The 72,089-nt window shown below is 36.7% G+C and overlaps 5 protein-coding genes across 5 annotated transcripts; 4 read left to right on the top strand and 1 right to left on the bottom strand.

Annotated features, from left to right (window-relative positions):
- Positions 1-6,490: 6,490 nt before the first annotated feature.
- On the bottom strand, positions 6,491-6,982 carry LOC103328661 (uncharacterized). The gene has a single exon (XM_008231069.2). The coding sequence runs from the start codon at positions 6,980-6,982 to the stop codon at positions 6,491-6,493; it is 492 nt and encodes a 163-aa protein (XP_008229291.2).
- A 32,408-nt stretch (positions 6,983-39,390) lies between these two features.
- LOC103328630 (DEAD-box ATP-dependent RNA helicase 28-like) lies at positions 39,391-45,497 on the top strand. Its single transcript, XM_089050251.1, has 18 exons — positions 39,391-39,785; positions 39,917-40,087; positions 40,635-40,820; positions 40,907-40,975; positions 41,126-41,232; positions 41,540-41,618; positions 42,025-42,198; positions 42,339-42,487; positions 42,634-42,729; positions 42,855-42,957; positions 43,156-43,218; positions 43,672-43,733; positions 43,917-44,013; positions 44,210-44,328; positions 44,408-44,449; positions 44,606-44,708; positions 45,021-45,119; positions 45,220-45,497. Exons 1-18 carry the CDS (start codon positions 39,525-39,527, stop codon positions 45,358-45,360), a joined length of 2,121 nt encoding a protein of 706 aa, XP_088906377.1. The 5' UTR covers positions 39,391-39,524; the 3' UTR covers positions 45,361-45,497.
- A 2,759-nt stretch (positions 45,498-48,256) lies between these two features.
- Positions 48,257-50,184, top strand: LOC103328629 (amino acid transporter AVT1I-like). The gene is made up of 3 exons (XM_008231032.2): positions 48,257-48,436; positions 48,571-49,181; positions 49,618-50,184. Exons 1-3 carry the CDS (start codon positions 48,277-48,279, stop codon positions 50,131-50,133), a joined length of 1,287 nt encoding a protein of 428 aa, XP_008229254.2. The 5' UTR covers positions 48,257-48,276; the 3' UTR covers positions 50,134-50,184.
- A 9,866-nt stretch (positions 50,185-60,050) lies between these two features.
- On the top strand, positions 60,051-62,059 carry LOC103343701 (uncharacterized). Its single transcript, XM_089051441.1, has one exon. The coding sequence runs from the start codon at positions 60,053-60,055 to the stop codon at positions 62,057-62,059; it is 2,007 nt and encodes a 668-aa protein (XP_088907567.1). The 5' UTR covers positions 60,051-60,052.
- Positions 61,472-64,135, top strand: LOC148918303 (MDIS1-interacting receptor like kinase 2-like). The gene is made up of 2 exons (XM_089051440.1): positions 61,472-63,166; positions 63,433-64,135. The coding sequence occupies exons 1-2, from the start codon at positions 62,200-62,202 to the stop codon at positions 63,828-63,830; spliced, it is 1,365 nt and encodes a 454-aa protein (XP_088907566.1). The 5' UTR covers positions 61,472-62,199; the 3' UTR covers positions 63,831-64,135.
- Positions 64,136-72,089: the final 7,954 nt, after the last annotated feature.

Raw genomic sequence — 72,089 nt, 5'->3', positions numbered from 1 at the left:
GTCGGTTCATAACTTCCGCCGTTATTTGTTGGCTATGATTTTACCACTTGAAAATCCTATTTCAATAAGACGTCGGTTTTTTAATTAAGTACGTCGTGTTTTAGTTGTCTAAGGTGTTATTACACGGCGGTTTTATAAAACTGTCGTCATTTAAAAAACAACGACGGTTTTCACTTAGACCGTCGTTTTTTTCTGGTTGTCTTTTTCACTTTTTGTAGTAGTGGTGATGTCCAGCAACTGTGTGGTATCCATTCCCTGGAGCACCAAGCCAAGAGTCCGAAAAGCAGCGCACCGTGGAAAGGAAGAAGTGATGTCAGTCATGTCCATGAAATCCCCATACTTGTCCAAAAATTTCTCTAAGGCTGCAACTGTTTCGGGATAAACGAGACCTCCCGGAATGATGCATAGCCATGAAACCGGTGGCAGAGTGGCAAGAGTTCACCTGCGGATCGAAGGACCTGAATACCACCATCAAAGAAAGCCATAAATGCAGCGAAAGATTTCTCCCACTCCGGCCAAGATGTGTCGGATGGATGTTACTGCAGCAGTATTCCCAGCAACAACAATGATAGCTGGGCATTCTCAGGCGCACATGTTACCGGATGAAGACGCTGGAAGGAGTGCTAGGCACTGGGGCTCTAGCGCCGGAGAAATGGTTGAATGTGGTACGGCAGGCAACGTCCCGTGAAGGGCAAAGGTGTTGCTCCGGAGAGATGCCGGAAGAATCGGAGAAATAGCAAGTTCAAGGTCCCTCAGAAAAAGTGCTGGAAGCAGGAGGCAACAGGCTTGTGATTTGAAACATGGGTGTTGTGTCCCGAGAATTTGTTGACGTCATGGTCGAAGACGACTCCGCAAGGGCTACCTCAACCAATGTATCAAGGGTGTCGAAGGAGGGAGCCACCATGGGCATGATTTCCATGTTTTGGGCAACATGCCCAATCTGCAAAAAAAAAAATATATATATATATATATGTGTGTATGCAAGGATCAGTACGAAATGATTAATAGGTTGTGTGCATTAGCAAAGGAGAAAGAGAAAGGCGGTACCCAATAAGAAAGAAAAGGAGGGGGAAAAAAGGGGAATGAGATAAAGAGAATATTAGTGGGGCAGGTACCTCAGGGGTACTTTGTGCAGGGTCAACAATGGCCCCAACAAGGTTCAAACCTTTAGAAATATCGGTAACCTGCAAGATGGGCACGGGTGATAAGTAGATAGTTGGTGGTGCAAAGAAGGAGAGGGGAACAAAATTTAGGATAGACCAAGTACCGGCTCAACACGAATGGGGCGCACACTAACCCACAGATCCGAAAAGGTATATGAGTCGCCTTGTTCTTCTGTATAACCATCGAGAGGTACGAATGCATCCCCATCATGGTCATAGTTGTCACTCTTATCATGCATGTCACCAATGTTATCAACATCCTCTTTCTCCGGAGTGCTAGCCTCAGACTCAGTAGTGTCACCATCATCACTGTCATCATCAATTGTCACCACAGTTCTAGTTCCAAAGGCTTCGTTACTGCTTGTACGAGCCCTAGTGAATCTTGTTTGCAAGACATGCACGCTGCGACGTTTTGGAGTGGCATGTGGGGACATGGAGGTTGTGCCACTTCTTTTCCTCTTTGGAGTGGTACCCATTTTTCCAATAATAAAAAAAATATATGATTGGCTATAAAAAAAAAAAGGGCGTGGGGGGAAATAAAGAGAAAGAGAGGTGTGGCAAGAATTTAAAGGTGAGGCAACACTTACTACGAAGAGGGTAGTTTCCAGCACCTTGCCAAAGACGACCTCGGCTCTCGGATGCAGCAGCTTTAAAGACTGTGGACATTCCAGGAGTTGCTTCTTTAGTTCGAGGAGGGCCGCTTGAGGCTACCTTTGGAATGAACTTTTAGGTTTACGTGCAGTTTGCTTCGTCTTCACATTCTGCTCCTCCTCCCGCTTTCTTTTACCTGACACTAGTATTGCATCTTTTTCGGAACCACGAGGACTCTGTACTCCCGGCTTTGGCTTTGTCTTAGGAAATTCTCCAACAATGTCACTACTCTTGGAAATAAAGGGCAAATTGCGTTTCTCGCTTAAGGATGGCTTTCTCTTCCGACACCAAGCCTGCAAGACGAGCTGTTGTAGGAGGCAATCTATCTCTAGGGAAAGATTGGAATTCAAGGAAGGAAGCGAGGCAGCGGTTCCAGTAAGCTTGGTAGCCTCGTGAGAAGCAACCAATCCTCCCCTTGCTAGCTAAAACAAGGGCCTGCAACTGTTCGGTATGGGGTCATTGCTCCGAAAACTCTGTAGCCTTGAAGGGGTCGGCATGGTTAGGACTGATTGGCACTCCTTAATCAAGCCCAAACTGTTGCCTAACCGATGAGGTGCATAAGGTACATAAATTTCTAAGCGGCTGTCTCCAAGAGTAGGCAACGGGATAGGAGTAACGTTCAACAAGGCATACTTTCTAAACTGGCCACCTTGTGACATGGCTACTAAAACCTCAACAGTATCACTAACATCAGCATAAAAGGGCACAAAGGTAAAGGTCTCTGCCGAGGTGCCATAAGGACGGAAGACAAAGTTCTCAACCTTATCTAACACTTTAAGAAGTTCGCCTTTCCTCTGCATTCTCTTAAACCATCTGCAGACTAAGGGAATACTTTCCAGCATATAAGAACCCTTGCCCCAATCGGCCAGCTTCATAGCATGCGAGTGAGGGAGTGAATGTACATCCAACCCTTTAAGAAGTTCCCATAAAAACACCTGCAAGAAACCAGAATTCAAGAGGGTCTCCATACCCATGGTTCCGGAAGTACTTTTCTCCAAAAGCTGAGTTTGATTGAGCAGCCGGTATACATGTCCCAAGAACATGGGGGCTAGGGGAATTGTGTCACCTCGAGCTATGGCCAAAGCCAAGGGGAACACATGCTCATGCAAGCAATCATGTGAAAAGTCACAAAGCACGAATCGCCCAAGCGATTGCTATAAATGCAGCCAACCGGCAATGTTCTCGTCTGTTTGCATCACCGAAATATTGTATCCAGTTACTAAACTGAAGCGAGGTGCTGGGAGAAGTAGGAGCACCTCTCCGTAGAACTGCAAGTTTGTCTACCTCTTTCGGGGTGGGAGCAATGTCAAACGGACTCCGGTCGCCACAGACTGGGAGGCGAGAGATATTTGCCACGTCATCAAGGGTAGGGGTAAATTCTCCCCATGAACATACAAAGGTATGAGTAGCAGTGCTCCATCTTCGGACCACATGACAAAGCATTTTTGCTTCAATATGGATATACCACAATTTGGAGAGGAAGACGGCATCCGGGACCTGTGCTCTGCGCAAAATATTACAAGTGGCCGAATCCAGCAGCTCACGGTCAACCCATTCTGACCATCCTTTATATGAGTGCTCCCATATTGAAAGAATAGGGGAACAGCTGGAAACAGGCCCTTCTCAATGCAGCACCTCGATATGGAGGCAGGTTCAATTATGGGAGCAGCTTCAGCGATCGCTCATAACCAACAACGGGATTCTCACGGGCACCTTCAAGTGATAAGAGAGACCCTCCTACTTTGAGATCATCATCCATAGAATAAAGGTGGTCCAGCATAATCGGTGGAAGATTAGTTGCCATGACAAAACCGATAAGGTCACAGATACCTGCAAAAAAAAAAAAAAAAAGGGGAAAGAAACAAAAAAAAAACATAAGTTCTAGCACCTTCACGAATATTGAACGCACGTGCATTTCTGTAACCTCATGTCAAGGCCATGTCGGCAGAAGAACCAAATCTACACTATCAAGCAAGTCCGTTCTGCGAAAGGGAAAGGCCATTTGGCACAAGTACGAAAGAGGGCCTACACTACAGGAATAAATCATTTAAGAGGACAATGAATTGGTTATTCTTAGATGAAGGCAGAAATATTCGATGCGGTGCATACTTATGCTCTTTCTACCATACTTTGACGCCACCTAAGGGTTTTGTGTTCGACTAGGATAAATTACCAATGGGAGGGCACCTAAAATCCCTAATTGATGGTTCAAACCTGAAATTCAAAGCTTAGGGCATGAGGAATTAGGCAAGAACACAGCAAGAGGGACTGAGAAGGCATGCTGTTCATAAGGAATTCTTAGAATATGTGTATGAGTGCCCCCATATGTAAATATATGTGTATGTGTATGCATATGCATAGATGTATGTGTTTGTGGTGACGAGATGAAGAAATAAGAGAAAAGGCGAAGGAACGATGCTTACCACTGCTCTCGATGGCGTTTTCTAGCACCTTGCCGAAATCAAAAGAAGAGGGAACTGCCTTGCGATTTCTTCCTCCAAAATTGCTTCGTGCTTTACAAAGTGATTTTGCCAAACTCGGTCTCTATTGAATTGGAGGAGAAAGTTCGAGAAGTTGGGGATTTTAAAGAAAACAGTGGCTTCTCCCAGTGGTTGCGAACGGTTTTCTCTGGGTATAACCACCTGATGGTCATGGAGGATGCTCCCTTGTGCCTTCTCGCTTTCAAGGGTTCTCAAGACTTGTGTGTGAGAGTGAACCTACAAATAACCAAAGGAAAAAGGTAGGTGGCTCGGTTTCGCACGTGCAGAGGAGAAAAAAAATCAAAAACAAGAGGAAGAAATAAAAGAAGAAATAAAAAATAAATAAAATAAAAGCAGACTTGATGGAAGCGTACCTAGGGAATGCAAGAGACTGCTAGAAGATAATCATGGCAACACACGCGGGAAACGAGAAGGTCACATCGGAAGCATGGATTTGATTTTTTGCTTTTGGGCTGGGTTTGATTATTTGACCCATCTCAAAGTATTGCTCATGGCCCTAATAATCAAGGGGGCTAATGTTGAGGCCCAAAAATTCAAGGGGCTAAGCCCAAATTAATTCTTGGCCCAACACAGATAAGAGGACGCAAAAGAGGCTCAATTGGGACAAAAGAGAATTTGTAGGACCCGCTAATACAAGCTACAAGCCACGTATCATGCCAAGCAAGCACATACAAAGGGGCCAAGAGCATGCCAACATTACAAAAACACGCTCACATATCCCTTCGGTGTTACTTGGCCCAATTATAGCCTATCACGGTGCAATAAAGCTCGAGCACAAGCAGAGGCAACATGCAAGAAAAGGCATTATTCTAATTCCAAGCCGTGCCGCAAGCTTAAGTGGGCCCAAGCCACAAAATTAACCGGGGCTTATTGAGAAGGTTGTGGCATGGAAGGGAACAAGCAATCACAGGACCCATTGAGGGTTCAGGGAATGCAAGTTTTGAGCCACTTTGAGGCATTAAAACTCAAGCTCGTTCTTCGTGCCTATAAAAGGGGACACCTTCTACCCAACAAAATCACCATTCGGAGCCTGACCAAGCTTTGTCAAGCATCTGAGAATTTACTCAAGCCACCCAATCTTCTTCTTCGTTTGTTTTCTCTTCTTTCTTTAGGATAGAAATCGTTCTAGTTCTTCTCTGTCTTACTTCAAATTTTCGCTCTCAGTAGGAAATTCATGCTTCTCTCTCTCTCAAATTGCTAAACTTGTGAAAGCTTAGCTCTCATGCCACAGGCCCCTCAAGCTAAGCCATTAATTGATTTTATCATGCTTATTTGGTTATTGGTGAAGTGAACCTAATAGTGTTTTTCTAAAGTCTCATCAGACTTTCCAAAAACTCTTTTGGGAGCTCGGTTTCGAACTCAGACACTTGGGAGTTTTGTTTCTTTTTCTTCTTACTGCAGCGAAGCCCGTTCGTCAGTCTGCTGGAACAAAAGACCCCTACATTAGTCTACTTCCGATTGCAGATGGGGGCAGCACTGCACTTGATGAAGCTCGTATTAGTGGAAATAAGAAACTAATGAAACTGGTAGAAGTTGCTAGAGCTTTGCAGTTGTCAGAGTTCTCTGATCAGTATCATCAAGAAACTACCTATGCATGTCTCTGATCAATGTGTATTATCAATAATACGTTTATCGATTAAATGATAAATGTTTATAGGAGATGGAACAAAAGTTCTGAGATGTTGATATATTGTTGAGAATTTTGTTTGAATCTCTAATTCCCCTTTTGATTTTCTAATGTGCGTACCTTGGAATGCGTGGATTGAACTATTATTGTTTATCTGGCTTGATAATTCTCAGTGTCAATTATTCTCACTAGTCTTTTAATAATCAAGGACCCGAGTAATTCTTGGATCATGGAAGTAATGCATGAATGCATCAAGTAATCTAGATCGGAATAGTAAAACCAAATAAGCACAACGTTTATTCCCACAAATAGTCTTAGCTAGGTTACATAAATTAATGCATGAGCAGCAGCTGCATGCAATATTATTGAAACCCAAATCACAACAAAAGGAGAACTTAAGAAAATGCCACTTTCGCAGGGAACGCGATTGCATTTAGTGTATGCAACAAGCCTTTTAAACTTATAGGTGACCCTGATAGGACGAGTGAAGTCTCGTGAGGGTTTCCAGCGACGCTACCCACAAACATCAAATTAACTTAACAGGATGATCATCCTGTATGTTTTCCGACAATTTCGACAATCAAGGCAGGGTTTTCGCTTTCTGCAGCGAGGATGTCGTGGAAGCCGGGCCCAGATTTTGGCCCTATAGGGCTTCCCTTGTACACGTGGATGAACTTGTATACTTTGTACGGTGGCTGGAATTCCACAAGCTCAGGCTTGAAGAGTGTACATGACCCCAGGTTTTTATTTGGCTGTTTCTTGTCAGCCGCGGCCACAATCCACAAACTGTCTTCGCTTGCCAGTCTCAAGTATTTGTCGTTGTAGTCGCATTTTATATGCACCAGACCGGGTTGGTTTACGTCCGTCTCTACTTTGAACCTTGCGTATTGGCTGTGACTATCCTTTCCAGAGAATTGGAGTAAATGTGGCGGCGTTGGGGTGGATTGGTCTTTGTGGTAGACCAGGTATTTCTGGTTCTTGACTGATTTAAAAGCAATAAAAAACTTTGGTAATTCTGCTATTTCTGCCAATTCTGCCATTTCTGATGATCTCACGCTCGCGCTTCAATATGATTGATTTATATTTTTTTATGCATACAAATGTAAACTCACTTCTCTCTTTCTTTCTCTCCCGTTGCTTATTGCTTTTCCTAGCTCCAACCTGCTGTGCCATATATAATCAAGCAAACCGAAACCATGCATGCAGCTTTCACTTATTTTTCTTGCTGCACTGGCCCACCACAACAGAGAAAATTGAAGCCACAAAAAGCGTGCTATTAAACGAACCCTAAAATTAACTTAATACACTATAGATAGTGTTAATGTTAACTTAAATGGGAGTTTTTTTAAATTTGTTTCTCATAGTTAGTGTTAATGTTAATCCCATTTATAGATAATTATAGTGTTACCTCTAGTTGCCATCCGTCTATCTGACTCTATCTTTGTGATCATAAATTTTCATTTTTGAATTTTCTTATGAATTTTCTTTTCTCTTAATTCATTTTTGTTCATCATGGTAGACCTTACCTAGCATTGTTGGTGTAAAATAGGCCTTTTAAACAAAGAAAATAAAAATGATATGTTCTTAAATTAAATTTATATATATATGTATATGATCAATTCCATAAGCCTAAAATCTAATAGTTCAATAAGGTAAATCTAGCCCACCTCATTTTGAAATATTGGGTCCGTCCCTGCTACCATGGCTGCCAATGGTCTTTCTTTTTTCATGTCTTTGTGTCTTTCTCTCTTCCCCTCACTCTTCCTCCCTCTTCCTCCCTCCTCTCTATTACAGGTAGGGTTCAAGGAATTTAGATTGAAACTTTCTTGGGGTGAGTTTATGGTCGTTGAGGAATCTAAGCTTTCAACATATATCAAGAGCAAATTCATTTGCCATGGGCTATCATCATATTCACAGATAGAGAGACAGATAGTTATGACAGGGGGGGCTTTGTCGACGTCGATGAGGCAAATGATTTTTGGGTTTTTATTTTTCTTTCTTTTTTATTTGTAAGTTTTTAAAATTCTTTTAAAGGGTAAAATGAATACTCCTGTTGTCAAAAAGTTATACACATGTCAAATTTTGAATGGGAGTATCACCATTTGACGTGGTGGCACTGGCAGACCTGTTAAGGAGCTGCACCTCCCTTCGCCAAAAAAACCATTGTAGGTCCTTGAAATTGCCACTTTGTCTTTTTACTTTCATTTATTTTTATATTATTCAATTTACTTAAGTTTACAATGTAAATAAGGAAGTACCCCCCATTTGGATTCAAATAAAAATACTAGAAAATCAAATTCCCCCTAAATCAAAATTTGAAAAATCGGTTTTTGTGCAAAATACGATTTAGGCTAAAAATGATAGCTCATTAAGTCAATATATACTTCATAATAAAATCCCATAAAATCATGTTTTTTTATTTGATGTATAAGGAATAAAATCCACCAAAAATTATCTTGAGAAAATGATTATTCCGAAAAACCATTTTTCATACTTAGTCAATATTTTTACATAGAACAATTTTTCATGTATGATATGAATGCATGAAGGGACCTAAGGTCAATCTAGGTAAAAAGTCTTAGAGGTTCAATCCACAAAGAGTTTTTAACATTTCAAAATTGCACATCCGCTAAAAAATTCCTGAGTCCGCCAGTGCATGGTATTACAGTACTATTCTATAATTTGTCCCAAAAATGAGGGGCCTCCAATTTTATTTTTTTTCTGCAACCATTATATTATATATAAATAATGTTGCATTACAATTTTACAATTATTACTATTGCTATAAGATTTCCTTATAATTCTCCAAGCACGTTTTTGTTCCCAGCAACCTCTCTCTTTTCTCCTGTTCTTTTTCTTATTTTGGTTGAATCCATGTTCTCCTCTTTTTGATTAAAAAAAAACATTTTTCTCCTCTTCCTCCTACTATTTCCAATTTTTTTACATGTCCCTCATATCAACATCTTCATTTTATTTCCATTTTTGCTGGCTTGGTGTGGTATATCTGACCATTTTTTCCCCATTTTTGTCTGACTTGCTTGACTTGCTGTTGTTTCTCTGGCCATTTTTTTTTTCTTTCCATTTTTGCCTGACTTGGTGTGGCTTGGTATGACGTATCTTATGTCACTATATTAAAAAACATCATATGGAATTGAAAATAGATATAGAAGACAATTAAGTGGATGTGAGTATGTGAAAATAGATGTAATTCATGCCATTAATGAAGATTTTAGTTTAATTTATAGAAAATATTTGTTGGGAAGATATCATCAATAATTCTTCTACTTCCATTGTTTTATATGAACTTCTTTTATGTCATGGCGGCAATAGAAGGATTCCAAATTTAAAATCTAAAACCTATTTAGAAGGAAAGAATTGATACATTAATTCGGATTTTCAAGTATTGTTCTTTCCTTTACCTGAAAGGGTAAAATTGACACATGAAAAAAATAATAAAAGTCAATTGACCCAAATCTACAGCAAAAAAGGTGTGGGCTAAACCAACGACGGCTAGAAATTTTGGACTTAGATCGAAGAACCACTTTAATTTATATATTTTGAAATTTGAAAAATTTACGATTTTTTTTTTAATTTTTTTAAACGCATAGGGCCTCATCAATTTTCTTTGCACAGGGCCTCCAAATCTAATGAACCAGCTCTGTACACCATACTACCAAATTATTTATTGAATTACTAATTTACCCTAATATAAAATGACAAAAAAAGATATATTGAATTGTGAAACAAAAGTAATTATAATAAGTACACCCTACTCAACATATTGAACCCTAATCAAATTAGAATTTTAGACTTTGATTCCAAACAAATTTGAGATAAAAATTCAAAGTTTTTGTCGGGTGTAAATTTTTTTTTCTATCACTTCCATAATTCCTGACATCAATGGAGAAGAAGCTTTGAGAGGAGAAAAGATTGAAGGGGCCGAACATAATCCCTTGCCAAAAAGCCATGGTTATTCATCAAACAGCGTGAAGGCAACTTAAATATTATTTCATTTTGATCAGCAAAGCTGGCCAAGATTTTATGAACTTTTGGAGGGAATTGTGGAAAGCCCACCACCTTCTGCACCATCGGATCAGTTCTCCCCGAGTTTTGTTCGTCTGCCTGTTAATAAGATATTTACATGCATATTTCACCTTATACATATCTAATTCACTGGCATGTGACTGTTTATATTTCCCAGTACATTTGCAGCACACAGAAGAACCCTCAAGACAGATCATCATCTTTAGACCTTCTGGTTAGTACTCACTACTACAAAATAACCCTTGCGCGACCAAATTTTGCGCGACGAAAAAATATTCGTCGCGCAAAGACACTTTGCGCGACGAAACTCAAAACTTCATCGCTAAAAACCTTGCGCGACCAACTTTTGCGCGACGAAAAAAATTCGTCGCTCAAAGTGACTTTGAGACCAACTTTGCGCGCGACAATACGTCGTCGCTCAAAATCTTGCGACCAAATTTTGCACGACGAAAAAAATTCGTCACTCAAAGTAACTTTGCGCGACGGAAAAAATCGTCGCTCTAAGTAACTTTGCGCGAAACAATTAACCGTCGCGCAAAGTCCTTATAAAAATAAATAAAATAAAAAATTTATTTTTAAAATCTTTGTTAGAAAAATATATTATTGTTGTTTGGATTGGGTTTTTATTAGAAAATATATTTTTTAAATTGACGATCAAATTAGTTCATTGTATTCATATAGGGTCAAAGAGTGTAGCTATAAAAAATCATCAAAATCGGAGTTAAAATAACCGTTAAATCGTGATTTTTCATTTATAACCGTCGAAAAGTTTTGTCTTATTACTTGATCTCTGAATGTTTATTTTTTCCGATTTTTGGCGTATATGATCTCGAAGTATAAACAAACCAGTTTGACAGTTGGATTGTTCAAACTAGTTTCGTAGAATGCGTATGCCATCAAAACAATATATTCACTAACAATTAAGAGTTTATTTATACTTTTGTTAAATATAACATAAGATTTTGTAGTATCCACTAGTGTAAATATTTTAAATTGAAGATCAAATTCAGTCATTGTATTCATATAGGGTAAAAGAGTGTAGCGGTAAAAAATCATCAAAATCGGAGTTAAAATAACCGTTAAATCGTGATTTTTCATTTATAACCGTCGAAAAGTTTTGTCCCATTACTTGATCTCTGAATGTTTATTTTTTCCGATTTTTGGCGTATATGATCTCGAAGTATAAACAAACAAGTTTGACGGTTGGATCGTTCAAACTAGTTTCGTAGAATGCGTATGCCATCAAAACAATATATTCACTAACAATTAAGAGTTTATTTATACTTTTGTTAAATATAACATAAGATTTTGTGGTATCCACTAGTGTAAATATTTTAAATTGAAGATCAAATTCAGTCATTGTATTCATATAGGGTAAAGGAGTGTAGCGGTAAAAAATCATCAAAATCGGAGTTAAAATAACCGTTGAATCAAGATTTTTCATTTATAACCGTCGAAAAGTTTTGTCCCGTTACTTGATCTCTGAATGTTTATTTTTTGCGATTTTTGGCGTATATGATCTCGAAGTATAAACAAATAAGTTTGATGGTTGGATCGTTGAAACTAGTTTTGTTGAATGCGTATGCCATCAAAACAATATATTCACTAACAATTAAGAGTTTATTTATACTTTTGTTAAATATAACATAAGATTTTGTGGTATCCACTAGTGTAAAATTTTAAATTGACGATCGAATTAGTTCATTGTATTCATATAGGGTCAAGGAGTGTAGCTGTAAAAAATCATCAAAATTGGAGTTAAAATAACCGTTAAATCGTGATTTTTCATTAAGAACCGTTGAAATTTTTTGTCCCGTTACTAGGTCTCCGAATGTTTGTTTTTTACGATTTTTGGGGTATACGATCTTGAAGTATATACAAACAAGTCTGACAGTTGGATCGTTGAATGGTGTGTGTATATATATATATATATATTTACTTATTAAGTAGCTTTAAATTTATTTATTTTGTACGTATAACACTTAAGAAATTGGTATATACATTTATTAAGTAGCTTTAACCTTATTTATATTTTAAATTTGTAAAAAAAATAATTTTATTATTCATAACAATTATTTTTATAAATATCGTACTACGAACCAATTTTTCGTCTCTCAAAAGTTTGCGCGACCAACAATTCGTGGCGCAAAACTCTAAAAATTTGGGTAGGTACCAAAAATGGGATGCGGGATGAAATATTTTTTTTTTAGACTTTGCGACCAATATATATTTTTGTCGTGCAAAAATTTAGTACCAAAAATGGGACGGAATTTTTTTATATAAATTTTTAGACTTTCTTGTGACCAATATATATTTTAAATCGCAAAAAATTTGTGGTACCAAAAATGGGACGCTGGAATTTTTATATTATTTTTTAGACTTTGCGCGACCAATATGTATTTTAAATCGCGCAAAAATTTCAAAATTTGGGCGGTACCAAAAATGGGGACGCGGATTTTTGACTTTTGCGACCAATATACTAATATTCGTCGCGCAAAACTTTGCGACCAATAATCCAATATTTTTAAATCGCGCAAAACTTTCTTGCGACCAACAATGTCGTTAAATCGCGCAAAGTGATACGGTTTTTAAAATGAAAATAACTCCTCCACCATTTTCTCAATGTCTTTCTCTACTCTTTCCTCTCCTCTCTCTTTCCCTCTCCCCAAATCCCACCATTTCTCTCACACTCACTCCTCTCACTTAATCTCTCATCATCTCTCTCTTCACTATCTCTCACTCTCACTCACTCTCTCATCTCTCTTTTCACTATCTCTCACTCTCACTCACTCACTCTCTCATCTCTCTATCACTATCTTCTCTAATTCTCTCACACTCATTTCTCTCTCTCATTCTCACTCACTCTCAATCTTGCCAAAAGGTAAATTCTCTCCAAATTTTAATTTTTTCATTAATATGTGTTTTTGGAGTTAGTTTTGAGTTTGTGTGGGGTTTGGGGTTGAGTAAAGGGGAGGGATTGGAGTTTGGGTTGGATTTGTGGTATAACAATTTTAGGGGAGATTATCCCTTTTTTTTTTATTGTACTTTGTTAATTTATGTGTACATTTTGAATATTATATATATATATTTATTGGATAATTTGATCACTATTTTTCATATGTAATTTTATTTTGAATATGTCAATTTAAATTAAAGTAATTAAATTAAATTTAAAAAGTAAACATTTGAATAAATTAATATCAATTTAAATTAAAGTAATGAAAAAAATCATACAATTAAATTAAATATAAAAATTAAAAATTCGAAATAATTAATATAATTAAATTAATATTAAAGAAATAATAAAACAAAAAGTCAAAAACCAAAATATTTCGTCGCGCAAATATTTGCGCGACATTAATATTCGTCATAAAACTCTAAAAATTTGGCGGGTACCAAAAATGGGACGCTGAAATTTTTTTAAAATTTTTTGGTCGCGCAAAGTTTTGCGCGATAATATTTTCATGACTTTGCGCGACAAATATTTTTAAATCGCGCAAAGTCACTTTGCGAGACCAATATTTTAGTTAGCAAAGTGACTTTGCGCGACCAATATGTTTAAATCGTGCAAAGTCACTTTGAGCGACCAATATTTTAAATCGCGCAAAGTCTTTCTCCACGATCTTTGCGCGACGAAATCTGCGCTGACGAAGTTTCTGTCGCGCTAAAATTTGTGCGACTATAATGTATTTTGCGCGATGAAATTCTCTTCGTCGCGCAAAGTGAAAAATGTAGTAGTGACTCATGAATTTGGTTCAATGAGTGCGTGAATCCCTGACGGTTTAGATTTGATGAAGGGAAAAGGAGTTGACAGGAACATATTTGATGAAAATGACCAATTCATTAAAATAGGGTGTACTTAGTACTAGCCACTCCGCATGCTTTCATGAGAGGCTTTTTTTAAAAAAATAAAATAAAATTTATTTTTAGAATTAAAAAAGATAATGGGTAGTTGTGCTCCATAAAAATAGGATTCATTATTTGATTTTTCTTTTAATTTTAATTTTTTTAAATATGAAAAAGTGTGAATTTAACATATTATTCTCATTTAATTAATAATTTTAATTTTTAATGTTTGGATTAATCAATGGCATTTTCTTGTATTTTGAATGTTTCACAATTCTCTACCTTTTACTTTATATATATAGATTATGGTGTATCAAGGGTATTTTTGGTACTTAAGTAGGGTGTACTTAGATAATTTAACATTTTGATTTAAATATTAGGGTGTACTTATATCATGGAGTGTACTCAGTTAACAACACCCCACAAAAAAAACAAAAACAAAAAATCTAAAGCTTGCTTCACATCTTCAAATAAAACAAAGATAAGTTAGTATTTTCTTCTTTGTTGTAATGTGAACTTGATTATGTAATTTCTACTACTTGTACTTATGGGCCACAACCATTTATCAATTATAATTATACAAATTTATAAATAAACCCAATCCTAGATATGAATTTATAAAAAAAAACCCAACACTGTTTAAACCATAGAAACACACCCAAAATTAACCCAAAAATCAACAATTGTATATTTTTTGGGTGTGTTTATAAATGGGTTTTGAGTGTGTTTAATAAATAAGTTTTAGGTGTGTTTCTAAAGTGTTTTTCATGTTGGGTTTTTTAATAATTTTAGTCCTTATTTTGGGTGTATTAGTGAAACTCCCTTATAATTATGTCATTAACTAGGATTGAACAATAAAGTTGTTGAGATGTTTACATACTTTAATTACAAGGTTTAGGAGAGTGGTACATATATAGTTTCAATTGTTCCTTTCACACAGACACATCTTCATTATTTTATTGAGAAACCATTTCTCTTAAGCAAAATCTACTGGTTTTACGTAGGTTTGCGGACAATTGTTTTTAATTTCGACCCTCTACAAACAAATAAATCATAGAAAAAAGAAGAAGAGAATATTAATTCATATATTTCAATTTCTTGTGTGAAGCTTTTAAATTCATTTCAACATAATATCAATAAGATTAAGTTCGTTTTCCTTGAGCATCATCACTGATCTGATGGCATCAGATAAGTCTTTGAATTACCGAATGTGATTGATTGATTGGAACGTATCCTTAATACAAGAATAAAGCTTGAAAGATAGCTTCATCGTACAGCTTGAAAGAATAAAGCTTGAAAGATAGCTTCATCCATAGCTTGAAAGACTAAAGCTCGTTTTCTTGAAGGAATAAAGCTTGAAAGAATAAAGCTCGTTTTCCTTGAAGGAATAAAGCTTGAAAGATAGCTTCACCACAGCTTGAAAGAATAAAGTTCGATTTCCTTGAGCATCATCACTGATCTGCTGTAGTGCATGATGAGATTCTGTCAAAAATTGCTTCATCCACAGCTTGAAAGATAAAGAATAAAGCCTTCTTGTCCTTCTTTCGAGTCTCCTTCAGCTCAGTGAGTTGTTGAGTGATGAGGTGCTGTATTAATAATTGACACAAATTAATGTGCTAATCATCCAATTATAAATACCCGCAATTGTACTCATTTATTGGGGTATAGATTTGTAAGTACGGGGTCGATCCCAAGAAAAACTACGGCGTACACGAAGTTCTAATTTGAGCACGTAAAGAACACTTATTTAACACAACAAAAAAATAAGATTTAAATTTGAAACTATAAATGAGTAAAGAAAAGTTAAAAAAATGAAACATAACAAGAAACCCAAAATAAACACAATCAGGAATGTCTATCACCCTTTTATCACCACCATATCACTACGGTATCACCTGTTTATCACCTAATGGACATCGTTTGGAAGCAGATTGAGAATTTCCCTATTTTTAGCTTCAACCTCTATTCAGTTTTTTACCTATAACTTTCCAACCATTTATTCAAATTTTATTTTCTTTATACGGTTGGATTCAGCATAGAAAAATGAAGAAAACAGTGCGCACTAAATGTTAAAAATGGATACAAAAAGGAGCAGAATTCAGTGGAAACAAACACATAATGTTTCAAACAACACCGCTACTACAAAAATGGAAAAAGACGACCACAAAGCAATGACATAATAAATAAATACCGTCGTTGTGTTTAGAAAGACGAGGGTAATAGAAAACCACCTTGGATAAGTAACTCAAACACGTCAAAAATCAAGATATGCTTAGGTATTTTTAAAACACGACTCCTCAAACTTACAAAGCGTCCTCTTATTAAACATGTTTTCTCCAGATGTAAACTCTTAACCCCAAAAACCAACAACAATAGGTATGAATCTACCAACGTAGAAAGAAAAGACGACGTTTTACCAAAACTGCCGCCGTGTTAACTGCTAGTTAACCACGACAAACTCTTCTTAATCAACGTCGTATAATTTTACTGTAATCCTCGTTGGTAGTTTCGTAATCAGCGCCGTATTAATGTCATATACCACGACGGTCGCCGGAATTTCTCAAGGCACCCAAGCTCTACCGGCACGTGTGGCGACGTGTGGGCCCTATTTGGGTGACCCATTTGGTCCTAAAATCATCCCCATGTCGTCCCGAGGATGACGGTATGATCGGATTTGAATTTCGTTACCGTTTGACTATCGATCGAATTATGCATATTAGGCATTATCTGGGTTCAATATGTTCGGACGGATGGATCGACTCCAATTTAAACTATGTTGATCTAGGCATCTCTGGGATCACATAGGAATTCGCGGATCATGAATCGCAGTCCCGGATGCTTCGATTCAATGATTCAAACATTAGATTAAAAGGTAACGATCCGATTGTGCTATCGCGAGAGATCCGACCGCTGGATCTGGACCGAACTTGCAGGACACGTTTAGTAAGCCTTGGTAAAACCATAGGAACTTTCAGATTGAAAATCGGAGGTAGTGGACCCCGCGGGCATGGTTGACCAAAAACGAGAAGTTTGACCAACTGTTGACCACGGATCTTTTGAAACTGTCTCATCCTTTGTAAAAGTACTAGAATGGCTTTCGAACCTTTCCAAGGTTACATTCAAATATATGTCTGTGTGCTTGGGTTGTGGGTACATTGGATATCGATGCGGGTTTGAAAAGTGTGTCTTGGAAAGTGAATAATAAGGGGTTAGGATGACTTTGGGTATGTTATGGATTTTGGGTTTTGGTGCATTAGTTATGTGGTTATCGGACTTTAAATTTCAATATCTTTGAGAATGTCAGAATTAGTATGCATATATTAATGGGCTATGATTTTGGGAAATTAAATATATGGTGTTTTGGATTTTATTATATTGTCTTGTGAGATTTTCAGAGGTTGTATATCCCTAAGTATATGAATAGTGATTTAAATATTAATTAAATCGAATGGGGAAATACTTTAATCCAGACCATAATTGACAAGACCCGCCCCGAATTCCCCCGAATCCATGATGGATCCTGTGGTTTTTCCGACATCCAACCGATGTTGGGCCCACTTACTAAATTCAAACATCCTCTCCCCCTAAAACAAAGGAAAAGAGGGCCGAGGCTTCGATCGAAATTTCAGTGTCTCCCCAAAACGGACTTTACCAAAATTTTCAACTGTTAAAAACACGACTTAAAATCACCAAACTTCAAAGCATGCATAAAAAAACAGCTGGTCATATATCATTGTTTTAAGAGGGCAATGCCGAAGCGATGGGTAGACGACACCGCCATTGGCTGGACCAGTCCCAGAGAAGATGAGCAGATGTTGTTATTTGACGGTCGACTGGCTATCTGTTATTCCCATTCCTTTGAAAGCATCAGCAAAGATTACATTTACCGAACTTCCGGTGTCGATCGGCACCACCCTACATCATAGTCGGCGATTTGGCTCAGATGATCATCGGGTCATCATAGGAGTAGAGGATCCCCTCTTCCTCCTCTTCGCAAAATGTGATGGGTTCCCACCCCACCTTTGGAACCTTATGGTGCCGGTTGACCTCTATGCCGAAGACTTGAGGGTAGTGAGCGGCACACATATATTGTATTACCGATCGGTTAAATGATCCTGCCAGAGTGGGGCTTCCGCTGATGGTGCTAACCATGTTGATCTATCGATTCCAGTTTTCCCTCCTGAATCAATCGCTTTCCCTCACGGTGCTTAGGGTGGTCTGGTGATATACTGATCCAGATTTCCCTCCCCGAATCAATCGCTCGACGATTTTCCTCAGCTTATGCAATCCTCCATGTTATGAGTGTTGTGTTGGTGGTATTGGCAGAACTTGCCGGTATCCCGATTGTCCTGCTGATTAGGCTTTCGGTGATTAGGCTTTGGTATCATTTCGTGCTCGTTCATTAGAACAGCCTCATAAGTGGTGTTCAGCAGAGTGAAGACTTCCTGATTGTGGTCGGTATTCAAGAGGGGCGCCCGGTGGTCATTGCGACCGTATTTTCCTTTTCTCTCTTTAAGTGCCCCTGCCGATTGTTACGGTTATCTTTCTATTTGTGCCATGCCGAGATAAATCGAGTTCTCGAGGAGCGTAAGGAGAGTCTGCTCGTGGTAACTTTTCAATCTGGTTCCTCTGTCGAGCCGAAGGCCTGAGTTTTGAGTTGAAATACTCAGCCTTAGCGTGGATTGCCGCTTGCTTCATTAGCTCGTTAGAGGTGCGCCATTGCTACGTGCACGAGGTACCGAAAGTGGGAGGACCGAAGGCCACTCTTGAAGGCGTCGTAGGCTGCCCTCTCAAGGGCTCATCCTCTCTCTGCCGGATCGTGTATGATCATCGGCAGAATACAAACGGTCCGTCTGGATCATAAAGTGATTGAGGAAAATCTGCTTTAACTCATCGAAGGAGTCTACCATTCCCGGCTCCAGACAGTAGAACCAATTCAATGCCGCTCCGGTAAGCGCGGACGGAACAGCAGGCATTGCCCTTCGTCGCTAAGTCCCTTTCACCCTATTGCTGACTGGAAGGAATAAAGATGTGTTAGGGGGTCTTCTACTCAGGTGTAGAACGGTATGCGAAGTGGCTGCACATCCCTATCCTGCCTGGATTTCTTGATGCGTTGGTGAAGGGTCCTGGCTGAAGTTTTCCCCATTAGGCTCACAGGGAGCTGTTCCAATCATTTTCCATCTTCTAAACCCTCTGAAAGAGGAGTCGGATGGAGGGATCCCGGCTTGGAATCTCCTCGAAATCATAGTCCTCAGAAGATCTCCGCGGACTTGAAAGTTTTACCTCAGAGAATCGCGTGGGAGTTGCCGAACGATAGGTTGATTTTGTGGTTTTGGAAGGGACGTACTCGTCGTCAAACTTCGCTTCGATTCCAGACCCTGTACCTTCCGAATGGGTAATTTGCTTCCCAGAACCTTCATCTGCGAATCTCTTAGTCGAGCATTGATCCTGATTGGAGATCTCTGTCTTTTAACCTTGTTAATGTATGGTTTTTACTATTTTCTTTTGGCTTCCCTTGACAACTTTGTAATAGGATGTGTAATGTAATTTATCAAGCTCAAGTCTAGATTAGGGAAAACTTTTATTGGTGCTCTTCTCTAATCTCTGCTCTATGGTGGCTCAAGCAATTTGACAAAGGTATTGAGCATTGCATATCATTACATTAAACAGTCTTCATAAAATGATGACTAGTCATCCGTTTCTCAGATGACTAGTCATCCTTGTTTCCAGCTGGATAACAAACTGTTTTGTCCTTTTATTCTTTCTCTCTCTCAGCTGCCAAGTGGGTTGTCTGACCTAAGGAATTCGTTGGACATTAAAAGCCACGATATTTCTCATTTGGCTGTTGTCTCTTTTGGGGAGAAGTTTTGGAAAGATTGGCTTGCGATCTTTCTCTTCTTCTTCCTCAAGAGAAAACCAAATATTTCATCTATGAGTTTTTCCAATTAATATCTTTTTGAAAAACTGCTTTTGAAACCCGAAATCTGCATCTAGCTACTTAAATCATCTTTCATTTATATCTAGGTCAGATTCAAGATTGATTTCTTCAAGAGTATGGTTTCTTGAAGAAATTGGTCTTTCTCCTTTGAATCCAAATTGGTTTCGGTTTGTGTTGGAGCTTGCAAGCTAGTGCCATGGGATGAACGAGCTGGAGAAGGAGCTGCCATTGCCATGAAGAACTGAGCTTCAAGCTTTGCTAAGTTGGAGAAGAAGATTGCACAAAGGAGGTATAGCTCATCTTCCTAAATAGATCTAGGTTTTTCTTGAGCTTGCTTGTGTTCCTTTGTAAGAATCTTTTTCTACTTAGTGGATTGCCTAGTCGGTTGATGACCCCCATTTTCCCAATGGTGGGTTTACGGCAAACATTCAGTTTCCAACTCTGTAAATTTTCTGGGTTTGTGTTCTTAACAGTTGACTAGTCATCTGGGTTTGTGCATTGACTAGTCATCTTTTTCTGCTGTTTGGTGTTTGCTTGATTCTGCTGTTTGGTCTTCACACACTTTCACCATAGTTGTTGCTAGCACATGGGATGCCTAGATTGACGGGTCCTTCTGAGTGCCTAGGTTGTCACTAGTAATTCTCTAGGCTTGCAGGTACATCTTGGTGTGCTCTGTGTATGTTATTGTTTGGTATAATTCATATATGACAGTTGACTAGTCATAAGAGTATTTGGTCAAGGTCTAGAGTGTGTGAAGTTTGCTGCGTTCTTGGTTGAATATCTTTTAAATTTACCCCTCGTCACCTAAGTACCATTTTCAATTGGTATCAGAGCACCAGCTCTTAATATAAATAGAGAGATCCTTTGGGTGCTAATTGGTATTAGGTTTGCAAACATAAAAATGGACCAAATTGCTCATTGCATTCATGATGAGCTTGCCTTGTTTGTTCAGAAATATAGAAGGGTTGTCAAAGGTAAAACCAAAGTCACTAGGAATTGTCAAAATCTTCTTAGCTCGTCTACATGTGTGTCTCAAGACAATGTTTTTAAGGAGATGAATTTTTTGGACTCTTATGGCTTTAGGGAGGACAAAAGTTTGAAGGGTCTTGTAAAGTGCTATCTATGTGGTGGTGCTGGTCACACTGATGTGGAATGTGCAAATAACCACATGATAGAGTCTAATGGGAGAGATGAGTCAATTAGTGCACAATGGAGTGATAGTGATAGTGTTGATTCCAATAACTATATCACTTCATCTTTTGAAGAGACAAATAATTTTGCCCTTGTTGGTTCATTCATAACTCTAGCATTGCTAGAGTTCATGTAGTTAAGGAAGGAAAATCTGATTCAAAAAATGAATCTGTATGGAGATGATAGGCAGGATGACCGATCATACAGAAACAGGATGACCAGTCATACCAGGTATGTATGAAAAGTATGATGTCCTTTTTACTGAAACTTCCAAGCTTAAGGAAAGAAATTTCCTACTTGAAAGGAAGGTAAAGAACCTGGAAATTCTTAATTGCACTTTTAAAGAAGCAAATAATGAATTGAGTGAAAATATTGAGACCTTGAAGAGTGAAAAGGATTCATTGATTGTCATTAAAAATGACATTTCAAACCAATTGAATGTGCTCAAGGAAAACAACTTGGTTTTCCATGCCTCCAACAAGAATTTGTTGACTCAGATAAATGAGGCAAATGACATGGTGATCAAGCTTACCATAGGGGCTAAAAAGGTGGATAAAATGTTGAATATGGGTAAGGTTCATGGAGACAAAATTGCTTTTGGTTATGGTTGTTCTAGTTCATATGCCCCTCCTCATTTGACCACATTTGTCAAGGAGTCAAATACAAAGTTTGATGTTTTAGAGCCAACTAGGACTCAAAGATTCATTCCTACTTGTTACCATTGTGGTGTGAAAGGTCATATTCGACCTAGGTGTAATGCTCTAAGGAATGTGTCTAGAGCAACCGATGCAAATGGCTTTAAGAACCATATTTCATCTCTTAAAACATGTGAGCTTGCAAAATCTGTTATTTGTACAAGAGATAAACATTTTTCACTTGCAAAATTTGGTTTTCAACAACCAAAAAGGTTCATTCCTATATGCCATCATTGTGGCACATTAGGACACATTAGACCAAAGTGTTTTGAGTTTAGGAATTTTGAGAAAAAGCCTTTTGTTCATTTCAAGAAAGTAAATGACAACTCACTTCAAACTCAAGTGAATGATCTTCTTTATAAAGCTGTCAAAATTCCTAAGGTGATCTCTATGCCTCATAAAGTCTCAAAAGTGAAGCAAGTTTGGATCAAGAAGGAAGACCATGTTCTTCCTCATGTTGGTGACTAGTTTCTTTATCTTATGTATCTAGACCATTCTCTTGTTTGTGGTTGCTTCATGGAGTCTAGATACCCTGTCATGCACATGCATCTTACTTCTTCTTTTTTATTTTTATATATTTATTTCATTTTTGTTTTAGAAAGATGTGGTCATTGTGTGCATGTCTTTTAGTCATCTCCCTCACAATCCTTTGAATCTTGAGTCCAACTAAATTCCATGCTTTATGTAAGAACTTGGTGACATTTGACTAATTGACTTAAGACATTTTCTTGCACAAGAGATCTTAGTAATTGCCTTGCCTTGCAATTTGTGTCTATTGAGAAGCAACTAGCTATTTTTTATTTATTTTTTTTTTTCTTCTTCAACCACTAGATACTTGAAGGTATTGATTTCCTTCTATTGGGTTGTGCAAAATGGATTAACTTGTATTTTCAATTTCATGTGCTCATAATATGAATTTCCATTTTGTTTGTGTTAATAAATTGCATGTAAGCTCTCTTCTCTCAAGATGCATGATTCTTATGAGTGGAAGTCTTTTCATGATGTTGTAGGTGTGAAAGAGTTATCCCCATTCTTGTCTACAATTTTGAGCATTTTTTGTTGAATATACTTGGGTTGCATGATATGCTTTGAGCTATCTATAAAGTGTCTAAGATCACTTGTAGTTGTCTCTCTACCTTGATCTTTTGATCCATTTGGAAATCAAAATGCAAATAAATTGTTGGAGTAAAAGCCTTGGAAAAGCAATGTCCACAAATATAGAAAAAGCATTTTCGGACAAGCAAGTGTGCTATACTTCATTTTTTATAAAAAGGTAAAAGCGCTTGGAAGAGCATTGTACATCATCAAATAGAAAAGCAAAATTGTACAAGCAAGTGTGCTATGCCTTTCTAAAATATTGATAAATGTCAACTTTTGGATCACATTTCTTGGTAGGGTTTATGCCTTGATTTCTAGAACTTATATTAGATTTGATGCTTGGAAAGTCTCATGCAACTCTTGGAAATCATTATTGAAGCTCATATTGAATTAGACCTCATTTTCCCAAACTCCTTACTCTAAGCTTCATGAGAAGTTCTAACTTATGTGTCTCATTGATTTTGGGAATTGAGTGCATATATTGCCTTGGCAATAGATTAACAATTTCCTATTTGTGTTTTTCCAAATAACCTAAGCACATGTTATGGAGATGCATGTTATTCTATTGCATGTCGTTTTTCTAATTCAAATTCTAGTTGCTTCCATCTCAATATGGCTTATTATGCTTGGATATCTCTTTGTATGCTATGTCTTGGGTCAATGTGTTTCATGCTAGCTTTCTGGAAATCATTTCTGCCTCGCATGACTAGTCATCCAATCTAGCATTCTTTGTGTCTCACTGATTCATTATTGGTTGCATTTTTGTTGTGTTATTTGTTGTGCTTAAAGGGGCTCTACACTTTATGTCATTCAAGCTCTTTTCTTTTGATGTGGTTTGGACTGTGTTGAGTCTTATTGTATGCATTTGTGAGCATACTTTGGAGTCATTGACTACTTGGTAGTCTCTCTTGTATCTATTTGGCTGTGATAGTCCATACTTTGCTTTAGTGAAGCTTCTTCATTGACATGTCATGGGTTTGGTCACACATTTGAGAAATCTGTGAGTTTGCTTGTTTAAGTAATGTTGGTGTTTGTCTTCTGAGCCCATATGACTAGTCATATATACTAGTCATTGGTCACTGGTATTGGTTTGGTCTTAAGGTATTTAGTCCTTCTTGGATTTGACCCATGTTACCATATGTGACCTGGTTGTCTCTCTTATGGGTTCCTTAAGTCACTTTTGAGTAGTCTTCTATTGATGTTGTTGCTTTATGTAACTCGAATGATGATTGTCTTGGCTGCAATCTCATGTTTGCATTTATAGGTCTATTGCACTTTGTGATTTTTCCATGAAAGGGAGCTTGTCATTTGCTTGTCCTTGGAACACTTTGTAATGTTATGAACTGCTTACATCTTGTTAGGATTGATCTCGGCATAGGCCTTTAATTCTTTTCTTTTTTAATTCATGTGCTTGAAGACTTGGTCTAGACAATGATTGCTGAACATCCCTGGTCACTTGATATGTTTGCTAGTGCTTCTCTGTGTATTAGCAAAGTCCTTCATCTTCTATAAGGTCGATACTAAACATGATGCTTATTGTGATTACTGCTCTGGTTGACTAGTCACTATATGCATACGCTGATTGTGGTTGACTAGTCATCATGATCTATTTTCGTTTCTGACCGTGTATCTGGTCTTGTCTCTTATTGTTTAGCTATGTCTCTGGCCATCAAGTCATGCTGTATGCTTAATAGGGATCTTGTGCCTTTTGGTGAAATTAATTTTCACTCTCTAAGAACTAAGACCATTGGTTATGACACAAAGCACAAAGGCTCACTTGTCTTCTCCTTGTCTCATTTACACCTTCGCTGTTTCAACACTGGTACTGTGTTTATGTGTGGTCGTGTTTGGATGATGCCACTTTGGTCTATGACCAGTCACCTTAATAAGTTGGTCTTGAAATCCTTACGAGTTTGCTGTGCTATATGTGTTTTGGATTGTTGGCTAATTTATTTTGTTGGGGGAGTTTCTTTGAGATGCATGTGTTTTGGCAACATTCTTGCTGATTCTTTTTATCATTTTCATACATCAATGTTGCCTTTCTAAGCCTTATCTTGATTGATTTGCTCTCTTTTATTCTTGGCTGTGTCTATGAGGTTGTTGGTCTTTTGATGCCACCTTAAATTTGGACATGCGTGACTAGTCCGTTTCACTAGTCCACTCTCTTCTTCTTGTGCTTTTTGGAAGCTATGTTGTGTTTTTGGACAACCTAGAGACTTATGTCTTGTGTTCTTTCTCGCATGTCCTCAATCTTGAGCAAAAATTTAGGGTTCATCTTGCTTGGTGCTTTCTTCAAATTGACAATGATTGATGCCTTAAATTTTGAAACCTTAGTACTTTGTCTTGATTTTGTACTATGGTGTGTAAAGAAAAATTCATTGGTTGTCCCTTGTTTTGATAAATATGTTGCTGAAACTCTATCTTTTTAAGGGAGTTTCTTTATGTGTAATGTGTACACATTGAAATTAAATTCAGCCACTTGATTTTAATTGCTTTAGGTATGATTCCTTGCAACTTATGCTCCATTTCTTATTCTCTTTAGCCTGATGCACTTTTGTGTTTGTTGGCTATTTATGGAAAGTTCGCTTAATGAGTACGTCAAAGGTTAATTCCTTTATGCTATATGATACTCAGGGGGAGTATGTTTTCTAAATGGGGTGTTTTTGCTTTAGGGGGAGTTTCTATTTGTGTAGTGGTTTTAATCTTGTACCCTCCGCAGTCGGTAGGGGAGTTATTTTGTAATCACATTGTGATTAGTCTGTGCATTTTGATAGGGAGTTGTTCTGTCCTGTTTTGAACAACTAGTATTTGACTAGTCATAAATCTATGTTCTGTACTGTTTTAAACAACTGTTATTTGACTAGTCATCAATCTAAGTTATTTGCTGTTAACCTTGTTCATATATGCCTATCACTCTGTGGTTACTTTTGTATGTTGTTTCTATCTCTCTGCCTTTTTGCACTTTCCTTATCAACAAGGGGGAGAACACTCTCAACCCCACATTGCACATTGTTTTAAAATTTCTGTGATAATATGCTTGTTTTTGTGCCGGGAAGATTGGTTGTTCTTGCAGGTATCTTCATTTCATCATCTCCTTAGTCTCGGTTTTGGGTTGAGTGTTCCTAGAGAGTGTGTTGTCAAGGAAAGCCAAAAAGGGGGAGATTGTTAATGTATGGTTTTTACTATTTTCTTTTGGCTTCCCTTGACAACTTTGTAATAGGATGTGTAATGTAATTTATCAAGCTCAAGTCTAGATTAGGGAAAACTTTTATTGGTGCTCTTCTCTAATCTCTGCTCTATGGTGGCTCAAGCAATTTGACAAAGGTATTGAGCATTGCATATCATTACATTAAACAGTCTTCATAAAATGATGACTAGTCATCCGTTTCTCGATGACTAGTCATCCTTGTTTCCAGTGGATAACAAATTTTGTCCTTTTATTCTTTCTCTCTCACCTGCCAAGTGGGTTGTCGACCTAAGGAATTCGTTGGACATTAAAAGCCACGATATTTCTCATTTGGCTGTTGTCTCTTTTGGGGAGGAAGTTTTGGAAAGATTGGCTTGCGATCTTTCTCTTCTTCTTCCTCAAGAGAAAACCAAATATTTCATCTATGAGTTTTTCCAATTAATATCTTTTTGAAAAACGCTTTTGAAACCCGAAATCTGCATCTAGCTACTTAAATCATCTTTCATTTATATCTAGGTCAGATTCAAGATTGATTTCTTCAAGAGTATGGTTTCTTGAAGAAATTGGTCTTTCTCCTTTGAATCCAAATTGGTTTCGGTTTGTGTTGGAGCTTGCAAGCTAGTGCCATGGGATGAACGAGCTGGAGAAGGAGCTGCCATTGCCATGAAGAACTGAGCTTCAAGCTTTGCTAAGTTGGAGAAGAAGATTGCACAAAGGAGGTATAGCTCATCTTCCTAAATAGATCTAGGTTTTTCTTGAGCTTGCTTGTGTTCCTTTGTAAGAATCTTTTTCTACTTAGTGGTTTGCCTGGTCGGTTGATGACCCCAGCTTTTTCCCAATGGTGGGTTTCTGTAAACAGTTTCTGGTTTCCAACTCTGTAAATTTTCTGGTTTGTGTTCTTGACAGTTGACTAGTCATCTGGGTTTGTGCAGTTGACTAGTCATCTTTTTCTGCTGTTTGGTGTTTGCTTGATTCTGCTGTTTGGTCTTCACACACTTTCACCATAGTTGTTGCTAGCACATGGGATGCCTAGATTGACGGGTCCTTCTGAGTGCCTAGGTTGTCACTAGTAATTCTCTAGGCTTGCAGGTACATCTTGGTGTGCTCTGTGTATGTTATTGTTTGGTATAATTCATATATGACAGTTGACTAGTCATAAGAGTATTTGGTCAAGGTCTAGAGTGTGTGAAGTTTGCTGCGTTCTTGGTTGAATATCTTTTAAATTTACCCCTCGTCACCTAAGTACCATTTTCAAACCTCCTTATCGTTAAGTCGATGACGGCAATCGGCGTAGACCTTCTTCGGTAGGTGCGGTTGGTCTCTGGGAGCTAGGATTACTAAGCTGTTTGGAGGGCGCAGCGTGGCCTTTGCCCCTTCTTACCCTTCTTTTGCCGACTTGGGGTTTGTAAGCTCGGGAAGATTGGGTGGTTTGAATGGTTTGTGTGCGCCACGATTGGGTTTAAATCCACTTTAGACGACGAGATTGTTGTGTTCTTGCGGCTTAGCCATGTCCTGACGAAGGGAAGTAATTTGTGCCAGAAGCTCTATTTCGGCTATGGTTTGAATCACAGGTGAATTACCGAAAGGAGTGCAAGGGGGTAGCGCGAGGCTTGCTGCACTTTGCCTATCGAACGGTAATCAGTCTTCTCACAAGAACGTTCATACTGAAGTGGTCCCCATGTATTTTGGAGAAAATGGGTCGATTTTGATCGTTTCCCACAAATGGCGCCAAATTGTTGATGGGAAAAAATGGTACAGCACTTTCCCGCTCAACTTAGTGATGTTAGGCCTTTGGTATGCTTTGGGACTCGGTAGAGCGCGTGATCTGTAAGATAGCAGATGCTCGGTAAGACCTTAGGCACTGGTTGGTACCGGCCAAGGCTCTCCGATGCTTAAGTAAGTACGGATTAAGTAAGAGAATTGAACATATCTAAAGGCAGTATGCCGAAAGTTCAGACTACCCCAAATTTGGGGAATTGTGCTCCTTTTATAAACCTTGGGAGGTGTGCAAGTTGTGTAGAATTTCGATGTGGAGACTGTGGACATTCACTGTGGACGTGCCACGCATCCAATGGGCATTTGTGTTTCTATTCTGCGATTGGCATGCCGGTGCTGTGGTCTCCCCTACCGATAACGCATATTGTCCACGTATTTAGCTCTTATTGGTTGCCGATTCTGGTATCAACAAAGTTAAATGATTTAAACAAATCATTCAAGCCTACAAATACAGCAGCAAAGCCAGCAAAGGTGCCAAGGACCACCAAAGCTATCCTTGAGATTTTGCTCAGAATTCCAGCTCACAATCCTAGTCACTTTTGGCTCAAACCTGAAGAAACCTTTACCAATACACAATCATGGGTATCGATTGCCAACTAAATTCTAGTTAGTTGAAGGTACTACCAATTCAGTAAAATCCAGTCCGGTCACAAAAAATCCAATCCAACCTAAAAAAGTAAACGTCTCTGCAATGGTGTTTCAGGCAGAAATCAAAGTCCAATGTTCTGATGATTTTCCAGACTTGGTAGCTCCTTTCATGTATGTATTTCAAGCAGTTCTACTTGAACTTGTTTGTTTTATTTTCAAGTACCTGTATTTTCCTTTACTTACCTGTATTTTCCCCACTTCAAATCACAATCGTTTGTTTAAAGTCAAATACTTGGGGAGCAAATATATTATATCTTTTAAGCTAGTTAGGGTTTTAACCGCTAACAATAGCATGCTCGCATAAAAGAAAGTTGATCTCAAGACCATTAATGGTTAAAAGAACACTTTAGATGAGTACATAGTGCTAAATGTAAGCTAGGAGTACAAGGGCCGGTCTTGAATTTTTTAAGGCCCATGACGAAAGGTTAAGTTATGCCCCTTTATAGACACAATAATTTCTAAACAAAATTTTTTTTTTTTTTTTGAAGAACTTTTAATGGCTAAGATTGGATGTAGACTCAATTAAGGCCAACAATTAATACACATTGGGAAATAAATAAATAAAACTTTTCAGAACATTTTAAATATTTTTATTTTGTCTCTCCTCCCTCCTACCTCTGTATTCTCCTTTTGTTTTCATCTGCTGTACATCTTTCATCATTCTCAAGGCCACCCACCTGAAGACTATTCTTTTATGGCAATGGATAAATGAGAACAAAAGGCCAGCAATCATAAAGAAAATCATACCTAAAAACTAAGGCCAAGAAACCTCAAGAAATGGATTACATGAGAAATATATCAATCCCTTTATTTTTTTTATTTAGAGATTTCAATCCTAGTATGTTACTTATTAGGGAGCTTTAGTTTTAAGACACAATATAGTTTATTAATTTGGAAGATAGGAATACAATCTTATCTCATTACCATAAGGTCAAAGACAAAAAAGTAGTACCTAATTTTATAATAATATAATTAAAAAATATCAAAATTACACAAAATGCCACTCCTTCTAAGGCAAGTACACTATGCCACATGTCCACCTCCGGCAATCCCCCTTTCGGCCAACCGTCGCCGCCCATCACCGCCAGCCGCCTCCCATCACCGATCACCTGCCACCCACCACAACCCATCGCAAGCCTGCCGCCGTCAGGGGACCAAGTCCGTTGCCCTTTATTCACCTTAAAAAAAATAGAAGATTTTGTGTCATTGAAGAGACTCAAACCTTTACCCTCAAAGGAGGAGGGCTCACTCATAAACCACTACACCAAACTTGTTCTTGTGATATTTATCCAGTACACAATATTATATAAACAATCAACGGTTTTAAAAAAAAATCATTTCAACACATATTTATGCAAAAACTGCAAATAAAAACACAAATTGCAACAAAAATACAATGTTGATATCAATTATGTAAAAATAAAAATAAAAATTAACTGCAAACAAAAAAAAACACCAACAAAAACAAAAATTAATTTTATAGAAGCAAAAATTGCACTGCAGAGTGGGAAAAAATAAACATGATGAAAGTACTAGAACGGAAATGGACTACAATGCAGAGTCTGAGCAAAAATGCACCTACTAATAAGTGAGGACCTAAAAGTCAAAACCATGATGAGAGTACTAGAAAATTATCCAAAAATCTCTAACCAAATAGCACCTTGAACTCAAATTTGATAATAAAAAAAAAAGCCAAAGTAAAAAATAAAAATTACATCAAAGAGTTCAAAAATCAACTTATAAAAACTGAGCTTCACATCAAAACATGATACTGCAATAGAAGAAGATCGAAAAATGCACTACAGTTTCTAGAAAAACCAAACATTCTCATATTTAAGTGGGATTTTAAAACAAAAACAATGTAAATATCAATGATGTAAAGAAAAAAAATGCAAAAAATAAAAACAAAAACTACACTCCATAGTATGGGGAAAAATAAATATATTAATAAGTGAGGAACCAAAATGGAAAACCACAATGAAAGTACTAAAACGAAAACTACGATGCAGAAACGGAAACTGCAATGCTGAGTTTGGGCAAAAATGCTCAGCTATAGAGTTAAAAAAAAACAAATTTTTTTTTTAAATTCAAGACATGTTGGGAGAGAGGGAATCAAACTAAAGACCACCTAGAATGTAAAATAAGTTATTTATGTTTCAGTTTTCTGTAAGTTTTTCCATATATTTTGTGAGTTTGCCTTTTCATTATTATGAGGTGCCATATAAATAATAAATAGAGTTATATTTAAATTAAGATATTATGAGACTTTTATTCAGATAATGATTAAATGGAATAACTGTTACAGGAGGTGGATATCATCCATTATCTCCACGTTTTGGCTAGCAGTTGTCTCTTAATAGGAGAGTCAGTTGTAAAGCAACTTGGATAAAAGGCTTTGTCTCTGCTCTCATATTTACACGCTCATATTCTGTATGCTTGTCCTATTGAAAGCCTTGACATTTTGGAATACTGAGAGGAGAAGATCATCTTGTATATCTGATTATGACTAATTCAAGTAAGTCTTATCTCTACTTGTTCTATTGTTTAATTGTCAAATTTGTGTTAAGGTGTGGTTTAAGTGCTAAATTGGTTCAAGATTATTTTGAATACAGTAAAGCTTACATGTGGTATCAGAGCTATCAATTCAGCCTTAAACTCATCTATTTTGGTTAACGTTTATCGAAATTGTGTCATTTATGATTATCCTTGTTTTTTTGTCTTTTTCCGCTGCGTTAATGATTATACTTGTAATTTTTATATCATTATATTTCAATGCACTTGTGATGTTACTTGCTGATTATTCAATTTGATGAGTAAACATTAGGAATCAAATTCAGTCTCAATTGATTTGTCTAATGGTTTTTTGATGAATTTTGTTGATTTAATTAAATTAACAAGATTATATACTGGGATGATTTTGGGATTGGATGGGTAAACTACCAAAGTGGTTTATCTGATCCTTTGCTATTTAAAATCAATTTTGATGCTCAGTTTGTAGTTTATAAACATTAATAGGTAGATTTTCTTCCAAAGAAGTTGTCTACTGGGTTTGGCTATAAACTAATGTCTAGTGAGTCATGAAAAACTTGGTTAGTATTATTTAATCTCACCCAAAGGTGTTGAATTTGTACTAATTCTTGTGCTTTATGCTTGGCTATGCAAATTTTTGTTTTGATAGTTCATTGCATTTATAGAGTGATTTCTTGCCTAAAGGTGTGATCAGTTTCTATAACTTAAGTTTGACTAAAGCATTTAGATATCAGTTTTAGTCACAATTGTTGTGAACTTCGAAGCTTATGTTATGTTACTATAATTAATGGCAGGTTTCAATATGTTAGACCTTATTAACATTGAGAAACTGAATGGGACCAACTTCAAGACATGGAAGCAACAAATTGATATGAATTTGGGATTACTTGAGTTCACCATAGCTTTTAAAGAGCCTAAGCCAGCAGCTGACTGATGTCAATAGTCAATAAGAAAAGGATGCTTTTAAGAAATGGGAGAGAGCAAATGATATGTCTTTGCTTATAATGCAAAATTCAATGGAAGAGCACATCAGAGGTGGCATCCCAGGCTGTGATCTTGCCAAGGATTATATGGAAGTTGTGGAGGAAAAGTTTAAGAGGTCTGACAAGGCTGAATCAAGTTCTTATCTTACTACACTCACTTCAACCAAGTTTGATGGAACTGGGAGCATGAGAGAGCATCTCCTCAAACTTGTTAATGTGGCAAACAAGCTCAACAATCTGGATTTGCATATTACTGATCAATTCCTTGTTCATATGGCTCTCAATTCCTTGTCTTCTGATTATGAGCAAGTGAAGATCAACTACAATACCCAGAAAGAGACTTGGACTGTCAATGAACTTATTGCTATTTATTGTCAAGAGGAGGAGAAATTAAAAAAGGGCAAAGCTAAAGTTGTCAATTTGGTACATGCTAGGAAAGGAAAGAAAGCAGCTATAGTCAATAAATCTGGAAATCCCAATCAGAAGACAAATGCACCAAAAATGGGTTCATATTCCAATTCAAAGAAAAATGCTCATAACCCTGTTGTGCCTGCTCAAAACTCTACTGCTACCACTAGTTCTGGTCTTAAACCTAACAAAGACATTTTCAAAAAATGTTTCTTTTGCAAATCTGCTGAGCATGTGAGGAAAGATTGCCCTAGTTTTAAGGCATGGCTCATTAAGAAAGGTATTCAAATTGTTGATGTTTTTGTTACTGTTGAAACAAATTTGGTTTTTATTCCACAAAACTCATGGTGGTTTGACAATGGTTGCATTGTTCATATCACTAATTTGTTGCAGGGATTCAAAAGCCAGAAGGACCAAAATTGAGAGATCTACAAAGTCTTTGTTGGAAATGGAACAAAAGTAGAAGTAGAGTCTGTTGGTAGTGTTAAGTTAGAGTTGTCATGTGGTTTTATTTTAGTATTGAATAATGTTTTTTATGTCCCTTCAATGAGAAGGAATTTACTTTTCAGTTTCAAAGCTTGTTAAGGATGGTTTTTCTTATATTGGTGATGATGCAAGTATTCGTATTTTTCACAAAAATCAGTTTGATAAATTACTTGGTCATGCTTTTCTTAATGGTGACTTGTGGCAGCTTCAGTGTACTTATTTTCATGAATGTTCCATATTGTTGATTCTGTTTCTAAGAGAATGCTCAATAATGACAGATCTTCTATGCTTTGGCATAGGAGATTAGGGCATATATCAAAGGATAGAATGGAACGATTAATGAAAAGGTAGATATTGCCATATTTGGATTTCAATGATTTTGAGACATGTATTGATTGTTTTAAAGGCAAAACCACAAGCACAAGGAAAATAAACTCAACTAGAAGCAGTAACTTGTTAGAGATAATACATACAAATGTTTGTGGTCCATTTCCAACAAGGACAATATGTGAAAATTTCTATTTTGTTCTCTTTATAGATGATTTTTCTAGATATTCATATTTGTATTTGATTTCTGAAAAATCACAAGTTTTAAACTGTTTCAAAGTTTTCAAATTAGAAGTTGAAAATCAGCTGAACCAAACCATTAAAGCTGTAAGATCAGATCGTGGTGGGGAATATTTTGGCAGGCATACAGAGGCTGGACAACAAAAGGGTCCTTTTGCTATTTTTCTTCAAGAGCAAGGCATTGTAGCACAATATACAACACCTGGAACTCCACATCAAAATGGAGTGGCAGAGAGGAGAAATAGGACACTGAAGGATATGGTTAGAAGCATGTTGTCTCATTCCCAGTTACCAGAATTTCTGTGGGGCGAAGCCATAAAGACAGCTAATTATATTTTGAATAGAGTACCAAGTAAGTCAATTCCTCCACGCCATTTGAGATATGGACAAGTAGAAAACCAAGCTTCAATCATTTTCATACATGGGGCTGTAGATCTGAAGCTAGGCTTTACCATCCAACAGAAAAGAAGCTTGATATGAGAACCACTAGTTGTTACTTCGTTGGTTATTCTGAGAAGTCTAAAGGATTTAAGTTTTATTGTCCTACTTTGCATACAAGAATTGCTAAGACTAATAATGCTAAGTTTATTGAGGATTTCAGCACATCTTCCTCACAGTCCAAAAATTCTTATATTTTTGAAGAAATTGATAAAACTTCAGTTGCATCCTCGGGAAACTCAATATCAATTCCAGTGCCAATTCCATGTTCAACATCTGAGACAGTTACAAATAATGTTCCACAGCCACAAGTATTTGAAGAACCGGTTGAGGAAGCAGATGTATTGCCTATTCTAGAACCAGAAGTACAGCAGAACTCTGCTAATCCTGAGCCTGCACTTCGAAGATCTCAAAGACCGAGGAGATCTACAATTCCTGGTGATTATATGGTGTATTTACAGGAAGTTGAATTTAACATTGGAGATCTTGATGATCCTGTTTCTTATAGAGAAGCCATGGAAAGTTCTCAATCAACTCTTTGGCAAGTTGCTATGGAAGAGGAATTAGCTTCTATGGACAAGAATGGTGTCTGGACTTTGATTGAGCCTATTGCTGGTGTCAAACCAATAGGCTGCAAGTGGATTTACAAGACTAAAAGGGATTCTCAAGGAAGAGTTGAAAGGTTGAAGGCAAGGCTAGTTGCAAAGGGGTTTACACAAAGAGAAGGTTTAGATTACTCTGAAACTTTCTCTCCTGTGTCAACCAAAGATTCTTTTAGAATTATCATGGCTCTCACAGCACACTTCAATCTTGAATTGCACCAAATGGATGTGAAGACTGCTTTCCTCAATGGTTTTCTCAAAGAAGATATTTTCATGAAGCAGCCACCAGGATTCATTGAAAGGGGGAAAGAGAACTTTGTCTGTAAGTTAAATAAGTCAATATATGGACTTAAACAGGCTTCTCGACAGTGGTATTTAAGGTTTGATCAGGTTGTGACTTCATTTGGTTTTGTTGAAAACAGATTTAATAATTGCATCTACATGAAAATGGTGAAGTCCAATTTTATTTTTCTGGTTCTTTATGTAGACGATATACTCTTGGCAAGTTCAAATGTTCAATTGCTTCAAGATACTAAGAGTATGCTCTCTAGTAGTTTTGATATGAAGGATTTAGGTGAGGCTCATTTTGTTTTGGGCATTGAGATTGTTAGAGACAGGTCAAGAAGCGTTTTGGGGTTATCTCAGAACAATTATATTGACAGAGTTCTTAAAAGGTTCAACATGGAAAGATGTAGTGGTGGTGATGTTCCAATTGGTAAGGGTGATACATTTTCTACTCATCAATGTCCTGTGACAGATTTTGAAATTGAGGCCATGAAAGATAAGCCTTATGCTTCCTTGGTAGGTAGTGTGATGTATGCTCAAGTTTGTACTAGACCAGACTTGGCATTTGCACTAAGTGTACTAGGAAGGTTTCAATCAAATCCTGGTATTGCTCATTGGAATGCAAGCAAAAAGGTTCTCAGATATTTGCAAAAGACTAAATCATATGTGCTGTGTTATCATTATGTGGATTCACTTGATTTAGTTTGCTATTCAGATGCTGATTTGGGAGGCTGTGTTGATGACAGAATGTCAACAAGTGGCTATATGTTTATCTTAGCTGGTGGTGCAGTTTCATGGAGAAGTAAGAAGCAAACTACCAGATCAGTGTCTACAATGGAATCTGAATATATTGGATGTTTTGAAGCTGCAAGGCAATGTGTTTGGTTAAAGAATTTGATTCACAGTATGAAAATTGTCAAGAGTATAGAGAGGCCATTGAAGCTATATTGTGATAATAGTTCAACTGTGTTCTTTGCCAAAAACAATAAAAGACCTGATGCTTCAAGGCTGCTGGATATCAAGTACTTGACACTTTAGGACAAGGTAAGAGATGGAGTCATTGATATTGAGCATCTTGGCACTTTGCATATGATAGCAGATCCTTTAACAAAAGCTTTGTGTGTGACTGGATTTCAAAGACTAGTGCCAAAAATGGGTCTGCAAGCTTCGATTGATCTGTTTTGAATGTGGGAGTAAGGTAATTCTTCACCTTTGAATATTTTAATATTTTTTCTGGTTCTAGTGCTGTGTTTATGAAGTCTTTGCAACGTTATGTTGAAATTGAATGATGTTCATGACATCATAAGACCAACGAAATTTGGGAGTCCCATGGTACCGAGACTCACACTTCTTATTCCATGTCTGCAACATTTACATTATGATATGATCAGTTTGTGATTTTAGAGTGCTGGTGCAATTTAAGTGTGTCAAGTTTTCTAAAGTTCAGCTCTTTATATCAGTATGGTTAGTTGTCAAAAGTTATCTATAATTTCATATAACTCAGTGATCATTGTTGATTATTCAATATGATACTTTTTGTTTGATGAATTGGCTACACTCATGTGGGAGAATGTAAGTTTTTCCATATATTTTGTGAGTTTGCCTTTTCATTATTATGAGGTATCATATAAATAATAAATAGAGTTATATTTAAATTAAGATATTATGAGACTTTTATTCAGATAATGATTAAATGGAATAACTATTACAGGAGGTGGATATCATCCATTATCTCCACGTTTTGGCTAGCAGTTGTCTCTTAATAGGAGAGTCAATTGTAAAGCAACTTGGATAAAAGGCTTGGTCTCTGCTCTCATATTTACACGTTCATATTCTGTATGCTTGTCCTATTGAAAGCCTTGACATTTTGGAATACTGAGAGGAGAAGATCATCTTGTATATCTGATTATGACTAATTCAAGTAAGTCTTATCTCTACTTGTTCTATTGTTTAATTGTCAAATTTGTGTTAAGGTGTGGTTTAAGTGCTAAATTGGTTCAAGATTATTTTGAATACAGTAAAGCCTACATTTTCTGCATTGCAGGTTCCATTTTCTACAATGCAGCTTCCGTTTTCTGCAATGCAATTTCCATTTTTTGCAATTTAGTTTCCGTTTTCTGCATTGTAATTTTCGTTTTTTGCATTTCAGTTTCCGTTTTCTGCATTTCAATTTTCGAAAAAAGAAGAAGATTTTGTGTCATTGAAGATCGCCTTCATCTCCGAGAACTTGATTGAGTATAAGAATGCTGCTTCATGTTAAAATTGCATGTTCTTGTTCACCCAAACTAAAGAGTTGGGATAATGGTAATGAAATCAATGTTGTTTTCTTTTGCCAATCAAAATGCGTGGTTCAATAACAAAAGGAAAAAATAAGAAGACATACGAAATAAAGAGATAATAATGAAACCAATACTTGAGAGATCAACTAAAAATACCTCACCACTAAAGCAAATGTCAAAGAACTCCCCTCCTTCTGATTACGGCAAAACCTAGTAGTTCTGCCTAAGTAGCATCACAACCTCAGCTCCTTAGCATCCAATCCCCAGTTATCCATCAACACACACATGCACACACCCACTCTCTCTTCACAAACAAGCAAACACTATTCAAAAAAGTGCAAATGCTACAGTGTGAGCTTACACAATGCAAACTCCCTTCCCAGTCCAAATGAAACCCCAAACTTTGCACATCAACCACCAATCAAAACAGAAACTGCAATGTAAAAAGCGAAACCGCAATCCACAAAGCGAAACTCGGATGTTGGATCGCTCCAGCCAAAATTGGCCCTGAACTCCTATTGTTTGGGTCAGGTATTTTGGGGAGATGATAGAGAAGGTGATGGCGAGATAAGGTCGTTACAGTGATGGAAAGTCGCTGTAAAATTGGGTTTATGGAAAGGTGCGATTATTGGACTGTTCCAGCCAAAATTGGCCATGAACGCCGGCTGTTTGAGTCAGGTATTTTGGGAAAATGAAAGAGGAGGTGATGACGAGCAACTTTCGTGCAGGAACAATGACGAAATAAGGTCGTTATGCCAACAGAAAGTCGTCGTGAAATTGGGAATGTGGCTGCGCTGTTTTCCAGTTGAAGGAGAGAGAGGGGAGGATGAAATCTAATTTTTGCAAGGCTTTTCAACAAAAAATGGTAAAATTGTATTTTACTTTTCTAATTTAGACAAACCCAATGAATTTAGGCCTCCCTTTCTGCCAAATCCAAAACAAAATTTGAAAACTATGTATTAAAACCCAAATCCTAATCAGTAAAAATTATTATGTCTAATATCTATTTTTTCTTATTTATTCAGGCTATCTCTGTTAGTCGTAAAATAAATGTGCAGTAAAATGACTTCTTTTTTTGGCAAAAAAGAACTGACGTATTAAGTAAAATATTAAATTTTTTAAAACTAAGACATGTGGGTTACTTTAAAAATTTTGGGCCCTGGCTTGTGCCACTCGCCTGGGCAGGGCCGCACACCGCCGCCTCGCCTCCCTCTCTCAGCCTCGATTACCCTCTCGCCGTCGACCATCCGAGACTCAACCCTAGTCTCTGGTCTCAGTCTCTATCTCTCTCTCTGTATCTCATCTCATCATCTCAGCCTTACATCTCTCATCGATTTGAAGCATATCAGTGGCCTCTGAATCGCCATCTCCTCCTCCTCATCAGGTAAATTTTTTAGGAGTTTCACTAAAACACCCAAAATGGAGGTTGAAATTATAAAACCTAACACCCAAAACACTTTATAAACACACCCAAAACCAATCATTACACACACTCAAAACCCATTTATAAACACACCCAAAAAGTTGACTTTGGAGTTGATTTTGGGTGTGTTTCTATGTTTAAATAGTGCTTGGGTTTTTTTATAAATACATGTCTAGGATTGGGTTTATTTATAAATTTGTAATTTTTTTATCCAACCCTAATTTCTGAAATTGAGGGTTTCAATAAGGGCTTCGAATTGGGAATTCTAGGGTTTCGATTTAGGGTTAAATGATGCATTTGAATTCGGAATACAATTATTATGCACGTCAATTTTGAGGTATAGGGTTTCGGTTAAAGGCTTTGAAATTAGGGATTCCAATAGGGTTTCGGTTCTGGGGTTTAATTAACCAATTCAGTTTTCAATTGGGGGTATAATTAAGCTTTTCTAATGATGTTTAATTGATTTTTGGCAGGGATTGTTTGCTGAGCTTGGATTGGAGGCTTGGAGCTGTTGTTGCTGGCTGGCTTTATAGAAGTACATACAGAAATTAATCTGCAATTTGGGGTTTATTCTGGTTTCATTTGAATTAAAATAATACAAATTTATAAATAAACCCAATCCTAGACATGTATTTATAAAAAAACTCAAACACTATTTAAACATAGAAACACACCCAAAATCAACCCCAAAGTCAACTTTTTGGGTGTGTTTATAAATGAATTTTGAGTGTGTGTAATGATGGGTTTTGGGTGTGTTTATATGTTTAAATAGTGCTTGAGTTTTTTTATAATTTCAACCCCCATTTTGGGTGTTTTAGTAAAACTCCCTTAAAATAAATCTGGAATTTGGGGTTTGGGGTTTATATAGGGTTTAATTTGAATTGAATTATCATGCAATTTGGGGTTTTTTTAGGGTTTAATTAATATATTTGGTAGCTGAGAAAAGCTATGGAAAGAAAATTTATATTTTTTGTCTACATTTTTCTGTCTGGTTGTTGGGAATTGGGTGATGAAACAAAAATTGTAATTCTTCTTGTGTTTGGTCATTTTTGGACGTTTTCTTGGTTTGAGCTTTTGTTTTATGTTTTTATTGAAATATACTGCTGATCACAAAGCTAACAATTAGTTCATATATAAGCTGAGGCTGATCTTTATTCCAATGACTCCGAGTTTCGTATTTGAACCCCCAAGCGATGAAGAATATTCGGATGAAGAACAAGGTCTCGGTGATGGAAATTTTCAATCCTCATGGGACTTTGCATCTTACTTTGAAATAGTCTCCCAAGAACACGCTCGTGGAAGCACCACCTCCGTTGATTTCAAGATCACCAAAGCCCTGCTGCAACAACTAACCTTACACCATAGTGCTGTTGACGAAGATGATGAGGGTATTAGCTCGGAATGCGAATCCGACAAACAAGTAACTACTTAGCCCTCACTATTCATTTCTGTTTATTTGGTTACTGAATATTATTTTATTTTCATTAATTCAATCAAACTAAAAATTCTTAAAGAATAGTAAATATCATTGGTTGTTGTGGATTTGTTTAGGAAGATTATAAACAGCCAGAATCCGATGAGGAAGATGACCAGGAGGAAGGTGATAATGATTATAATGCTCCTTCTAATGGGAATAATAATAAGCCATTGCTTCGGGCTTGCGATGAGTTGATCAGCTGGGTTCGACGTCCATGGGACCATACCAAGCCCACTCCAATTCAGGTTTAGAATTTTATAACATGGACAAATTTTTTCTTCTTGTTTCCACTTATTTTTGTTTCATTTGCTGTATACCCATCTTGACAAAACATTAAAGAAAATGTTGACCAGCTGGGTTCGACATCCATGGGGATTGCCAGGGTCAAGGGGGCACCTATGCAGGTCTTAGTGTCATGTGTGTAAGTCTAATAGTTGTTGATGGAGTGCTATGCATGTTTTGTGACTTAGAATTGGTGAATGAAAAAGGAGACCAAAAAAAATGGAAACTGAAAACTGAAATAAATTTTAGATACATTTCAAAATATGTCTTGATTTTGAAACATTTTTAGATTTCAAAAAAAGTGAATGAAATCTGAAGACTGAATGAAATAATTATCAAATGCACTTTAAGTAGCCCAAGCAAAGGAGATCCCAGTTGCTCTATGCAACCCAAGACAGAGCCCAATACATCTTATAGCAGCCCAGTGCCCGAAGAGATTACTAAATATTGTTGGTTGTTCATTACAATGAATATTGTTGTTCGTTGATTATTTTGGAAAATTCTAAGCAGCCTGAAGATGAAGAGGAAGGCGATGATGATTCTCCTCTTAATATTGCTGATGACAATAATCAGCCATTTTTTGCTCCGTCAGAAGGAATGTCGTTTCATGCAAATTCATTCATAGAGTTGAATTTGTCACGCCCTTTGCTTCGCGCTTGTGAGAAATTGGGCCATACCAAGCCCACTCCAATTCAGGTTTGCAATCCTATACCATTGATAGATAATTCTTTTCTTGTTATATTTTCTTCTGTCATATGAGTTTCACTGAATTTATTGTATAGGCAGCGTGCATACCATTAGCCCTGGCTGGGCGTGACATATGTGGGAGTGCCATTACTGGTTCCGGGAAGGTAAATTAGTTTGTTAAGATCTTTTTGTACCAAGTAACTAGGGATTGCGTTATTGGTTGTAGTTGGATCAAAATTGTCTTAGTTCACAGCATAGCTAATCTTTCTATTTTGTCTCAATCAGCTAATGCATTTGTTGTCATTTTTTCACAGACGGCTGCCTTTGCATTACCAACTTTGGAGAGACTATTGTTTCGCCCCAAGCGGGTGCCAGCTATAAGGGTCCTTGTTTTGACCCCAACCAGGGAACTCGGGCTTCAGTAAGTTTAAGATAGTTCCACCATTTCTTACTATTGACAACTACATTGTAAGAATGATTGATGATAAGGGATGGATGAAATTGGTTGACAGATTTGTAGATTCTTGGGTTTATGATAGTCAATCTAATTTTATTTTCATGCCAATTTTATTTTTTGTTGATGATTTTGATAGCCTATTTCATCAGATTATATGATTTGATCGAGCATAATTGTATTCTTATTGAGGAACAGTTCTTTTAATATCTTGTTCCGATTATATTTTTGTGATTCTTGTCGTGCCTAATTAGTTTTGGATCTTTAATTTCAGGGTTCTAAGTATGATTGAGAAACTTGCCCAGTTTACGGATATAAGATGTTGCCAAGCTGTTGGAGGGCTTCCATTAAAGGTTTGATTTACTTTCGTTTCTTATCCCTTATTGTGATTTTCCTGTTTTGAGGCGATGTGGATTCTTACATCTTTTAATACGATGATAACTGTATTTTTTCACACAATGGAAAAGTTTGTTTCTAGGGAATAATAGGATACCTTAAATGTCCAACTCATACTTATTTTGTCCCTACCTAACACAATGAGGTAACATATTTCTACACACATGAGGACCTTGAGTAAACATTAAAATCATGTCACAGCTCACAAGGGAAAAATAAACATATTAACTGAAAGGTTATGCATGTGGATGGAATGCATATGTCATCTGGCTCATTACATAATGCTATCCAGTCGACTTCTGTTTACTTTTTTGCTCATCTGTTTTCATCAAAAATGCGGTGGTGATGCCATTTTTTTATCAGGCGCAAGAGGCAGCCTTGAGGTCAAAGCCAGATATTGTTGTGGCTACTCCAGGACGCATTATAGATCATTTACATAATTCTATGTCTGTGGATTTGGAAGATCTCGCTGTTCTAATTCTTGACGAGGCAGATCGACTTTTGGAGATTGGATTTAGTGCTGAAATTCGCGAGCTGGTATGCTCTGCCCTCCGTTGGTGCATGCAGGATAACAATTGGGATATAGCTGATTTCCTGAAAAACCAAAATATATGCTTTTTAATCTGTCTTCTTGGAATTATTTCACACTTTTTAATCATTCATGGTTTGCATGCCAGATTCGTTTATGCCCCAAAAGGAGACAGACCATGCTATTTTCAGCTACGATGACTACTGAAGTTGATGAACTTGTTAAGCTTTCTCTTACCAAACCACTACGTCTCTCAGCTGACCCATCTGCTAGACGGCCAGTGGCACTAACTGAGGAGTAATTCGTTCGTTTGTGCTTTGATAAACTTAGTTATAAATGTTGCAGAATTTGATTCTATAATTCAATCGTGAGCACGTATTTGTTAAGAACTTTCTGTATGATTGATCACCTCATTGTCTGTTGTCATTATGACTGACATGTAGGGTGGTTAGGATACGACGAACGCGTGAAGTAAATAAGGAAGCAGTTCTGCTTGCATTGTGTTCAAAGACATTTACTTTTAGAGTGATAATATTCAGGTTTGTAGTCTTGCTGGTAGCTGTTATTGTGTTAATAAATTAATAATTGAGTTTAGTTCCTTATTTTGGTTGATGACTTGATATCTTTCATCAGTTTTGTATAATCTTATTTCATCTTCTGTCAGTGGCACAAAACTGGCTGCACATAGGTTGAAGATTTTATTTGGGTTAGCTGGCTTTAAAGCAGCTGAGCTTCATGGAAATCTTTCTCAAGACCAGCGCCTACACGTGAGTACTTGAGTGCCTTGATATACTGTTTGTTTGCCCGAGTTCTTTGTATAATCAGTTTGTTGTATTGTCCTATATATACATACGCACACATATATAATCGAAACCTGTTGGATATGTGTGATAGTCTGTTGCTCATATCTTACTACCTTCTTTAATTTTAATCTGTGACAATCCTACTTTTTATGGTTTGTGTAGGCGTTGGAACTTTTCAGGAAGCAGAAAGTTGATTTTTTGATTGCAACTGAATTGGTTTCCCGGGTAAGAACTTGTTCATATTTCTTTTTTGGTATGCATTAGTGCTGCTAGATGTGTGAGCATCTTAGTCACTCATGCCTTTGTATTTAATCTTACTCCCTCTGACTTTGGCCGATGTTGGGCGTTGTACCAGTACTTAATGGTCATTATCATACCGCCTCTGTTGCACATAGAAAACTACACATTTATATATTAATAAGCTTCATATGGATTTCCAGCCAGAATTTCAAGAAAACTGGTGCCCGTAATAATCTATTATTATAATCCACCTCTGCTCTTTGAGTACCCTTGTTAGCCTCCATATGTTATTTTATTTTTTTGCCTGTGTATTTGATGGGCAAGGAGACAGGTGACGTTGTTGGATTGTGGTCTCTTCCTCCTCCTTCATCTGGACTCTGCATGAAATATAAAAAGTTTGCTGCTTTATAGAAACTAATAAATCGCTAACTTCTGTAGGGCATTGACATTGCTGGTGTTCAGACAGTTATCAACTATGAATGTCCTACTCATCTTACAAGGTAATGACCGGATCTCTCGTTGTTACAATAGGTTCATCATAGTCCTACCATTAGCATACTGTCATAAGCTACTGCTTGCTTGCATTTCGCATTTTCTTAATGCACTTTTGGTGTGTGTGTTATTCCTCTTTAATCTCATTTGTGCTTTCTTTTGACTTCAACTATGTTTATTTCTTGGTGCAGCTATGTTCATCGAGTGGGTCGTACAGCAAGGGCTGGTAGAGAAGGATATGCTGTTACTTTTGTGACAGATAATGACCGGTCTCTTTTGAAAACCATTGTGAGCATCTTCTTCTTCCTTACATTGTTCTAAGGCCGTAAAAGAAAACGGGTTCATACTCAAAATTTTCTAATTAATGCTCTTGAGATCCAGGATTTACGTTTACATATCTATTGTAGGGTACAAAATTGATGTTGTGATTTTAGTAAAATTATGATTTTAACCTACCTGTTACATGGGGTATTCAATTTAATAGGCAAAAAGAGCTGGTTCAAAACTGAAGAGTCGAATTGTTGCCGAACAATCAATTATTAAGTGGTCCCAGATAATTGAGCAAATGGAAGATCAAGTGGCTGCAATTCTGCTAGAAGAAAGGTTTTAGTATTGTGCTTCACATAGGTTTACTTATTTAATTGTCCTTTGTGAAACTATTAAAGATTGTCAACATATGCAGGGAAGAACAAGCATTGAGAAAAGCTGAAATGGAAGCAACAGAAGGTATTTCACACCTCTCTTCCCTTTCCTGCCTAATTGTTGTCATTTTGCGAACAATCTACAATCAGATGGTTTATCCTTCCTCTGTAATTGTTGCTAGGTAAGTTGATGTTATCTGTTATCATTTCTCTGATTTTATGTTTGTGGCCTTTATACAGGCAGAGAATATGATTGCACACAAAGATGAAATTTATTCACGCCGCAAGAAGACCTGGTTTCAGACAGAAAAGCAAAAGAAGATGGTAGTGAATGCAGCTAAGGTAATTTCTTGTTTCAATGATGTTTGTTTTGTCAACATGATTTCTTCATATACAAATTTTGTTTAGTTAACTGGCTACAAAATTGACATAAGAAAAAAAAAATGCAAACATATTGAAAATATCCTTGATATGGGCACTTAAAATGTCGTTTTTTGCTGATAGGAGTAAGAATGCTATTAAGTGCAATCTTTGATCTTCAACATAGCGTTAATTTTCACTAAGATGACAAATTTTTTTTTTTCCTACTGCAAGTATTTTTCTTAAATGTGAAGTAACAAAGTACACCATGACATCAGAGTTTTTCATTGACAGGCATCCCTTGGAAGAGAAAATCATTCTGGAAATGAGGTAATCAGTGCTCAACAAGCCGAAGACTTAAAAATGAAAGTAAAGAGGAAGCAGGAGCTTGAGGTGACTATAATCACTCATCAAAGTCTAGGATTTTTCATATCTATGTTTGATTGATAGTTTTTTTGTTTATTCTGCTTGTAACTTCATATGTCTGGAACAGAAAAATTTGCCTCGCAAGATGCGCCGGAAATTGGAAGCAGCTAGAGAAATGTTAAGAGGATCGATGAAAATCAAATGGAAAGTTAAAGTTAAAATTACCCATACCACATCACCCAACTTAATGATTCTTACCACAAAATAGACAGAGTGGGGTAACATGCGGAAATAAAGCTCGGGAGGTATACAATCATCTTAAAGTTCAGGGGGCAAACTGAGACAAAATTGAAAGCACATGAGTCATTTCAATATTTTTTTTATTGCGGTCTATCTAGGGGTGGGCATCTTAAACCGAAATACCGAAACCGTACCCTAACCGCACCGTATCATACCGATTTCATACCGTTTTATTTGGTATGAGGAGATATTCGGTATCGTACCGTACCGTACCAATAGAATATGGTATGGTAGTGGTATCAAGATTTTGGTACCGGTCAATACCGTACCGTACCGAATAGTATAACTTTATGTTTTTGTCATTTATGTTTGGATTGTGTTTGTATTTTTGTAAGTCATAAGGCATAATTTTAATTATTTTGGTTTGTAAGTCATAAGGCATGAGTTTAAATCATTTGGATTTGATGAATCTGTTGATGGATAAATATTGATTTGGTTGATTTGGATATTGAATATGTTGATGGATATTGAATATGTTGATTAGGATTTGGATATTGAATTTGTTGATGGATATTGAATATATTGATTAGGATTTGGATATTGAATATGTTGAATCTTTGAATTTGTAACTTAGGCATCACTTATTTTGGTGTTGAATATTGAATTGATTCATTTTTTAGTTGTATCATTTTGGTACCGAAATGGTACCGATACCGTACCGATACCGATTTGTACGGTACGGTACTAATTTTGGCAAACCATAATCCCATACCGTACCATATCGATTTAAATTTCCGGTATCGGTAGCGGTACGGGCTCAATACCGTATCGTGCCCACCCCTAGGTCTATTAGTAAATTTATACTAACCCGCGTTTTCAAGGATTTTTCTTAGATATATCTTTCCCTCTTTCTATGTTTTCATCACTCAAGTCCCGAGTCTTCTTTAACCTTCAAGTTGAAAACTCTCTCTCTCTCTCTCTCTCTCTCTCTCTCTCTCTCTCTCTCATCCTAAACCGGCTGAACTCGAATTTTATAGATTGTAATCAAAATATCTTATTCGATATGCATATGGTATGATAATTTGTACTCAAATGTATCACGTTTGAGTTTCAGTTTCTTGATTATATTGTAGTTGGTCGATTATAAATGTGTTATGATTATATTCGGTTTCTAATTGTGCACTTTCTGACTAAATATAAAGCTTGAGCCTAGGAAAAACCAATGAAGATGATTAAGCCAATTATGTTAGTTAAGTTTAGTTAATCAATTAAACTATAAGTAATTAAGAATTTAAGTAATCAAACATATTATGTTAGGTTATGCCTTAAAATACAATTCGGGTTTTAGGCCCATTGAGCTTCTAATTTGAGTTGTATAACAACTTAATTTCAACAGGCCTAATAGGCCCATTGACTAGGCATGGCCGGCCACGTAAGAGACATGTTGGATTTCACTTGCTTTTAAGCACTATTTAAAGAACCTTGTGTCTCTCTTCCTATTCAGCGTTTAAGCATTTGAGATTTTTGAGGCTGAGAAGCAACACTCCTATTTCTCTCCTAGGAAAAAATGGCTCCCTCACAGAAGATTGCTAACACCATCATGTCTCTATGGTTTCATAAAATCGAATTTGTGATTCACCATAGTTAGGTAGACTTTTAGTGTTCTCACATTAAAAAATTAAGGGACATACATAGCATGAGCTTATAAGGAGTTGGACTACTCTCCTAATTTCCAATTAGTTTTAAGGTGGAACCTCAACTTCTTCATGGTATTACAGATTGTCGATAATCAATCCTTTTCTTTTTCGTCGATAAACTCTTTGAGTGGGCATTCGACATTATACTAATTTTCATATGTCAATCACATATTTGGATTAAAATCACTAAGCTGGCAGAAGACCAACGCCTATTTATCTTCTTAAAGCATTTGCCCCATCTTAACAAATGATTGGTCTCACTCTCCCATAAGTTATACAACTTAAAGTGTGCACCTAAAATATTTTGGAATATACTTTTTCTTAAGTTAATACATATACTCGGTCGACATCATATCTTTTGTGGCCACATTGTATTCCAAATCTAAAGCAAAAGTTTGCATAATGCAGAATAGCTTTATTTTAGCTTTACCTCCATGTGTAAAATTGGCCCACTGAAACTCTCTTTATCCAGAAATCCTAATATAGAGCACATTTTGTGTGTGTATGATGTATGTGGGTGTTCTCGGGGTTCCATTTATGTATACGTTGATCCAATGTTAGCTGGTACAATGCGCATATATAATTCAGAAAACTATAATTTTGTATCATGTTTTAGTTGATAATTTCTGATAATATTTACTTCTCGGTTTCTTATTTTAATTTTCAAAAAATATTCATATAAAAATGTGATTACTGAAATATCACGGATTAAGAATGCAACTGACGAGTCCACTTTTTTATTATAAAATAATTTTAAGATTAAATGTTCGAGGTACCATTTCAAAGCGCAAATTGAAAGTAGAATATAAATTCATGGATAAATGAATAGTTAACCTAATAATTTTATCTTCAGTTCATTTTAAATTTGGTTTGGTCGATCTTCTTTTCGGTCTGAATAAGTTCGGCAGATCTTTATAAGTACTTTCTAAAAGTCTTTCTTTTTCTTTTTTTCTTTTTTGGGTCTACTCTTTCTAAAAAGTACTAGACTAGGGAGAAAAAAAAAAGGGTTGGAAGGCCAAAGAGGGTTGGAAAAAGTGGCCCCCTCCCCAAGTCGCGGCATTTAAAAAGAAAATAGTTCTGATATTATACACGTGCTTTCTAAATTTACATGTGCGATCAATGTTGGCACCATTTACACGTGCTTTCTAAATTTATTCTCTAGAGTATGCTACATCTTCAAGCAGAGACATTAATATCCATATCATCTAAGAATATTGAACCTGCATCTCTCTCTCTCTCTCTCACAAATGAATGACAAAACATCCTTGACCTTACCACTGGTGTTTGAGAAGAGGCAACATGAAAGGTGCAGGCCAGATGAAGTAGGGGCAACTAACTGTGATCATCAAACTACCAACACAACCTCTTTTTTGAAAACTTGTTTCAATGGACTTAATGCCCTGTCAGGTTCTACTTTTTAATTATATGATCAGTTTGGGTATTCTACTATTTCTTGTCATTTTTTCGCATTATGCTTGAAAATTGAGTTATGATTTATATGTGTGTGTGTGTGTGGTTTACTCCTCTTAATTTGGTTTCAGGAGTTGGGATATTGTCAGTTCCTTATGCACTATCATCAGGAGGATGGCTAAGCTTGATACTTCTTTTTGTGATTGCTGCTGCTGCATTTTACTCAGCCTTGTTAATTCAAAGATGCATGGATGAGGATTCTACTATAAGAACTTATCCTGACATTGGTGAACATGCATTTGGGAAGAAGGGAAGAATAGTTTTGTCAATTTTCATGAACACAGAACTCTACTTAGTTTCAACAGCTTTCCTAATTCTAGAAGGAGATAACCTACACAACTTATTTCCAAACACTGAACTGCAAGTGTCTGGTTTCATAATTGGAGGAAAAGAATGTTTTATAGTAATTGCTGCACTTATTGTGCTGCCAACTGTGTGGTTAGATAACTTGAGCTTTCTTTCTTATGTCTCTGCAAGTGGGGTTTTTGCCTCTGCTATCATCCTTGGGTCAATTTTTTGGACTGGTGCTTTTGATGGAATTGGATTTCACCAAAAGGGATCAGTTCCACTTAATTGGAATGGAATCCCTTCTTCTGTTAGCTTGTATGCCTTCTGCTATTGTGCGCATCCGGTGTTCCCTACACTCTACACATCAATGAAAAACAAACGCCAGTTCTCGAATGTAAGTACAAATAATTGTTTGCGTTATATACACTCAGGGTTCATTTCCTAATAGCTTAAGCTTTTAAACTTTCTAAAGGAGTATCAGACTTTTCTTTGCAAGGGTTCTAAGTTTGATTCTTGTTCCTTACTTTTTTGTTGGTCTGTAGGGTGGAGGGTTGGCCTATTCCCTAACAGTTCAAGCTTTTGAGACTAGTTTTTGTCTATCACATATATGTGACATGTCATCTGACTTTCGTTCATCAATTATGCTAGGGTTTCATCACCTATTATTTTTTTCCACTAGGGGATTTCATTATGGATATCATGAGTATAAGAAAATTTGGTGGATGTAGCAATAGATATTTTATTATGATCATTCATGTACTCTATTTTTTTCAGCGGTCTTGAAATCTGTTTACCAACTTTCAATATGTTCGTTCTTTTTGTTGTTGCAGGTCCTCCTCCTGTGCTTCATCTTATGCACCATTGGATATGCATCAATGGCAGTTTTAGGGTACTTAATGTTTGGGTCAACAGTTCAATCACAAATAACTTTAAACCTCCCAACCGAAAAACTTAGCTCAAAAATCGCAATATGGACCACCCTTATCAATCCACTGTCCAAATATGCTTTAATGGTTACACCAATAATAAATTCAGCCAAAAATTGGTTTCCAAATCACTGCAATAAAAGACCCTTCGACCTTCTCCTCAGTACTAGCTTGGTAATCAGCAGTGTTGTAGTAGCTTTGGCGGTTCCCTTTTTCGCATATCTCGTGTCACTGGTTGGAGCATTTTTGAGTGTATCAGCTTCACTTCTATTCCCATGCTTTTGCTACCTTAAAATTTCAGCTACGTACCGAAATCTCGGATGTGAGATGTTGATTATAGGGTTCATAATTTTAATGGGAGCTGCAGTTATGATTCTTGGTACTTACACAGCTGTATCAGAAATAATAGAGCATTTGTAAATTGATGTAGCAGCTTCTCTTTTTCAACATTAATATATATTGCTGCTGCTAGGGTTGAAGAGCTTTTATAGTACTGATGGCGATAGATTTGTGGCAAAAAAGTCACCAGCATAACAAAAGAAAGACTGGCATATAGATGTAGAGATGGCCAAGGAGTCTTCAATTTAGGTTCAAGTATAACAATTATTTTGTGGAATGTTGTCACCATGGTGATTGCTTTCCAAACACAGTGACTGCTACTGCTTTCCAAAAAATATTCTTTGATCTCCCTAAACTCTTCACATGATAGTTATACAATTTGTAAGATCTCAATATTCACTTGTAAGTTGACTCAAATACTATCATCCAAATCAGCAAGAGGAATTATCGCTCTATTAAAATATATACATTTTTGTTCTTCCATCATATCCAAAACTTACAACAGTTAATTTGCGTTCTTACGTCAAAACAACTCCAAGAATTTTACCTCAACCCTATAAATCCTTGATCCTCAATTGAGTTTCCAAATGGCCCAATCCACCCAATAAACACCTCAAATTTAAAAGTTTAAGCCCAATTAGTAATAATTATTAGAAAACTCCAAACCCACCAAAATCTTCCCTCAACTTGATTTACTCTTCACAAGGATTCCGTAAGTTAATTGAAAATCCGAATTGTAAATCCAAAGTTAGAGGAAGGCCAACAGGTTCTTTTACCCAAAACCCTTAACATTACAAGTGGGTAAGGTCCGATTTAGTCTCATTTTTCATTAGAACTGGAATCAGAACTGGAAAAGAACATCGGTCCGATTAGGTTCAATTTTGGCCTAAAATCACTGGAAGAACCGAACCAATCTAGACCTGTCCGATTCCAATTCGGTTCTTGCAGTTTCCAATTTGGGCATGAGCCCAAAATTTTATTCAATAAAACAGGCTTGAGCCCATTTCATTTCACTTTATTTTCTGTTTTTCAGCATTATTTCAAGCCCATTAAAATTAATTTTTCCTAACACAACTTTTCAGCATCATTCTCTAATAGGCATAAGCCCAAATTCATCCTCTAGCAAACTTCAACACAGCAAAAAGCAAAAAAAAGGCAACCAGATTACAATCCAACACAACAAATTACAATCCATCTTCATAACAAATTACAACCTCCATCATAACAAATTACAATCCTCTTTCATAACCAATTACAACCAAACTGAATTTCATTCCAAATTACAATCATCCATCTTCATAATAAAGCTCACCGCCTTCACACCATTCTTGGAAAAACATACAGCCAAATTGAATTTCATTCAAAGTGCTATTGGTCACAAAACACATAATTAATATTTGTCTCCTAAGCCATAAACTAAATCTTAATCCATTCATAGGGCTACTCAAAGAGGCAATACACAAACATACTATCACAAAGCAATCGGTTTTTTTTGCAGTTTTGACTTTTTAGTCAACACAGTTTTTTTGGGTTTGATTTGGTTCGGTTTTCTAGTTTTTTGGTTTCAATGCCCACCCATAATTAATATGCATTTCAGCCCCGGCCCCCTACCCCCACTAGGGTGGCAATTTCCTATCGACCCGTTACGATTTGAAACCCGCACGGAAAAACACGACCGAACCCGCAATTAATAATTGGGTAATTTTGAGTTAACCGCTCGGCCCGTTTATAAGCGGGTGGGTTTCGAGTCAACCCGTGAACCCGCTAAAATACCTGTTTAACCCATTTATTAAACGGGCCGTGTCAACCCATATAATACTTGCCAACTCGAGAAAAAATGAAGAAAAATATAGACTTCAGCACACACACACAAGGGGTTTCGAACCCTTGCCACCTTCATTTCTCTCCAACAATTTATCCACCATGCTAAAGACAACTTTGTGATTATATGCTATGTCTTTTGATATTTATAAATTTTTTTAATCTCTTTTGTTTTTCTTTCTTTTCCGTATCTCTCTCTTTTTTCTTTTTTTTCCTTCTCTCTTCCCTCTAGTATAATCATAAAAAATCGCCTCAATTCATTTTTAAAAAAAACCCAATAAACAACAAATAATATAATCATAAAAAAGTTTAAATTGAAAGCGTCATCATCTTACAAAGTTTATGCTCATATCAACCTCACAAAAACAAATAAGTACACAGCTTAATCAAAATAAGCACAAATAAGCTTCAAACCAAAATCGATTACATACTGAGAATCTTGGCTTCTATGCATTTCATAACATGTGATTACATACATAAGCTTGCTAATGCATACATCGATTTATGGATCACATGTTTCTTTTTCACATTTTGAGACACCTGAGGCATCATGTGTAACATCCCAGGATCTGCTCCGCCGTAACACGATATTGTCCGCCGGGCCCCCTCTCTGCCCCACGGTTTTGTTTTTGGGAACTCACGAGCAACTTCCCAGTGGGTCACCCATCCAGGATTGCTCTCAACTTGCTTAACCGAAGTTCCTACGACTCCAAAGCTAGTGAGCTCCCAAAAGGCCTTGTGCTAGATGGAGGCTGACATGTACATATAAGGCACATCACCCCCTTCCCCGTTGGTCGATGTGGGATGTTACATCATGCAAGTCTACCACCCGAGCTTTCAAGGAAGCCACTTCTTTTGCAAACTTTTCTTTTCTTTTCTTTTCTTTTGTTTAAGTTTGGGAATGGTGTTTTCTTTTTCTTTTTCTTTTGTAAACTTGTTTGCATATGAATTTTATTTTTCAAAATCAATGTTAGTTATGATGTTTGATTATTTTGTTATCTTTGGATTTATTGATTATACATGTTTGCATATGAATTTTTTTTTTAAAATCAATATTTGTTGTGGTGTTTGATTATTTTTGTTATCTTTGAATTGTTTGAATTTGTTGATTATACATGTTTGCATACGAATTTTGTTTTTTAAAATAAATATTTGTTATGGTGTTTGATTTTTTTCATTATCTTTTGATTGTTTGAATTTATTGATTATTATACATGTTTGCATATAAATTTTGTTTTTAAAATCCATGTTTGTTAGCTGGAACTAGAATCGTAATCATTAAATTAATTAATTATTCCTTTATAATACAAAGACAAGAGTGGAGTGTTGGTAAGCTCTTGGGTTTTAAAGAAGGAGGACATGGGTTCAAAACCCCTTGTCAACCTCTCTTTTTTCTTTCTTTCTTTTCCTTCTCTCTCTCTCTCTCTCTCTCTCTCTCTCTCTCTTTTCCTTACATTTTCTCTCCTCTCTCTATTTTTTTTTTCTTTAAACTTTTTCAGTTGTGAGTTTTGCAACATGCATGTTATTATTTATGAAATTTAATCACGGGTAGTCAAAGTTTATCGTTCTTTGTACATAGCGATGTTGCTTTATTAGTTGCTACCACTTTTATTAAACAGGTTATTAACCAGGTAACCTGTTTAAGGCGAACCGAACCCGACACGACACGATTATTAAATGGGTTGGGTTTGGGTTGAGCATTCTTGACACGTTTATTATCCCGACACGACATGACGTCCCATTGCCAACCCTACCCCCTACCACCCTTTTTTTTTTTTGTCTTTTTGAAGGGTGGTCCAACCAAATCGCACCATATGTATTCATTCATTCTTCTTCTTCTTTTTTTTTTTTTGCTCTCAAACTTGAAATATTCAACAAAAATACCTCCGAGCTCGGAAAAAGTTCTTGAAAATTCTACAAGCTCCTAATCACCAACACTATGTTTCTATCACCTCCATTTTTACAAATAGCCTCAGCATGTTTCCAATTATTTTTCTAAACACTTCAAATAATTTAAAATAATTCTAAAGTAATTCAATTTAATTTTCAAACTTTTTCATTTATCACAATATTTAAGTTTACACCCATGTGAAATCTTCTAATATTACAAAATTTTCCAGGAATTCGTAGATTTATTAGTCACATTACCAATAAGAAGTCTGCAAGGTTCTGATAGGACCCACCCCGAATTCCTTGGAATCTGTGATGGTTCCTGTGATTTTTCTGACATCCAACAGATGTCGGGCCCACTTACTAAATACAAACAATCCTCTTCCCCTAAACAAAGGAAAAGAGGGCCATCACAACTGAGAAGAAGACCAAAGTGTTAGGTGAAGACCCACAGTTGAGAAGAAGACCAAAGCAGGTGAAAACTAAAATTAACTAGACAGTATCACGTGATCACTTAAATAGAATCGTCAAAATACATGCACAGAAAATTAGTGGGGATGACTAACGAGAGTGCACTAGTCATCTGAGTATAAAAACAGCACGTTTTATATAGAATCTAGTGCAATGCATGAACTAGTCATCTAGGAATAAAAACTGCCATAATTAAACAAGAATGTCATGCCAATGCATGCTTTACCTTTGGAGATGAGTTTCTCAGCTTGTATCTACCTTGAAAATTAAAACGACGCAAATTCGATAAAACCGTTGTCTTATTATGAGTTTATACATAAAAAACTGCCTAGATTTCTCTCTCCCACGTTCGTTTCAAATAAGACGACGGTTTTATCTTTAAAATGTAGTATTTATTCTCATACCACGTCTGTTATTAAGAACAGTCGTGCTATTGAAATAGCACGAATTTAATTACCGTCGTGGTGTGTGAATAAAAACGTCAAATACAAGACAAAACCATCGTCCTCACACGACCTGAGAGTGGGACTAGTGATTTTTGTTCAAACCAGTGAACGATTTCGTCCTTTTCAAACCTGAGTTTTATTTCAAACCAGTGAAAGATTTCGTTCTTTAAAAAAAAACTTCAAATGATGTTGAAAAAGAAAAAGAGAGTGAGAAAATACCTTTGGCTTGCAAAGAAAGTTATCTTTTGAAGTAAACTTTGGAGTTCTGGAGACGAAGACGAGGAAGAGAGTGAGAATCAGATACGCAGCTTTTGGGAAATGAGAGGGAAACTGAGAGAAAACTGAAATTTTTTATCGGTTAGAGAGAACGTAAAAGTTTAGGTCAAGTGACGAAAAAGTATTTATATTGTCCCAAAGTTCAATAAGGCGATGGTTTTGACAAAAACCGACCTAGTATGTACTTACCACGACGTTATAATAGTAGAAAATGACGTGGTAAGTAATAAAGTCAGTTGACTTTTGGTATTCCGAAAATGATGTGATTCTCTGAGCATTACACGTCAAAAGTTTACTTTTGAAGAAGTGATATTATAAGTTACCATGTCGTCTTTTTAGTCATAACCGATGTTGTTTTTCTTTAAGTCGTTGAATCTAGTTTACCAAACCAACGTTGTTATTTCTATTTATACAACCACAATGTATTACTCACTGATGTGGATTATTATAATTAGACGTCGCTATGTGTAATAGAACTGACGTGGATAGTGAAGATTATTTGTATAAATAGGGTTTTTTTCACGTCTTCTTTCAGTTTCAGTTTTCAATTAGGGTTCCAACTTCTTCTTGCCCTTGGCTCTGTCTCACCTCTTTGGAGGCAATAGTTTGAATGTTGATTTGTGTGTGCGATTGTGTATCTGAAAGACACAAGCACGCACACATCATCAACTTCTAAAAAATTGTCTTACTGAAAGCAAATGTTTTGGATTTTGATGTGTACATGCCTTTGTGTTGTATCTCAAAGACACAAAGACACATACATCATCAACGTCTAAAATATTTTATTTCTCTCACATTTGTGAATCGATTATGATGAGGAACAGAATTCCCAATGGTAAGATTTCATTCTAATTTTCTTGTTAAGACGGTTTTCTATATAAACCATCCTGGTTATTACAATTCTTGTCATTCTGTTGATCTACCGTCATAGGCTACAAAAAAACCTAGAAATAAATCTTCAAAAGAAATAAAAATTAAGACATCGATTTACAGATAAGGTCACATGTATAAAGAAAATAAATACGACGGTATTTATAAGTTCATAACGTGGTAAAGTAACATTATACGTCGTTAATTGAACAAATTGACGTGGTTAGTACAACTTACCCAGACAGTAGAGTCATAGATATCGTCGTAGTACACTTTGAATAAAATGTTGATAAATTTATCTTTACGGTCGTGGTACATTGACATAATACGGCGTAGTTTTGTACTATACCGACGTGGACGTAGACGTTTCCTTAATTGAGTAGATAAGTAAATACGTTTAGCATGTGGTTAAATGAATTGAGAGTCAAAGAGATAAAGATGGATTAATTGTAATTTAGGTTCATGTATTAGCATTGAATTTGGGGGATGAAACATTAGAAGGAGGACCTGTGTTTCTTTGTATCAAGTAGTATGAAAGTTTGATATGAGAATAAGAGTTTATGGCGCAGTTTTGGTTCTTCTCTTGAAACGTTGTTGTTGGACTTTTACCTGCCTCAAAATCTAGTAAGCTATTTAGAACACGCAAAATGTGTATTTGTTTTCACTAACTTTACCTTGAAGTACCAGTCAAATAAGCACACAATTTATCATTCCATTATCACACAAATATCATTAATGCCATAAAAAAATCACATGCGAGATATCAAATTCAATACTGGAATTCATTCATACAGAAAGGATACATTCAATATTAAAATTGGAAAGTCTGCATGTTTGCCCTGAACTGTAGTGAAATGAGGTTGATACTTGAGTGCCGTTTTCTTCTTCCTATTATTACGATCCATGAGTCAAGAATACGATTTCTATCATATATTTATAGATTTTTAATTGAACCATGTAAATATTCAAGTTTACCCAACAAATTTCATATAGAGAGGCTCCCCAAGACGAAGTAATTGAGGTTAAATTTGTTTTCTACAATTTTGTTTGCCATAAATAATTAAGACATTAATGTGCAAAACATTTTTGTTGGTTGAACTTGAGATTTGTAGGGTATAAATAGAAACTTGTATATTCGTTGTCGTTATCACTTGACTTGGCTGCTATTGAGAGTTTGAGAGGCCTTAGAACGAGCGTTTTCATTGGTTTTAACTAAGAGTTTGAGAGGCCTTATTACATATGTTGCTCAACAAGGCTGTGTAGTCTCCTTGATGAAACCTAAATGTGGAAACTTGAATGGAAATCAGATGAGTTCGTTGAGGAAAAATTTGAGTTCTAGGACTAAATTGATCTATATTTTGATGAAATAAGTTGGTTAGGTGATGATACGCAATTAGCTTTAACAAAGTTTTGTTGGAATGCAACAACAAAGACTAAATTGATGTGACACCAAAATATAAAGGACTTATTAATTGATTTGAACATTTGAGGACTAAAATAAGAACTTTTAAAATAGAGTACCTAGCCATAATAAAAACCCGTCCTGAGAAACTTGTTTCATTGTTTGACGAGATTGTGGATTGACATTCATGCCAACGCATTATCGTCACAACAAGAGAGAAGACTTCACCTGCTTCTTGATGCCAAAGCTAGCTATCCATATGTTACTGCAATGGCAAAATGGTATTTTTATGTTAAAACCAAAAAAAATGAATAAAAAATCATATCTTTAAAATAACAATAAAAGAAAATTAAATAAAAAACCAACCAAAAAAAAAATCAAGTTTGGAGGAGTAGAAATCGGGATAGAAGGGGAGAGAGAGAGTTTAATTTTAATTTTATAGTTTTTTTTCAATTTTTTTTAATTCATATTTTAATCAATTTGATACAAAAATACCATTTTGCCCCTACATTTAACAAAAAAGTTAACAAACTTGACGGCAGAACCATTTGTCCTAATGAAACTGAAGTTGACAAATCACAGAAACCATTTTGGAAATTGAGGGACTCAAATGCAAATCGGTTCTAAATTCAGGGACTAATAAAATGATTAACCCTATTTTAAATGAGAGTAGAGAAATCATAGAGAATACAGAGGTGGAGGGAAGGCACAACCAAATTGACAGACCATTTTGACCATAGGAAAATACCATTGCAGTAACATATGGATAGCTCTATGGCATCAAGAAGCAAGGGAAGTCTTCTCTCTTGTTGTGACGATAATACGTTGGCATGAATGTCAATCCACAATCTCGTCAAACAATGAAACAAGTTTCTCAGGACGGGTTTTTATTATGGCTAGGTACTCTATTTTAAAAGTTCTTATTTTAGTCCTCAAATGTTCAAATCAATTAATAAGTCCTTTATATTTTGGTGTCACATCAATTTAGTCTTTGTTGTTGCATTCCAACAAAACTTTGTTAAAGCTAATTGCGTATCATCACCTAACCAACTTATTTCATCAAAATATAGATCAATTTAGTCCTAGAACTCAAATTTTTCCTCCACGAACTCATCTGATTTCCATTCAAGTTTCCACATTTAGGTTTCATCAAGGAGAGTACACAGCCTTGTTGAGCAACATATGTAATTTTTTTCCTTTGTTTTTCAGGGTTTCAATTTCTTCATCCAAACAGAGGGTTAAGGATCACATTGATTGATTCGAAAGTTTGAGAATTCAAATGAGGACTTCTGAAAAAATCAAGGACCATTCATGACAAAAACCTTTCTCAATATCTTTCTATTCGGAGAGGCTGCATTTGTTGAAACTTGTTACCTACGATATACCATGTGACATATGTCAAGCATTCAGGTGGGACACTTTTGAACCCCTATGTCACGCAAATAGTAACCTCTCACTTTCCATCAATTTCATTTCAGTATGTAATTCCAATATATTTTTCTCCCAAAAACATCAAAGTGCAAGGACCATTGATCAGAGAAAAGTCTATGAGAAAGCTGTGCATACTAAAAAACAAACATAATTGAATTAGTTTTCCAATCATGTGCATTGAGTTGAATGGCTCATTTAATAAGTTATCTTGTCAATTCTTAGTTAAAACCAATGAAAACGCTCGTTCTAAGGCCTCTCAAACTCTCAATAGCAGCCAAGTCAAGTGATAACGATAACGAATATACAAGTTTCTATTTATACCCTACAAATCTCAAGTTCAACCAACAAAAATGTTTTGCACATTAATGTCTTAATTATTTATGGCAAACAAAATTGTAGAAAACAAATCTAACCTCAATTATGTTGTCTTGGGCAGCCTCTCTATATGAAATTTTATTAATAGGGTTAATTGAATTTAAATGTGTTTTTTATAATAAAAAAATATATTGTTGGGTGAACTTGAATATTTACATGGTTTACTTAAAACATCTATAAATATATGATAGAAATCGTGTTCTTGGCTCATGGGTAATAATAGGAAGGAGAAAACGGCATTCAAGTATCAACCTCATCTAAAGTTCAGCGAAAAATCCTTTCTGTATGAATGAATTCCAGTATTGAATTTGATATCTCGCAGGTGATTTTTTATGGCATTAATGATATTTGTGTGATAATGGAATGATAAATTGTGTGCTTATTTGACTGGTACTTCAAGGTAAAGTTAGTGAAAACAAATACACATTTTGTGTGTGCGAGAAACTTATTTAGGATTTGTGATGAAGTATGGATAATACGTCTACCCCAAATTGGAGTTTTTGGATTTCTCATAAGTAAGCGAAAATATACTCTTATTCTCATATCAAACTTTCATACTACTTGATACAAATAACCGATTTTCTAAATAAAAAATCTGAAGAAATAGCTACGTACAAAGCAATCAAGCTAATAAATAACCGATGTTTTTGTGTTGACTATTAATTATCGGCAGTGGCATAGGAGGAGCACAATAATCAAATGAATTTATCCAATAAACGACAAAACAAACCATCAATTACGCCTGACTTTGAGGAATGGGAGATTTGAAGTAAACAAATAAATCTTTGTCATGCATATGGTTATCTCTCACCTCCATTAATTTCATTTCATTATTTCATCCAGAAAATTCAAAATTGGCATTTAAATTTAGAGAATGAAAGACTGAGACCTTTACTCAAAAGAAAACTGATCCGAAAGACTTTTCAATGCTCAGCTGAACCCTAAAGACTAACCCACACTATATATAAATAGTAAGGCACCGCCCATACAATATACGTATACCACACAAACAATAATCATGACATCTTTAGCTTCCGCTAAACTATGCTTCATGCCTTATTGCCTTGTCATCTTGTTTGTTTCATCACCAAATTGGGTTGCTTTTCCTTCTGCTACTTCTACTTCTCATACTGAAGCAAAGGCTCTTCTCAAATGGAAAGCCAGCTTATTTCTAAATCAAGCCCTCAATAACCTCACTTGGTACGACCCTCTCACTCATAATATTAATGCCACCAATTCTTCCAGCACCAATCCAAAACCAAGAAGAAGCCCATGCACTTGGACTGGTGTTTCATGCAACGCAGCCGGAAGTGTTAGCAAGCTAAACCTTTCCACTCGTGGTATTCAAGGTACGCTATATGAGTTTTCATTCTTGTCCTTCCCTAATCTTGAATATCTTGACCTCAGCTTCAACAAACTCTTTGATGCCATCCCACCTCAAATCAATTACCTCTCCAAACTCCACCATCTTGATCTCTCCGGAAATCAGTTTTCCGGGAGAATCCCACCAATCGATCTCCTGAGAAATCTTACCTATCTCTATCTCTACGGTAATAAACTTTCTGGTTTGATTCCTAAGGAGATAGGAAACTTGAAATCTCTTGTAAATCTAGCGTTGTCCTACAACAATTTAAGTGGTCTCATTCCTCCAAATATTGGTAACTTAATAAACCTAACCACTTTGTACTTGAATGACAATCAACTTTCTGGTTTGATTCCCAAGGAGATAGGAAACTTGAAATCTCTTGTATATCTAGCTTTGTCCTACAACAATTTAAGTGGTCTCATTCCTCCAAATATTGGAAACTTAATAAACCTAACCACTTTGTACTTGGATGACAATCAACTTTCTGGTTTGATTCCCAAGGAGATAGGAAACTTGAAATCTCTTGTATATCTAGCTTTGTCCTACAACAATTTAAGTGGTCTCATTCCTCCAAATATTGGTAACTTAATAAACCTAACCACTTTGTACTTGGATGACAATCAACTTTCTGGTTTGATTCCCAAGGAGATAGGAAACTTGAAATCTCTTGTACATCTAGGGTTGTCCTACAACAATTTAAGTGGTCTCATTCCTCCAAATATTGGTAACTTAATAAACCTAACCACTTTGTACTTGGATGACAATCAACTTTCTGGTTTGATTCCCAAGGAGATAGGAAACTTGAAATCTCTTGTAGATCTAGAGTTGTCCCAAAACAATTTAACTGGTCCAATTCCTCCAAATATTGGTAACTTAATAAACCTAAACACTTTGTACTTGTATTCCAATCAACTTTCTGGTTTGATTCCTAAGGAGATAGGAAACTTGAAATCTCTTGTAAATCTAGGGTTGTCCGAGAATCAACTCAACGATTCAATTCCAGCCTCATTTGCCAACTTAAGCAAGTTGGAGAACTTATTCCTACGCGATAACCAACTTTCCGGCTCCATTCCCCAAGAGTTAGAGAATCTCAAGAATTTGACTCGACTGCACTTGGATACAAACAAATTGTCTGGTTATTTGCCCCCAAATATCTGCCAAGGTGGAAAACTCACAAACTTGTCAGTAGAAACAAACTATTTGACTGGTTCAATCCCCAAAAGCTTGAAAAATTGCTCGAGCTTAGTGAGAGTTCATCTTGAGCAAAACCATTTGACGGGCAATATATCTGAAGACTTCGGTGTTTATCCGAATCTTGATTTTATGAACATAAGCCATAACAACTTGTATGGAGAAATCTCACACAACTGGGGACAATGCCCAAAGCTAAAAACCCTACTAATGGCAGGAAACAACCTTACTGGTAGCATACCACTTGAGATAGGCAACGCAACCCAAATTCATATGCTGGACTTTTCTTCAAATCATTTAGTTGGGTTGATCCCAAAAGAATTCGGGAAGTTGTCTTCATTGGTGAAGTTGGTGTTGAATGGAAATCAACTTTCGGGTCGTATACCGTCAGAATTCGGATCATTGAATGATCTTGAATATCTTGACTTGTCAACAAATAAATTCAATGACTCAATTCCGGGATTCTAGGTGACTTGCTCAAATTATACCATCTGAATTTGAGCAACAACAAGTTATCTCAAGCAATTCCTTCACAGTTGGAGAAGTTAGTTCAATTAAACGAACTGGATTTAAGTCATAACTCACTTGAAGGTAGCATACCATCAGCAATGAGCAATATGAAGAGTTTGGTTACGCTCAATCTTTCCCACAACAATCTTTCGGGTTCCATACCATCAAGTTTTGAAGACCTGGGTGGCTTGTCGTACGTTGACATATCCTACAATCACTTAGAAGGTCCCCTTCCCAACATCAGTGCATTTCGAGAAGCTCCACCAGAAAGATTGAAAGGTAACAAAGGATTGTGTGGCAAAGTTGGAGCTCTGCTGCCACCCTGCAATGCACTTGGCTCAAAAAAGGACCAAAGGGTCATATTCTCTGTTCTAGCTGTATTTGTACTTCTATTCGCTCTCTTTACAATTGTCTTTGTAATAGTGCAAAGAAAGAAGAACCATCAAGATACTAAACAAAACCACATGCATGGAGAAATTTCCTTTTCGGTTTTAAATTTTGATGGAAAATCAATGTATGAGGAAATCATAAGGGCAACAGAAGATTTTGATTCCACATATTGCATTGGGAAGGGAGGACATGGAAGCGTCTATAAAGTGAATTTGTCATCTGGAGAGGTAGTGGCCGTGAAGAAACTCCATCTGCTATGGGATGGCGAGACAGAATTTCAGAAGGAGTTCTTGAATGAAGTAAGGGCACTCAGTGAGATAAGACATCGGAATATTGTGAAGCTCTATGGTTTCTGCGCACATAAACGACACTCGTTTTTGGTGTATGAGTATCTTGAAAGAGGTAGCTTGGCTGCAATGTTGAGCAAAGATGAAGAAGCTAAAGAGTTGGGGTGGAGTAAAAGGGTGAATATTTTTAAAGGCTTAGCTCATGCCTTGTCTTACATGCACCACGATCGCTTGCCACCGATTGTACATCGTGACATCTCAAGCAAGAACATTTTATTGGATTCTGAATATAAGGCATGTGTTTCAGACTTTGGCACTGCTAAGTTTTTAAATCCAGACTCAACTAATTGGACTACCGCTGCAGGCACGTATGGCTACATGGCACCAGGTAATATTTTGATTCCCTGTTCTCTGTATTTAGCACTTTTTAAGCTTTTGCTTTTAGACCAATGCTTCATTTTCATCATTAGAAGCGACTAACATAAACACATTTTCACTTCTTGATTTAGAAAATATACTAATAAACACATTTTCACTTCTCTTAAACTATAAACTAATAAGTTGATTTATGCATGATACAGTTTCGTTAAATTCCATTGAATAGTTATGTCTATAAACTAATAATGCCACTTCTATGATGTTTTCTCTGAGCAGAGCTTGCATACACAATGGAAGTGAATGAGAGCTGTGATGTTTATAGCTTTGGTGTGGTCACTTTGGAAATAATTATGGGAAAGCATCCTGGAGATCTTCTCTCATCTTTCTCGTCAGTCTCTTCATCCTCCTCCTCCTCATCATCATCTGCATTACCAGCCCATCAAATGAAAATTGTGGATGTTTTGGACCAACGCATTTGCCCTCCACATCAACTTGCGAGCGAAGTGGTCTCTCTTATGAAGGTAGCATTTTCATGCTTGAATTCCAGCCCGAAATCTCGTCCAACAATGAAACAAGTTTCTCATTTCCTCTCAACTGAGATGTTGCTTTTTTCGAAGCCGATACATATGATGACATGTGGTGAATTGCTTACTCTTGATCCTTTGGCTACCTGATCAGAATGTGCTTCTTTCTTATACAGATTTCATTTTGCCTGTGTCTTATGTTTAGAAAGATTATCCATAGATGTTTCCTTCTTGTAATTTATTTCATATCCCTAGATGTTTCCTTCTTGCAATTAATTTATTTCATGCACATGTGCGCTATGCTATGACTTTATTTAGGATGCTTTACTGTTTGTTTATCCTTAGCATAACATATTTATTGCAGAATTTTCCTTACAGTTTGTTTATCTTTGTAAGGAAAAATAAAATGAAATAAAACAAGGGCTTTGTTTAGGGATCCTGAGCCTCTACATTTAGCATTAGTGCATTTACACGCATTTAATTGTATTGTACTAAACCTCACAACTGCCGCGCACCTTATTATATGTATTTGATTACATTGAAATAAAAAATAAAAATTCAAATCAAGCAGCAACCACCTCTCTCCCCAACCCAGCCCCCACACTGCCAACCAATTGCGAACCCTGACTCTCTTTTCCACTCACACACGCACGTAGGTCGACTTGGTTTAATTTGCAAGTTTAATTGTAGTAATTGTGGGAATTATTTTTCATTTATTTGCAGATTTGTTAATATAATCATGTATGGCGCAGGAGAGAGAGAGAGAGAGAGAGAGAGAGAGAGAGAGTTGGGTCGAAGAGTTGATGCTTGTTGAGATATATTTTTTATTTTTGTTATTGTTATGATATTTTTAATATTTTATTTCAAAGGTATTTTTTAAAAAAGTATTAGTTACACAAATAAGGTGCAAGGGCCATTCTATATTACTATATATGGATAGTGTAACAGGGGTGAAAAACGCCTTTAATTTTTCGACCCTTGTCCGGCACTTAGATTCCTCCTAAGTCAGTCTTCTCTTCACCTCCAAATCGTGAGGCTTCAGAGTTCACGCAGTGGGATAACGACACAAGTGACAACCAACGCCCACAAATGAGACTTGCCTCACGCAGGAAACTCTCGCACACACCCTTACGGGAAAGTTCCCAACCTTCTATTCACAATAGCAAAGGATTACAAGTTTTCACTTTCAGTTGGATAACCACATCACTTGGTATCTCAACCCTCACCTTCACAAGGTATTTATAAGCCTACACTATGTAGATGACACCCCCATCTACTTAGGAAACCTTGCCAACCGTTAGATTAGCCACCTAGCCACGTTTTTCTCACTCAAAAACCTGTCTAGCAACCACAAGACGCCACCTTGCAGTCCACTCACGTCATGGGCAGATTTTCCTCCTTAAAAATCTCCCCACTTCCTTGGAACCTGCTACCACTATCAAGTAACCGCCCACTAATGCTCCAAGATAAACCACAACTAATGCTCCAAGATAAACCACAACCCAAATTTCAAGCATGTAGCAACTCCTAGCCACGTCCAACCACCCATGGACTGCTCAAAACCGTTTTGCCCACGTCCTAGACCCACTCCAGCACGTTTTTAAGTAAACTGCCACGTCCAGCCAATCTGCCAGCAACCTGCCCGCGTGCGTTGCGCATCATGCAAGCCAACTGCTTGCACAATCTGCCAGCACCATGAGCACAATCTGCCTGCACGAACTGCCAGCACCATGCGCACAATCTGCCAGCCAAACTGCCCACGCACCAGCCCATGCAACTGCCCACGCAACAGCCCACGATCTGTCGACATACGCTGCCCCTTGCGCGCTGCGCTGCACATGCTGCCATGTCTTGGCTGCCAAACTCCAGCCCAAGACACATGTCTTCCAACCTTGTCTAGTGCGCCTCCCAAGCACTCTTGGCTTGCCTTGGCATGGTGCAAAACATCAAAACCATGCCATGGCCTATGCCAACTTGTAAGGGTCTTACAGATAGCTACCAAACACCATATATATATATATAATATAGAAACAAAGGTTCATAGACCAGAGCCATTTTCGTTTTCGATTTTCTCACACATAGTCACAGAGAGAGAGAGAGAGAGAGAGCTATAGTGACGATGTCGACCCTTAGAGTTCCTCAACAAGTTCCTCCTGCATCCCCGAAGACTGTGAGCAGCTCAAAAAGGTCTTCAAAGGTTCCTTCTTTATTATTTTTCTGATCTTTTACTCCCTCGCATCATCTCTTGTTCTGATCATAAACAACCCCATATTTTGTAATTGGTTGATCAATCAATTTCACCGATCTGATTGTTAGTGTTAGATACAACGTAAATGATCTGATAATGTAAAAAGGATTCTTTTTGTTTGTGTTTTTTATTTCGTTCTGCTAATTCTCTTTTTACTCTCTCTGTCATCAATAATCTGATGTATCAGATTTGTGTTTTGTGTACATGAGGTTTTGTGGGTTGATGAAAGGCCCATATGAATGTGATTGCTTGCTTTTGTAAAACGGTGATGCTGTCACTCTGCACCAAAGCTCTGTTTGTATCAGAAGAGGGATCATTTATCTAAAAAGAAAAAAACAATGATCGGTACGTATAGATTTATAGCAGGTTTGAAAAGGACCTGATTGGACATGAAAATGGTATTTTGACATGAATAAATAATTATAGAAAACAGCTAAAATGGTTTAGACTAGTTTATCTTCTTTCTTATATGCGGCTTTTCATGTTTGGGGTGTTTGTGCGGATGTGTTCATGAGGAAAGGGACCAGATTGGTAGTGGGTAGGTTTTTGGCATTGGGAAACTTAAAATTTGTGATAGCAGGGTTGGCAGAATTATTTTGCAAAAAAATTATGAATGGAGAGAGAGAGAGAATTAATCTGATACATGGGTGCGATGGGCGTTAAGGGCATTTCCAGCAGCCCACTCAGGCTCAGGCTGGGGAAGAGCCAAAGCAGCTTCCAGCAACAAGTGCTGGCCCGGGCAGTGTGGGGTCCACTTGCTTGGGCTGGCCTGAAGGCGATCGGCCCGTCGCGGTGGCGTCATTCGCGATGCGTATGCGTCGTAGCGCTGATTGTAGAATTTTTACGTTGGCGCGTGCATTGCGCGCCAAGCGTTAAAAATTCAAAATCGCGCGTCAGTTTTGCGCCAACGATAACGTCGCGCGTGGCAGCCTCTCGTCCTTCCGATTTCGCCTTGTCATTAATCCGACGACCTGGAATTTTTCCAGGCAAAAAATGATGAAAAAAAATCGTAAATTTTTTAAAAAATCCCAAAAAATACTGACTTTTTTTCTATAAATACCAACACCTACTCTTCAGTTTTAACAACAAATTCTCATACATCTTCTCCTTCTCCAACTATTATTCACTTTCTATTCAATATTTTCTTCACTTTTTACTCTAAATTGTTTTCATTTTTAAGTATAATTTTTCTCTATCATTATGGCTTTTTCTCAAGAAACCGGAGGGGCATGGAGCATCATGGAAGATGTCTTGTTGTGTGAGTGTTGGATCCAAATTAGTCATGATCCCATATCGGGTAATGAGATGAAATTCAATCAAATGTGGAAAAAAATTTCACGAATTTGTTGAAAGATCGGGTTCCACCTGTACGGAAAGCTTGTCAAGTCGGTGGAAACTTCTCAACAAAGAGTTGGGGAAATGGAGAGATGCCCTCACAAAAGCGATGAATAACCATGGAAGCGGGGAAAATCTAAGCGATGAGGTAATTATTTGTAATTTTCATTTTATTAATTTTAATGTCCTATTAATTTTAATTTTAATGTTTCTTGCAATTGGTATATTTTGTTAATATTTCTTGTATTTCCATATGTATTTAAATGTTTCTTGCATTCTTTATATTTTGTTTTTATTTCTTGTATTTCTAATATTTATATAAATGGTTGTTGCATTCTCTATATGTTTTTAATATTTCTTGTATTTCCATATTTATTTGAATGTTTCTTGCAATTTTTATATTTTTTTATATTTCTTGTATTTCTAATATTTATTTGAATGTTTCTTGCATTCTTTATATGTTGTTAATATTTCTTGGATTTTCATTCATATGTTTATCTTTTTTGCATTACCCTTTTTTTTAAGTTCCTTGCTTATTCAATTTTTTTTATATATAGATTGTGCAAGCTCAAATGTTCTATGGTGCTACTGGACTAGGGAAAAAAAGTTTCACCCATACCCAATGTTGGGAGGTGGTGAAGCATTGTAAAAGATTTAGCATTATTCCAACGGATCCAACGGTGGTCTTAAACGAGACGCCACTTCATGATTCACAAGCTTCGGATTCGCCTATGGAATCCCCTATGAGTGAAGACTTACCCATTCAAAAGGAGCCGAGGCCTATGGGGAGGAAGGCGGTGAAGGCAAAGAGAGGAGTTAATTCTACGAGTAATACCTCTAAATTTTTGGAGGAAATTGCAAGGCAAAGCGCCTTGAGAATTGAAATAGACAAGAAAGTCCAAGAAGATGATAGGGCAATGGCAATAGAATTTGCTAAAGAAAGGGAGTATGTACGCAAAGAAAGGGAGTATCGACTTAAGAAAATGAAGAAAAGAAGGATCGGGAAACCATGGCTATGGATACAAGCCACATGTCTCCTGAAACAAAACAATATTGGAAGCTAGAACGAAAGGCTATTATGAGACGAAAACTTTTTCGTGATGATGGACCTAGCAATACGGATTGGTTAAATGATGAAAACCCTTAAGTTAGTTTGCTTGCCTTTTCATTTCATTGTATTTTAATGATTTGTTTTAAAAATTAGTTGGAATTCATGTATTTTATTATATTAGTAGTATTGGCTTTCTTTGAGTTACCAAAGAAACTATTAAATAAAATTCCTTTTTATTCAAAACATTCAATATATAAAAAAACTAACCACAACTAAAGCATTAAATTTGAAAATCTGAAATTTGAAAAAAAAATTTATCTGAAATTTGAAACCGAAAATCTTATCTGAAAATCTTATCCGAATATTTTATCAGAAAATCTCATCCGAATATATTGTCCAAATTAATTGTTTAGGTAAACAAATTTGTGAAAAAAAAAATGAATAGTACCCCCCTTGCCATGGCAACTGCTGGAAGTGGAACTTACTTTTGTAGAGGAGACACTATTCTGTGAATAGTGTCATTTAGCCCCCTGCCATGGCAAGATTCCAAGCTTGAAGTGCTCTAAGGTGGAGGTGGTTGGCGATTGAAAGGGGTTGATGGGGAGTCGTGAGGGCAATTCCAGACAAAGGTGAAGCGTATGGTGGGAGGTTTGGGCCAAAGCGATTCCGGCAACAAAGGTGGCACAGCAGTGTCTGAGACTAGGCTAGCTCGACTTGGAGCCGAGTTTTGGATGCGTCAACGCACTACAATGCCGCCCATAGCCCAGATCCGTGGTGTCGTTTGGGCTCTCCGATTGGATATTTTCCTCCAATCCAACGGCAGCGAATTTTTGTGCAATAAAATAATGAAAAAATTTAAAATTTAAAAAAAAAAAAAAACCCAAAAATTAATAAAATTTTTTCTATAAATACCAACCAATACTCTTCACTTTTAACACCAGATCCTCATACATTTTCGTCTCCTTCAACTATTATTCACTTTCTATTTAATATTTTTTTCACTTTCAAGTTTTATTTTTCCGAAATCTTATCCGAAATTTTTTTCCGGTTATGAGATATGAATTTTATAATAAAGATTGACACGTACGAACCCAAAAATCTAATCCGAAAATATTTATTCAAATTAATTGTTTAGGTAAAAAAATATGTGAAAAAAATTAAAAAAATGAATAGTATTTGTCATTTGCCATGGCAACTGGTGGAAATACACATTGCTTTTTGTAAGGGCAGCCACTATTCACGTGAATAGTGGCTGCCCAAACTCCCCTCTTGCCATGGCAAAGGGCAAACTATTGAAAGTGCTCTGAGGAATTGTTTTTTTCTTCTAATGTTATTTTATTTGTTTAATTAATTTCTAGAAAAAAGGTATATAGAGGTGAGCTCCACATATTACCACATCCTCATCTCACATTGGGGGAAAATAGCGAGGTGGGATAAAAAGACCATATTTAGTTAGAGTATTTAATTAAATATTTTATCCATTTGGAGGTGCACTTCACTTGCCACATCACCCACCCAATTGGTGGATATTGATCCATGCGTATAAAATCACAAAAACACTCATGTCACGTTATCAAAGTTAGCAGACTTTTGGATGGAGTTGACAGCAAGGGCAAAGTGAGTCATCAAACATTGATCAATGGATGAAAGTGAGCCATTTTGAGTTTTTTTTTTTTGAGTTTTTTATGGGAATATTAAAAATTTATTAAAGGTTATTCTCTACTTATTAGGAAAAGCAACTTTCAAAGTAATCTAGAGGCTGCTTTTAAAAGCTATTAACAGGAGGCTATTGCTTTTAAAAAATAATAATAATAAGCATATTCTATTTTTACCAAATATCTTAAAATGCTTAACTTTAAAGTGAAGCCGATTTTTGGGAAAAAAAAACAATCCCAAACCGAGCCTTATGCAAGATATACTATGAAACAAGCCGAATACATTTCCCAAAAAAAACACATATAGAATATTGAAGGACCTTTCAATCTTGTGCGTCAGCCCGAGGGTGAAAATAATGTCAATCAATCCAATGCACACATTCATTTTCATAGTCAAGTAGCCCGAAGGAAACCCTGGTGTGAAGATATATAGCGATAATTGTGTGCTTCTTTCCTATTTTTCAAGGGTAAAGTGCCGAAAACCCTCCCGAACTATAACACTTGTCGAAATGTCCACTTTGAATTATTTTTTCAGCCAATTTAGCCCTCATATTATTTAAAATGGTCAATTTAGCCCATGCCGTTAGTTTTCATGCAATTTCATCCAATTTTCCGTTTAAATGTCACATGGTAGGCACACGACTCACTGTTTAATTAAAAATTATTTTTTTTAAGTTTAAAATAATTAAATTTTAAAAACCCATTTTCACGGATAATTCTCTTCGGGCTAGAAAGCTTTCTGGCTCTCCAACCACCATCTACATCCTCCCAGCCTCTCAAACTTTCAGAACCTCTCCTTCTAGAATACCCAGACTGGGTATCAATTTTAGGCTTAGCAGGCAACTCTGATGGGAAAAATGAAAGGTTATCAGAGCTAGTTGTCCTTACGATTACTCTGCATCAATGAGTAAATCCCACCACCATGATTTGACAAAGCGACTCCATCTCCAATTGGCTTAAACCGGCCATGAACTGACCTATTAGTCCCTTCTCCACAGTTCCAAATTTGATCATCTTTCCCAATCCCAACCGAATACTCGTAATTCTCGATCGAATTTCGCGTAAACGAGCAACTAGGGTTGTGGGCACGCCTTACGAAAAGGATATAGGTTTTCTCAGAGAATCAGGACTTGGGTACTGATGGGTTTCAATCAAAATCCGCAAAAATAGGAAACTTGGGTTCCCTCTCAGCTATCTCTGCGATAGTTCCAAACTTGATTTCCTAAAGAAAGAGTTTGTAGGGGCAAATTTGCTGACTTCCTTGGAGAAAGAGAGCTTTAAGGGTAAAGAAATCCTTATTTCTGCCAATTCAAACCAAGATCACAAATGGGTAGAGAGAGATTTCCTTAATTTGAACGAGATTAGGCTGAATTGCTCAAAGCAAGAGCTTGTGGAGGAGACTGAAAGAGAGAGCTGGGACAAGAAGCCAAAGCTCGAGACTTTGAATCTCTCTCTAGCCTTACCTGACTCTCTCTCACTGCTTCAAACGCCTTACAAAATGGTGACCCTCCAGCTATGCCAAGGCCTAGCAGAAGTGTACAATCTTTGGCACCCTCTACTAATAATACACATGATAGAAACCCTTCAACCTTAACTCAATGCCAAAGAATCAGAACTATTATTTCTTATTGAACTGGATTTACAAATACATGTCCTAGAATGAGCATAAGCCCACTAATATAATCGCTTCCCAGTTAAGCCAATAACAGATACTAACTAACAAAACAAATTGCCAGCTAACTAACCAATTGCCTAACAAACCTTGCCAGCTCAGCTACATACTAAAAAGACCATATTAACCCTGAGAATCCTATCAATTACCCTCCCCTTTAAAACAGAATCCTTGTCCTCAAGGATCAAAATCTGGGAAACGAGCTAACATCTCATCATAGTCTTCCCATGTAGCCTCATATGTGGAATGATGCTGCCAATGGATCAAAACTTCAGTGGCTGCAGCATTACCACGCTTAACCATACGAGGATCCAAAATAGCCATGGGATGATCCTGCACAATTCCAGTCTCAGTGATCACGGGCAGAATGGGAACAATAGTAACATCGGAACCCAAATGCTTCTTTAAACAGGAAACATGAAAGACAGGATGCAATTTAGAAGAGCTA

This window comes from Prunus mume, linkage group LG4 (genome assembly GCF_029339155.1).
Source record: "Prunus mume cultivar Tortuosa linkage group LG4, ASM2933915v1, whole genome shotgun sequence".
In the NCBI taxonomy this organism is placed as follows: Eukaryota; Viridiplantae; Streptophyta; class Magnoliopsida; order Rosales; family Rosaceae; genus Prunus; species Prunus mume.
Note: the sequence above shows the minus strand (reverse complement) of the source record. Positions and strands in the feature narration are given on the sequence as shown.

Bases quoted from the DNA above. Each gene is read 5' to 3' on its own strand.
- LOC103328630 (XM_089050251.1), top strand. From the start codon at position 39,525: ATGACTCCGAGTTTCGTATTTGAACCCCCAAGCGATGAAGAATATTCG. The intron at 40,088-40,634 runs GTTTAGAATTTT...AATTCTAAGCAG, and splicing joins CCAAGCCCACTCCAATTCAG to CCTGAAGATGAAGAGGAAGG. The intron at 40,976-41,125 runs GTAAATTAGTTT...ATTTTTTCACAG, and splicing joins CCATTACTGGTTCCGGGAAG to ACGGCTGCCTTTGCATTACC.
- LOC103343701 (XM_089051441.1), top strand. From the start codon at position 60,053: ATGACATCTTTAGCTTCCGCTAAACTATGCTTCATGCCTTATTGCCTT.
- LOC148918303 (XM_089051440.1), top strand. From the start codon at position 62,200: ATGAGCAATATGAAGAGTTTGGTTACGCTCAATCTTTCCCACAACAAT. The intron at 63,167-63,432 runs GTAATATTTTGA...TTCTCTGAGCAG, and splicing joins GTATGGCTACATGGCACCAG to AGCTTGCATACACAATGGAA.
- LOC103328629 (XM_008231032.2), top strand. From the start codon at position 48,277: ATGAATGACAAAACATCCTTGACCTTACCACTGGTGTTTGAGAAGAGG. The intron at 48,437-48,570 runs GTTCTACTTTTT...ATTTGGTTTCAG, and splicing joins TGGACTTAATGCCCTGTCAG to GAGTTGGGATATTGTCAGTT. The intron at 49,182-49,617 runs GTAAGTACAAAT...TTGTTGTTGCAG, and splicing joins ACAAACGCCAGTTCTCGAAT to GTCCTCCTCCTGTGCTTCAT.
- LOC103328661 (XM_008231069.2), bottom strand. From the start codon at position 6,982: ATGGCAGAATTGGCAGAAATAGCAGAATTACCAAAGTTTTTTATTGCT.